Source organism: Prunus persica, chromosome G1, assembly GCF_000346465.2.
Source record: "Prunus persica cultivar Lovell chromosome G1, Prunus_persica_NCBIv2, whole genome shotgun sequence".
NCBI lineage: Eukaryota > Viridiplantae > Streptophyta > Magnoliopsida > Rosales > Rosaceae > Prunus > Prunus persica.
The window spans coordinates 6,742,079-6,792,573 of record NC_034009.1 but is presented as its reverse complement, the minus strand read 5'-3'; the positions used below and the strand labels follow the sequence as shown (position 1 = coordinate 6,792,573).

The 50,495-nt window shown below is 38.1% G+C and overlaps 3 protein-coding genes across 6 annotated transcripts in view; all 3 read left to right on the top strand.

The window, feature by feature from the left end:
* The window catches only part of LOC18792936 (protein DETOXIFICATION 16), a 20,797-nt gene extending 17,625 nt beyond the window's left edge, over positions 1-3,172 (top strand). The window contains exons 1-8 of one of the 4 annotated variants that reach the window (XM_020564851.1): positions 14-468; positions 924-1,468; positions 1,626-1,712; positions 1,831-1,887; positions 1,988-2,226; positions 2,490-2,621; positions 2,737-2,823; positions 2,903-3,172. In XM_020564851.1, coding sequence (XP_020420440.1) covers positions 190-468; positions 924-1,468; positions 1,626-1,712; positions 1,831-1,887; positions 1,988-2,226; positions 2,490-2,621; positions 2,737-2,823; positions 2,903-2,922 — 1,446 coding nt within the window. In that variant the 5' untranslated portion in view covers positions 14-189 and the 3' untranslated portion in view covers positions 2,923-3,172. Of the gene's footprint in view, positions 1-13; positions 469-923; positions 1,469-1,625; positions 1,713-1,830; positions 1,888-1,987; positions 2,227-2,489; positions 2,622-2,736; positions 2,824-2,902 lie in introns of those variants that run through there. The other 3 variants (XM_007222286.2, XM_020564862.1, XM_020564847.1) reach the window with 3 other exon arrangements.
* LOC18792592 (protein DETOXIFICATION 16) lies at positions 14,407-16,732 on the top strand. The gene is made up of 8 exons (XM_020565412.1): positions 14,407-14,685; positions 14,821-15,365; positions 15,451-15,537; positions 15,615-15,671; positions 15,775-16,013; positions 16,284-16,402; positions 16,505-16,591; positions 16,673-16,732. The coding sequence occupies exons 1-8, from the start codon at positions 14,407-14,409 to the stop codon at positions 16,730-16,732; spliced, it is 1,473 nt and encodes a 490-aa protein (XP_020421001.1).
* Positions 30,804-34,123, top strand: LOC18791256 (protein DETOXIFICATION 16). The gene is made up of 8 exons (XM_020560804.1): positions 30,804-31,324; positions 31,471-32,015; positions 32,121-32,207; positions 32,428-32,484; positions 32,577-32,815; positions 33,023-33,141; positions 33,289-33,375; positions 33,457-34,123. Exons 1-8 carry the CDS (start codon positions 31,046-31,048, stop codon positions 33,514-33,516), a joined length of 1,473 nt encoding a protein of 490 aa, XP_020416393.1. The 5' UTR covers positions 30,804-31,045; the 3' UTR covers positions 33,517-34,123.

Here is a 50,495-nt window from a genome sequence, read left to right as displayed (position 1 = left end):
GTATGGGCAAAATTAGGGAATAAATTTTAATACGAGGGCTAAATTGGCTAAAAAATTAATTCAGAGTGGTAGTTTCGATAGTCGAAATAGTTTAGGGGGTATTGGGTAGTTTACCCTTTTATATATAACTCTTCGTCCACAAAGTTGATACCATCAGCTCTTGCTCCTTGAAGAAGAAAAACAGAACAAATGGATGCCGAAGAACAAGCAGCTGGTCTTGAATCTCCCTTGCTTCCAGCTCTTCAAGAACATGAATCACAAGCAACAAAGGGAAGACTATCCAAAGATGATATTATCAAGGAAGTGAAGAAGCAGCTGTCTTTAGCAGGGCCACTTGTGTCATCAAATTTCTTGCTTTTTGGTATGCAGGTGATTTCAGTCATGTATGTTGGCCATCTTGGAGAGCTGGCACTTGCAGGTGCTTCCATGGCCACTTCATTTGCTTCAGTCACTGGTTTGAGCTTGATTGTAAGATGGCTTCTTTTCTTATTTCATATGACTTAGTAATTTATAGAATAATTGATTGTAGTATAAATAAACCTATACCATAAAAGGCTTAGACTCTCAAGACTCAGACAAAATAGAAGACACAGAGAGCTTAAGACCACTGTGAAATCTAATAGAGAGGCAGCCTAGTACTTTTCGTTATAAAAAAAAAGAGACAAAAAAAATACTTGTAGTTTTTCCCCCTTCATTTTTATTTTTTGATACATGAGATATTGGGGTAGGGGGGATTCGTTCACAGGACCGCAGGGGCAGGGATAAATGCTCTTCCCCCTTAATTTTGTTTATCTAATTTGTGCTATTTATATATGCATTTTATATATACATATATAGTATGATGTATGTAAATTGTGATGCTTGATCTGTTTGAACCAATGATGATATAATAGTCCTCATTTTAATCTTAATTTGTTGAACAGATAGGAATGAGCAGTGCATTAGACACCTTCTGTGGCCAGTCCTATGGAGCAAAACAGTATCATATGCTTGGCATACACTTACAGAGAGCAATGCTTGTTCTGCTGCTGGTCTGCATTCCCCTTTCAATTATATGGTTCAATGCTGGTCATATTCTTGAGTTCTTGGGTCAAGATCCAGAAATAGCAGCTGCTGCTGGAAGTTACGCTCGTTTCCTGATACCATGCCTCTTCGCTTATGCCGTCAACCAATGCCACTCCAAATTTTTGCAAAGTCAAAACAATGTGGTTCCCATGATTGTTAGCACAGGCACTGCAACAATGTTGCACTTGATTGTCTGTTGGGTTTTGGTATACAAGACTAGCCTTGGATATAGAGGTGCTGCGGTGGCAAACTCCATCTCGTATTGGATCAACGCGTTGGCATTGGTTATTTATGTCAGAGTCTCACCCTATTGCAAGCACACATGGACTGGGTTCTCAAAGGATGCCTTCCATGGAATTGTCAATTTTCTCAAACTCTCTGTTCCTTCAGCTGTAATGATCAGGTAACCTTTAGTTGTTTCACTAATACTATTGTAACATTAGAGGGTTAAAATACAGTGGGGAACCTAAATAAAGATATTCGACATCTTTCGATGTATTTGAGATTTTGAAATGCTGGCACTTACTAATAGTTGTTTGTTGGTTTTATGTCTGTGACAGCTTAGAAATCTGGTCATTCGAAATGATGGTCCTCTTATCTGGTTTTCTTCCCAATCCAAAGCTTGAAACCTCAGTCCTGTCAATCAGGTTTGCATTTTTACTAACTAAGCTTAAAAAGAGAGTGTTTTCATGTTTCTAGTTAGTGAAGATGAAGCAGATGAAGCAGAAACAAAGATATTACTAACTGGCTTTGACACATTTGCAGTCTTAACACATGCTCAATGATTTACATGATTCCCATGGCATTCAGTGGTACAGCAAGGTGAGTCTAAGCTCTAAATCTACATCCAAGTTTTGTATGTTCCTGTTATTGCACATTTTGTCTCAAGAATTCTATTCTGTTATTTACTTCTATATAACAGCACAAGGGTCTCCAATCTATTGGGTGCTGGGCAACCGCGACTCGCAGTTCTAGCAGTACGTGTTGCACTCTCCATTGTGATTCTTGAGGGCATTTTGATTGGCACTGTCCTCATTTTGGGTCGAAAAGTTTGGGGCTACTGTTACAGCAGTGAAATGGAAGTTGTGAATTATGTTGGAGAAATGTTGATTTTGGTTGCAATATCACACTTTTTTGATGGACTTCAGTCTGTGCTTTCAGGTTTCTGCAGTTTTTCACCATTTCCTCTCTCACAACAATAGATTTTGTTTCCTTCTGATTCTGGTTTTGCAAACCTTTATGAAAACCTGGCATAACCTATAGCTAAAACTGAAGTCAACAGAACAAAAGATAATAAAAAGGTTTTACTCAACTCATATGATCAAACTGTGGGATTGAATACTACCTGTATGCCGCGGTTTCTCATTTTCAGGGAAGATTTTATTGCTGATTTGATGAAAAGTGACTTGAATTTACAATTTCAGGTGTCATAAGAGGAAGTGGACAACAAAAGATTGGGGCATACGTTAATCTGGGAGCTTACTATCTTATGGGCATCCCAACTGCAGTTTTATTAGCTTTTGTCTTGCACCTTGGAGGGAAGGTGACATGTAGTCGTTGTACTTCTATTTTTTCAAGCCCCCTCCATACTTTGTCTTACTGTAGTTTATCTCCTACTTTCTGAATCTTTCAGGGACATTTTATTGATTCAAATTAACATGTTTTTCACAGGGTCTTTGGACCGGAATTATTGTGGCTCTAGTTGTCCAGGCGCTATTTCTTGCAATCATAATCACATGCACAGATTGGGAGAAAGAAGTAAACTACTTTGTCATGTTAGGTTTCATGTATCAATCTCTGTTACATTCATCTCATCCATATTTCATTTCTTATGTAGGTGAAGAAAGCCTCCGATAGGGTGTACAACACGATGACCGTGGCTGATGCATTGTAGCAAAAACTGATGCAGAAGTCATGATCGTATCAAATTGTTAGGTTGGAATCTTCAAGTTGGTTCTTGTAAACTTTTTATTTTCCATTTTCGTAAATTTTCTCGAGCATTTTCAGTGATGCATTTGGACAAACACCTGGTGACATAGACATTTACTCGAGCACCAACAATATACAATATAGACAGAAAATTTTCCTAGGCATTTTCACAAACACATATTCAAGCGCTTTCCACGAAGTTTACCGTACAAATTAGAAACCATTCAGATTGAAAATGGTCATTATTTGATCAATCGTCCAATAGAGTTTCTCCTAAAAGGAATGAGCCAACAATAAAATTGTGCACAAAATGGCCAAGCTTCCATAAGCTAAATGATGAATTGAAATCAATTTAAGCAACATTTTTTTTACTTGGGTGATAAGTAAATTAAAGCCCCAAGATGCGTGTACATGAGGTGGTATGTATATTTTTTTTTTGTCATTAAAAATGCTACATTAAAGAACATACAAAAGGGTTTTCTTTGCTATCAAGGCCTAGGTTCGAGTTCTGTTGCCGACAATCTTTCTTGATGGGTAATTTGTAAAAACTAAAAAAAGGAGCTAAGACCTATTAGGTTTAGAATTCTTAGAATTGGCTTTCATTGCCAAATGTACACCTTCATGTAATTCCACTTAGCTCATCTTTAGAAATTAGGCCTAGGGTTTTTGCTACAAAGTTGAAGTACATTGAAGAGCTTATGAGGCTACAAAACCAAGGTAATTTATGCACTCATTTATAATGGGCATCATTAGGAAAATCAGCATCTTCATCACAATAATGTCTTGATGACTAGTCATATCGGACAGTATTTCCAGCACGAGATTTTAACCAAGTCACGTGATTTTGCTTATTATAAGTCTAATCATTGGCTACCAAGTGTCCTTTTGATTTGCCAAAAAGGCTGGGGCTGGTATGGACTCACCAACTCTCTCATTTACATTTTTCAAATGGGTTTAGAGAGAGAGAGAGAAGAGAGAGAGAGAGAGAGAGAGAGAGAGAGAGAGAGAGAGAGAGAGAGAGAGAGAGAGAGAGAGAGAGAGAGAGAGAGAGAATATGCATAAATTAGGTTTTGGTTTTTGGGAGAAGAGTTCATGGGTTCTTGAATTCCTTTTGGGCTTTCATTGAAATTTCATTTTTTAAACTTTTGTTAGTGATACAAAGTTTTCATCTCTCATCTCTTTCATTTTCACTATTTTGGAAAACTTGGCTTTCTCTTTGGTTTGTCTGAGAGTGTTCATGGCATAGGAATGGGTTTTCAAAATTTCATTCTGAAAGCTACTTCTTTTTAGAAAAACTGACAGTAGCTTCGCATATCAAAGTTTTAATCTCTCATCTCTTTCATTTGCAAAATTTTAGAAAACTTGGTTTTCTCTTTGGTTTGTCTGAGAGTGTTCATAACTTCTGGAAATGAGATTTTCAAATAACTTTTGATATCTACTTCTATTTTCGAAATCCACTTAAACCATTGAGAATTTTTTAAAGTAAAACTTTTACTTTGCATTCTCTACTTGGTGAGGTTTGGATTTTCATTATGAGATTTTAAAAATTAGTTTTTGAAATATGCATCTAGGGTTTAGTTTAAACACTTCGTCATCCTCGCTAGATTAGATTATCTGTTGATTTCTTGAAGAAATTGACCATTTCATTCTAAAATCTATATTTCATTCATCAATGATGATCAGGAGCTCAGTTGGGGTGCCATGGGTTGAATAAGCTGATGGGCTAGCTGCCATTTCTATAAAGGACAAACTACTAGCTCAACTAAGTTTGGAGAAGAAGGTTGCACATGGAGGTAGTGCTCATTTCCTAAATAAACGTAGGATTATTTGAGCTTGTGATTACTTTTTCTGTAAGAATCTTCTTGACATAGTGGATTGCCTTGTCAGAGTGATGACCCTCAGTTTTCCCAGTGGTGGATTTCTGGGTGAACATTTCTGGTGTGTTATTGTTGATTTTATGATTAGTCATACTATATGATAGGACCCGCCCTGAATTCCTCGGAATCCATGACGACTCCTATGGTTTTTCCAACATCCAATCGATGCAGGGCCCACTTACTAATTTCAAACATCCTCTTCCCTTAAAACAAAGAAAAAGAGGGCCGAGGCTTCTACCCAAATTTCGGCAGAGTCTCTGAGTCTCCCTTGAAAAACGAACTTTATCAAAATTTTCAACCTGTTAAAAACACAGTTTAAAATCACCAAACTTCAACATGCAATAAGTACTTTACACACAACAAACAAACAAGCTTCCGGCCTCATAACCAAACATTTTCTAAAACGTTCTTGCTTTTGAACTCCTTTGTAAATCCATACACCTGTAACAATTATCGTAACAACAATCAGAAAAGACCTTTCTTCATACAAAATTCATTCACACTTAGATCAATACAAGCATAGCTCAAACAGTTTATTTTTCAGCTGCACCTAGGTTAAACCCTAGGCTACCTACGTACCCCTTTGTGAAGGATTAAGCCACACGTAGTTCTTAAATCAACAATCATGATTCATATAATATTTGATTATTTAAAGTAATACCAACGATTAAATTTAGATTCATTTACAACATCAAATTCAACAAGGCACACACTGAACACTTTATAAGTTCCTTTCCTTTTATCAGTTCCTTCCCTCAACCATACCTTATCCAAGGCATATATTGCCGAACAACACTTTCCAAATAGAGCTACAAATGCCATATCCACTTGCTTGTATAATGAATAGCTTTTTGTATTCACAACTTCAAATTAAAGACAAATTCAACCAATTACATTATGACACAAAATAATACCGATCGTAGTTTCAATGTAAAAGAGGTCAAAACTCATATCAATTCTCACTTTCCAAACTATAAATCAAACGTTCATACCTGTGCAGAGTACTCACGAAGCACAAGTTCAAGAATCTCAACTTGAAAACGAATCCACATATATATATATTTAATATGTATGTATATATATATACACACACCTTACAATATCATCATGTACCAGGGAAAAATAATCCAACCCAGGGATCGTTTGACTGGACCACATAGAGGAATTCTCAACAACCACGTGACTAGGGACGAGCCGTCCAACGGAGGGACTGGGCTCCTAGCATGCACAACAGAATCCTCAATACTCGTGCGCCTGTGACAAGTCCAACGCACGCAGACTACCCCTCTAAGGATCAATGAAACACCCCGCCAAGGGTGCCCGGGTTCTGACATATCCAAGTATCCAAGTGTCAGGGAGGTACATATCATAGTGCACATCATGCACATCATGTACTGGGGAAACAATCCAACTAAGGATCGTTTGGCTGAAACACACGGAAGAATCCTCAACAACTATGTGGCCAGGGACGAGCCGTCCAACCAGGGGACTAGGCTCCCAGCATGTGCAACAAAATCCTCAATACTCATGTGCTTGTGACAAGCCCTACGCATGCAGACTACCTCACTAAGGGTATACGAAACACCCCGTTAAGGGTGCTCAGGTTCCGATCATATCTAAACGATAACCACAGTTTCCAAGTACCCATTATCCATCAATTCGTAATCCCTGGAAATCCCATAATCATATCTTTCATTACTCAAAACATTCGTAGTATAGACAGCAACTCTCAAATGCATATACTCAGACCCTACACATTCATAACCTCAAACTAAAATATTAAATACCAACTGATTCAGTTTTCCCAATCATAATTCAATTCCAGATTCACACAGGAATTATCATTATTCAACATTGTTGAGGCCCAAAAAAGTCACGGAAAGCCCAAAGACATTCAAAGCCCAATATAACATATAATGTTGGTCATGAGTTAATTCAAGCTGTATTTTAGGAATTAATTTATTAAATAAATATATAAATAATCATGCCATGCTAAATCAATAATACATTTTTCCTATGCCAATCACCTACCAAGCTCACATGAACCCAAGTCATGTGGTTTACGGGGCTTGAACGAGGGATTGTGGTGTAGAAGGTTACGGAGGTCCACAAGGCCCACAGAAGCTCTTAGATAATGGAGACTTTGGGCTAGCTACTTGGGAGCACCAAAGTCCAAGCCCATTACTTAGAGTTCTCCAATGTGGGTGAGCAAATGAGATATTTTTCAAGCACTTCCTTTTACCCATAGGAAATAGTCATTTTTCAAATGCCTAGCTTTACTCGTTGGAAACAAGCATTTTTCAGCACTTCCTTTTACCCGCTGGAGACAAGCCGTTTCCAGCACTTCCTTTTACCTATAGGAAATAATCAGTTTATGGTACCTAGTTGCACCTGCTGGAAAATAGCATACCTTGGTGCTCCCTTTTAACCATTGGAAATAAGCTGGTTCCAGCACATCCATTTACCTATTGGAAATAAAGGAAAACCCTCACCTTCTATAAATTGGGAGACATTTCTCAGCCAAAACCAGCCTCTTGGTTGTTGCAAGCTTCTCAACAACTATGAGAACTCACCTTTCTTCAGCTGCTGCAAGCATCCCAGCAGCTACCAACCCCCATAAAACATCACTTAGCTCCAAGCTTTTCCTTCCTTCCAAGCTTTAAACACCATAGCCTTCAAACCTCAAGCTTTTCCTTCCATCCTCCTTCTCTTGAAACTCTTAAATCCCCATAGCCATAGCCACACACAACAAATTATCAACACCAAACTCAAACATATCTAACACCAAGCCAAGCACATGCATTCTCATTTTTGCTAAACTTGTGGGTAGCTCCCACACTCCAAGCTCATATAATCTCATATCAACATCAGCAACTTATCTTCAACTCTTCGTCGAGCTGTCGGAAACATCAACACAAAACACATAGCCGCTTGAAGAAGAACAAAGTACTCCCCTGGGACTTGCTTTTCCCTCGGGATACTTTGGGCCTAGTTCTTACTAACTCAGACAAAGGGGTAACGAAGTCTTCATTCATCACTCTATGGGATCCAAGAAGCAACAAAGCCCGGATGAGCCTTTGGAGGAAAAAAAACCCCAACAAACATCAAATCATGCATCAATTCACACCATCCCGAAAGCTTCATTTATATCAATATAATAGCCAAAAACCACAAATAAACAATATTATAATCTCAAAATTAAAGCACTATAAATATAAATTTCAAATGTTCAAAGAGTAACGCACACTAAAATAAATGTCCAAACACTACCAAAACTCGTTATACGGCCTCAACTGCGCATTTAAAATCAAACCCTAGTTCCCGGAACTTAATGTGGAATCGACACCTTAGAAAAGTCATTCTAGTACTTTCCAAAGGACATGACTGTCTCAAAAGACCCGTGGTCAACGGTTTAGTCAAACTTTTCATTTTTGGTCAACGGGGCTCGCGGGCCCCACGACCTCCGATTTCAAATCCACAAGGTCCTTGAGATCCAACGAGGTCTACTCAACACATCCTGAAAGTTTGGTCTCGATCAAGAGTCGAATTTAAACCAATCGCACAATCAGACAGTGATCGCTTCGCCTAACCCTAGACTCAAAGATTCGGAGTATCCAGGACTCTGATTCTCGATCCTCAAATTCCTACATGATCCCAGAGGCACGAGGAATGCCATATTTGAAGTTGGAATCGATCCAATGGTTCGAACCTATAGAACTTAGATATCATCTAATAGGCGTAAATCTATTCGACCATCATATGACAACCAAATTTGAATCCGAGCATACCATCGCACTCGGGATGACAAGAGGAATAAATCAGAATACAACGGGCTATCACCCCATGGCCCATGCGCGGGTAGAGGGTGGGTAGCTTGGGAAAATTCTGAAAATGAAAGTTTTTGGAAACACCCTACAATACCTATACCAATACGTTCAAACTAACAAAGGGAGTGGTTTTTGTTCTTGAACCATGGCCAAAGACTAGCCAGAACTAGTCGGAACAAACCCAAATCGTGGGCCTTATGTGGGTGTTTTAAACGATCTCTAAAACCTCAAAATCGATCTATAATACCTACATAAATGGTTAGATCACAAAGAGTAGATGAAGTTTCCTACCTCACTCAATTAAAACGGTGGCCAGAGTCTCCGAAAACATCATCGGAAACTTCAAAAATCGTCGACACTTCTGGTAGTTCCAGCTGCGAATCCTTGAGTTTTTGAGCTAGGAAATGGGCTGGGTTAGGTAGAGGACGAAGATGCGAAGATTTTGGGACCGGTGTTGCTTGATACGATGACCGGAGTTGGGAGAAATTGCCATCCAAAGTGGTTGGCCTGTTATGCTTAAGGAGAGGGGGAGAGAGCACGCAGGGGAAGAAGAAGAAGAGAAATAGAGCTGGCCTGGGTACTGTAGCAAAAATACTATAGCGGCACTGTTTGGTACAATACATATTTAAAATTTTCAATTTCGTCTTTTTTGTTTCTAGGCCTTGAAGTGTTTATTACAGATCGGTATTGAGCGTGCTGTCTGTCTACGGACTCATATCGACGAGCTCTACCCAACGATGCCACTCAATTCCCCAAAATCCTTCCGAATCAAAAAGTGACCAAAGTGACCCTACACCCAAGGGCAAAATTATAATTTCACAATTACATAAATTGAATAAAACAATTAAATTGGGTCATGGTTGTTACACTATATCTGCTATCTCTTAAATGCTGATGAATGTTCACACACCTGTCACTATAGTTGTTGTTAGCACATGGGATGTCTAGATTGACGTGTCATTCTGAGTGCCTAGGTTGTCACATAGTTCTCTTTTAGGCTTGCATGTTTTAACATTTGATTTGTGATAAGTCTTTGCTAGGCTTGTTTGTTCATAGGTCTATGATTAGTAATTGACTAGTCATATTGTTACTACGAACAGTTATCATTGTTGTCTTAGATTTGTCTATTGGGGTTTTAATTTACCCTTTCACTAAAGTACCAATTTCAAACCTTCTGTAACTCCTCAAAAAGGCTTGGGATGGAGTAACCTCCCCTCCTCCTAAAGGTTCTCCGGCAAAAGGAAGGAATATACAAAAAAGGTTGTTTCAAAAAAAACAGGAAGGGTTGGCCAAGCTACAACATTAAGCCCCAAAAAAAAAAGCCCAACCAAACATAATAAATAAAAAAAAAGAGCCCAAAATACAACAAAACATTTAACCTGGAACTGGAAGCCGAAGCCCAAAAAAAAGGGCAGAAATCCCAAACCCAAAAACCTCCGTAGAAACCATCTCAAGTGGCATTAGAGTGAGGTGGGCATTGTACACCTTAGAGTGAGGTGGGCATTAAAAGGGTCTTAAGTTCAAATCTAATTCAGCTATAGTAATAGTATAATATTATACAGGAAAAAAGAGAGTTAATGTACATATATCTAAAACATACGTAATATTATAGTAATTGTATTCTCATTATACACGTGATATTGGCGGAGAAGGGCTTCAAACACAGGACCTAGGGAGGGTGTAGGAGTACTTACTTTTTAGCAACTTGAGATGTAAATCCCTTGCATAATTGTATTTACTCCTCTCATACTACAATTGACAATATTGTTCTCTCTCTTCGACGGCTTTGCTCCACTCAGAAACTTTTTACTGATGCTTTGTGACTCTTCTCCAGATGATCTCCAAGGCAAGGCATTCTCGAATGCCTATTTATCGGCATAAATGGCATATCCGTGAAAATAACAACAATAGGAAGGAAAATCTAACTCTTCATGATTTCACGTTTAAATTCATGCAAAGTTATTGCAAATCACTTCCTCCTATTACTTCAGTTTATTATCAATAATAAAGTACTCCACTAAGAGAGTGACTGATGCAGGTTGCATAGGACCTAAATTGTTTACTTTCCTAATTTATTTGTTAGTTTCCTAAATTCTTTAGTTTTCCAAATTCTAGTAGGATTTCTAAGTTTCCTATTTTATTAGGAATAAGATTTCTGTTTTAGTTAGGGATTTTTATCCTATTATCTCTAGGTTTTAGTTTGCTATAAATACCCCCATGTAGTTCTTTAAAATTCAGTTTTGAATATTGATTAAACCTTCTCTTAAACTCTCTGATTTCTGCCTTCCTTCTATCTTTTCTTCCCTTCAACTTCTCCTATTCTTTTCTGTCCTATTGCTCCGAGTGTTTAAACTAACACACCCAAGACTGTGCTACATCAATGACAGCATCCAACATGTCGTCGGTGCCAAACATTTTTTTACATCTATCTTGCCAATCTAAAAAAGAAGCTCATGGCCCTTGCGCAGAATAAAAATGAACCTATATATATAAAGTCAAAAACACCCACGAGACTTGAAGGAAGCAAGAACACCCACTTATATGTATCATATAATCTCAGATACATGAATGCCCACATTCATGCAATTAGAGTAAAAAAGATCACGTGGCTGGCACAGGATCTTTCGAAATCTGAGCTAGGCCTCGGCTATAAGGAGTGTCCTGTCATGCATGCACGAGGGTAGGTAATTAGAAGCAATCACAAAACTGGCTCTATTTATTCCATCATAAACGTGGAGTTTGTCCCAATAATCTATCTTGAATACAAGGACTCAAGGCAAAAGAGATGTGATGTTTAATTTCGGTGTTTCACCTAGCTTGTATATGGACCCATGATCGATGCCGCCGGAGCACATGCACTCATGTTACCTGGGTGGATATTGAAATTATTATGATGATGACTTGACTTCCCTACGTTTTGTTCACATACGAATAATTGAATTGTTCCAATTGGTGATTTCTCTCGCCTTTACTAACACATATCATTAGAATCCGTAATCAGGGACGGTCTTATTAACATGCTAATCTGGACTTATAGAACAGGGAACTTGTTTTTGTTAAGATTAAATTAATACTCTAGCCTAGGCTACCCAAATAAAATATTATTAATTAATCTCACTAGGACTTGGCTGACCAACAAATAAATAAAAGGAACTAACCCCCACACCACACATGAAAAAACATTAGACTCCCATTAGGCTAACTAAAAACAGACATTCCCTCTCTCCCTTTCCCAAAAAAAAAAAAAAAAAGAATTCCCTCTCTCTCTCTCTCTATCTTGCGAAGTAGCAAACCATCAGCGGCTATAAAAAGGAAAATTATTCATGTCATGTCCAGACTTAATTAAACCAAACTATAAGGTAATCTTTTCATTCTTCATCTTCTTCTTTTTTGAAATTTTGGGGATTATTTAGGGTTTATGAAATATCAATTAGGGATTTACAATTAAGGTTTATCAATTAATTTTTTTTATTTTCAAAATCTTATTTTTATTTATTTTTAAATAGGATTTGAAATTGATTTGGTGTATGTTGCTTGCTTGTATGAATTGTCCATTAGGGATTTATTAGATATTTAACTATTTAAGTATATGTAACGTTTTTATTGGAATTTTTGAGAGAATTTGTTGATTGTATGTTACTTCATATTGAAAGAGAATTTGTTGATAATATAGACAATAAATCAATAATTAGTGATTTTAACGTTGTGAAGACTCTAAGGGTACAACTTATATAAGTGTTATTTGAGGGGTAAGGCTCATTATGTCCCCTCCTCTCCCACCCCACTCCACACCACCACACCCACCCCCCTCTCTATCGTCTCTCTCCCCTAAAATCTCCTCTCTCTCTCTCTCTCTCTCTCTCTCTCTCTCTCCCAAAAGTGTTTATTTTTTTATTTTTTTATTTTTTTATTTTTTTATTTGTTATTAATGAAATTTACTCGTACCGTCAAGTTTTCAATAAGTTTGTACGTAAGAAAATTTTAGCCCACACCATTTTGAAATCCTGAGTCCGTCCCTGGTAATGTACACTTGAAAACTCAAAAATTAGATTGATTAGGTAGGAATAGTTGATTTCATATCCATTTCGTCTCCCACTGTCATTCCCGATTTCCCCAATTCATTGTTTGTCTCATTTCATGTAAGCATGTCGTTCCATTTAAGCATGCATAAATGGGAATTGTGTTGGATATGTGTATGTCTATGGGCATGGCTATAGAAGATGAAAGATATGAAAGGTTGCTTCAAGGCACGTAAACGCTATTTTTTAGACTCAGTTTGCCCCCCACAACTTGGGTGCAAAGGTACGCAAATAAGTCTTGTGCATACAATCAATGGTGGAACCATGAATTTTTCAATGAGTGGGCTAACTAAAGTTATTAACTTAAAATCTAATGATAATTTTTTTTCTACTTACAGTTTCTATAGGTTTCTATAAATAAAAGTAAATATTATATCATATAAACTACGTTAGTTCATAACCCTATTGACTGATTCCCAATAAGATTTATCATAAAACAAATACATATCAAATGCAACTGAAAAACACACATTATCAAAATAAAAATGTATTAAACCATAGAATTGAAAGTGTGCCTATTTTAATGTGTATTTTTATTGCTTGCCTGCAACTAAATTCATAAAGAATTAGACTTTTTTGGACTTAAATAAGTTAATATATATTGGCTAATATTTAAAACAAGTTAAATATATAAGTTTGATGTTTTTTTCCCTAAAAAAACCTCGCTCAGCTACAACCCAGTGTAGCCCTTAGTGTGGTTCCACCCATGGATACAATAAGCCCAGCCTATAGCTGCGTTGTTTGTCAACGAGTTGCACACTCAAAGACAAACCCCAAACACACTTTAGAATCAAGAACGTCTAGAGGTTATTGCTACAGATTATAATCTCTAGATGGTTTTTGCTTTATGACACTAGAAGGAGGAGAGCTTATAATGAATAGGATTGAGTAGTTTTTTGCAGAAAATTCTCCTCTATTTATATAGGAGTTTGTGTCTTTTCTAAATTGGTGTAACTTTAATCCAGAAACCATGTATCTCTTGGATTGCACCTCTTAATATCAAGAGGTACCACTTGAATGAGGACACTCCTCTTCATGTATATGAAGTGTTTCTAATGTTCATATATATAATTCAAACTTTTAGGCATCAAAAGACACATCCAAAGACTGGTTCTTTGAAAATGCACCTCTGCCACGAACCGATCATGCAACAAGCTACAGCAAGCTTTGAGGGAGCCAACTGTTTAATTCACAATATGGGAGCATATAAAACAATATGCCTGATTGTTAGACATGATTTGCAACGTTCTATGATTAATTTGCTTTTCAAGTTGCATATGAGGCCGATTCTTTGTTTTTTGGGCTAATGACTATTTTCACAAACTTGAAATATGGTACATTAATTATCTACTGATCTTCTAATTATTCTTAACAAATCTGTTGATTTGATCAAAATCTGCTACGAGAACCATTTTGTTACCGCAATTGGTACATAACACTAAGGTAGGTTGGTATGTTCACTTTAATAACGGAGAGGCCACAATGACTGTGGCCTAGTAGACAATTGGCATAAGAGAGAATGTTGGAGATGACCTCTTTATAGAAGGGAGAGGAGCACTACCTTTTGTTATTCAATGTGGGATTGGGGCCATTTTATAGCTCTTCCAGCATCCGTATGAACAGCAAGAAATGGATTTCGAAGAACAAGCAGCTGGTCTCGAGTCAGCCTTGATTCAAGTTCCCCAAGAACAATCATTACTATCAAGAAAACAAGTACCGGTCAAAGATGAGATTGTGGAGGAAGTGAAGAAGCAGCTGTTGTTAGCAGGGCCACTTGTTGCATCAAATTTTTTGCTATTTGGCATGCAGCTTATTTCAGTCATGTATGTTGGTCATGTTGGAGAGCTGGCCCTCGCAGGTGCTTCCATGGCCACTTCATTTGCTTCGGTGACTGGTTTGAGCTTGACGGTAAGATGGCTTCCCCTGTTATTGTCCATTTTTTTTATAAAAAAAAAAACTTTTTACTTTTTTGTTACTTTTGTGTATGATGATAATATGAGGCTCCATTTTTCTCTAAATTTCTCCTCTTCATTTGTTGAATAGAGAGGAATGGGTAGCGCGTTAGACACGTTCTGTGGCCAGTCTTACGGAGCAAAACAGTATCATATGCTTGGCATACACATGCAGAGGGCAATGCTTGTTCTTCTTCTGGTAAACATTCCCCTTGCATTTGTATGGGCCAATACTGGCCACATTCTTGAATTCTTGGGTCAAGATCCAGAAATATCAGCTGCTGCTGGCAACTATGCTTGTTTCTTGATACCTAGCCTTTTCACTTACGCAATCCTAGAATCGCATGCCAGATTCCTGCAAGCTCAAAACAATGTGGTTCCTTTGATTGTTAGCACAGGAGTTGCAACGCTTGTGCACTTGCTTAACTGTTGGGTTCTGGTATACAAGACCAGCCTTGGATACAGAGGCGCTGCTTTGGCAACCTCCGTCACGTATTCAATCAATACATTGTTATTGGCTCTTTATGTCAGAGTGTCTCCCTCTTGTAAGCTCACATGGACTGGATTCTCAAAGGAGGCCTTTCATGGAATTCCCAATTTTTTAAAACTATCAATTCCTTCAGCTGTAATGGTCAGGTAATCTTAAGTTGACTCACCATTGGAACATTAAAGACTTGGAATGAATATGTTAGTACTTATTTGGTCTTATGTCTGTGAACAGCTTAGAAGTCTGGTCGTTCGAAATGATAGTGCTCTTATCTGGTTTTCTTCCTAATCCAAAGCTTGAAACCTCAGCCCTCTCAATCAGGTTTTACATTTGATGCTAACGAATGAATTAACGAAAATACAAATTCTTGTTAGTAACCGATTGTGATACAATTCCAGCTTTAACACATGTTTAATGGTCTACATGATTCCTCTGGCTTTCAGTGGTACAGTAAGGTAAGTGAGTTCACAGCTAGATTTAAGTACTGCATGATTCTATTGTGAGTAACTGTCCCATAAATTCTTTTATGTTCTTTACTTGTACATTGTCTGTTGTTAGCACAAGAGTTTCAAATCAATTGGGAGCTGGGCAACCACGAATGGTGTGTATAGCAATATGCGTTGCACTATCCATTGTTGTTACTGAAGGCATTGTGGCTGCTGCTGTCATGATATTGGCTCGAAACGTTTGGGGTTACTGTTACAGCAGTGAAAAAGAGGTTGTGAAGTATGTTGGAGAAATGTTGATTTTTGTCGCCCTATCCCACTTTTTTGATGGACCTCAATCTGTTCTTTCAGGTTCTTGCTATTTCTCTCAATTTCTTCTCTTATAACAACAGAATTTTCGGTTATAATCTTCGATTTCCAAAGCTTCATATAATACCAGGCTTATACCATCAAACTGATTTCGGAAAGAGAAAAAAAAGATAAACATAATATATAAGTGCAATTGGTGAAGTATGTCATGGTGAAACACTGAACTATTCTGTATATCCAAGTTTCTCATCTTAAAGAAAATATTCTGTAGTCGATTTATTGAAAAGAAGAGACTTTGATTTACAATTTTAGGTGTCATAAGAGGAAGTGGGCAGCAAAAGATTGGGGTATATGTTAATCTGGGAGCCTATTATCTTATAGGAATTCCTACTGCAGTCTTATTAGCTTTTGTGCAGCACATTGGAGGGAAGGTGACACCAGATCCTTGTGGTTTTAATCTTCCATACTACTTTTCTTTTGACCTACTTTCTTAATCTTCCATGGATATAAAAAAATTTACGTGTTCTGCGCAGGGTCTTTGGATTGGAATTATTATGGCGCTATTTGTGCAAGCACTATCTCTTGCAATCATAGTCATATGCACAGATTGGGAGAAAGAAGTAAACTTGTTTGTCATGTCAAGTTTCATGTATCAATCTCTGTCGCATTCATCTCATGCTCCATTTTCATTCCTTTTGTAGGTGAAGAAAGCTTCTGATAGCGTGTTCAACAGAGTGACCGTGGCTGAGTCGTCAAGCTGATGCGGAAGTCATGATTATGGCTAGATTGTATAATTCTGAGCCAAATTCAGAAATAAAAGAGTTAAAATAATAATGAAGGCTCTCCTGCTTAGTTATGAGCATAATATTTTTCATGGGAGATATTTTGATAGATGTTGGAAATTCAGGTGAAGAAGACTCTCCCCTGTTTCATATTTGCAAGAAACAAAATGCGCCCCATTCAGTCGTTACTTTGTCAGTAAGCAGAGCTGGCAAACCTTTCTGCTCCATTTATAGCGAGTCCAAAATCACAATTGGTACATCAAATTCATGTCACGCTTTCTCATAAATTTTAAATTATCATCAAGTCGTACGATTTACAAAGCTAACGTTTATATACAGGCTATGCATCAGTTCCAATCCAATTTCTTTTGAAGAATCAGTATCCAATCCAATTAGAATTTGATTTGTCATATTAGAATTCAATATTAGGTAAGCAATCCAATCCAAACAGATTCAACATATATAATTGGACTGGATCAGTTCCATCCAACATAAAACATCTTTCAAATAACCAATGCCCAGTGGAAAACGACATTTGCTTACAGACCAGTGGTTTTAAGTTCGAGCCCTCGTGACACCATGGTAGTGTGTGTGTGAGAAACCTATGCATGCATGGGATTGTAGTTGGCATCATTCATCATGAATAGAATATGATTCTATGTTGGCGGTTCATTTTTTTATCCTCTTGTTGACGGGTGGCTTTTAATGCTCAACATAGGAACTTTGACGTAAAAGTCAAAGTTTCAACTAGGCCGATCAGCAGTTGTAAGTTTTTCTTCTTCAGCCCGAGTGGTGATCAACACAAAAGGGATGGTCATGTCTCCTAAGAGGCACAAAGATGTGGTAACCGGCATAGCCCAGTTTGACGCCAACGTTCGGAATGTATTTATTAGGTAGAGTATCTGAGTTGAAGAAGTTATTACCCTTCCCAACGTTGGTGTTATTATAGGAGGTTGGGAGGAGCGGCTTCCTTCAATCAGGGGGAAAAGGAGGTGTCGAGGACATGGCGTAGTCATGGTTGGAAGAGATGTACATGTAGAGTATCTGAGTAGAAGTTATTACCCTTCTCAACGTTGGTGTTACCTTATGAAAGCGTTGTTGGTCTTAGATCATGCCATATAGTCGTGTTCTTAAGGGCATGACTCAAGATATGGTTGGGATTCTTAATTAAGTCATGAAGGCATGTGAGTGTATAACAAGAAAGTCTCTATCTATAGTAATTAAAGAGAGAGAATGCTCCGAGGAAATTGTTTGGAAGTCTTTGGCCAAAGCATTGGGTATGATTGAGAATGTCGACTATAAGAGGAAGTGGGCAGCAAAAGATGGGGGCTTATGTTAATCTGGGAGCTTATTATCTTATGGGAATTCCTACTGCAGTATTGTTAGCTTTTGTCCTGCACATGGAAGGGAAGGTAACTTCATACCTCTCCAATTTTTTTTTTTTTTCAAGTCTCCTCACATTTTTTTTTAATATTCGTTTTTGTCAATGAGCTGTACATTCCTAATTAGTCTAAGTCAATTATTTGATTATGCAAGATTATAGGAACATAATTACTTTCCTAGAATAGTTTTCTAGGCTCTGTATATATAACCTTTCTATTTGTTATATATTGATATGTATGAAGTATTATTTTTTACCAATCTGATATGGTATCAGAGCGGTCAATCTTGGCTGTCTCTTGCCCTAACCCTAATCGCTTCCGCAGCAACAGCCGTCATACAGACCCAGCACCAGCCCATATTCCATCTCAAATCACCGTTTTGCAATATTCCATCTATTACGCAGCACCAGCACTAGGGGTGGGCACTCAAACTGGCGAACCGAAAATCCGAGCCGAACCACACCGAACCAAACCGGAAAAAAACCGAGTTGACCAAAAAGTCAAAAACCGGTCAAAAACCGAACCGGACCGGTTTGGATAGGTTCCGGATCCAGTTCCATGTCTTCAAAAACCGAACCGGGCCGAACCGAACCGGTGAAACTAAAAAAATATATAGTTACAATATATATTTATATTTAATGCTATATTTTTAATTTCATTAAAAAAAAACCTAATATTTATCCAAGTTCAATGTCAAAATATCTCTCTTTTCTCACTTTAATATTTATTTTTTATATGAAATTGAATAATTTGTTAATTTTCAAGTAAAAAAATAATATTTCAGTTGAGAATTGTATTAAAAAATTTAAAAAATAATTTTTATAATCCGGTTCAAAACCGAACCGGAACCGGAACAGGACCAAAACTGGTTCAAACCGAACCAGACAGTTTTTGAAATTTTTTTATTAAAACCGAACCGAACCAAACTAGATGAATAGTACTGGATCGGTTCTAATTTGAGACAAAAACCGGTCCAAACCGAACCGTGCCCACCCCTAACCAGCACCAGCACCAAAAGCAATATTCCATCTCACAAACCCAGCACCAATACCACCCATATTCCATCTTACAAACCCATTCAAACCTTTCCTCTAGTCAAATCACGTTTTGCAATATTGCAAATCACTTTCCACTCACAAACCCATTCAAACCGTTCCCCTTGTTCTTTTTTTTCCCTTTCAACCCAATATTTCTTATTGCAAAACAGTTTGTCTTATTGCCTTTGTCCACCGTGCACTTGCTTTTCCTCAACTTGATATTTCTTTTTTGTCCTTTTTTCATTGGTTGTCAGCCAATATCATGGCAAACGATGATGGGTCAGCAAACACCAATCAATCCTTGGTGTCGGGAGGCTCCAAAACTGCCACACAAATCGTCACTTTGCAAAGTGACACCTCCAACTTCTCCGCAGGAATCAAACTAGATGAGAATAATTATTCTCTATGGCATCAAATCATAGAGATGAAGATAGCTGGGCGAGAAAAACATGGCCACTTGACCGGTGATATTTCCCAACCTGCAGACACAGATCCCACATTTAAGAAATGGCGTGCATCGGATTGCCAAGTCAAGAGTTGGTTGTTCGACGCCATGCAACCTAATCAGATTAAATGATTTATTCGTTATAACACAGCAAAGCAAGTCTGGACTGCAATCAAGCAAACCTATTCAGATGGTGCTGATGAAGCCAAGATTTATGACCTTCACAGACGGTCATTCATAATGAAGCAAGCTGGCGCATCAGGTGCCAAATATTACAGTGAGCTCATTGAGATTTTTCAGGAGCTTGATCAATTAAGTCCAAGCACCATGGAGCATCCGAAAGACATTGAGACTAGACGCAAAGAGGTTGATCGTCTTCGAGTTTATATATTTCTTGCAGGTTTGGACAATAATTTCGATCAAATCCGAGGAGAGATTTTACGGATGGAGACAAAACCCAAACTGGAGGCCGCATATGCACATATTAAAAGAGAGAGTAACCGACAGGGAACCATGTCTGAAGTTGGTGTAACCTCCGAAGCCACAGCCTTGGCTACTGCGAGGTCCAAACAATCTCGGCCGAACAACTATAGTGTCGACCCTACTCGTAACCTGCCTCCAATGAAGTGTACCAAATGTGGTTTAGATAACCACACAATTAAGGGCTGTTATGAGATCATTGGTTATCCAGAAGGATGGGTCCACAAAGGGCGAAAAAAGAATTCTACCAGAGCCTCATTTGCATCCGCTCAGTCATCCGAGGAGACTGCATCAGAACCTCCATCAGGTACATATGGCTCCAAGGCCTTGGCCACCTCAGGTACCTCTTGCACATCTTCACTTACTTGTAATAGATCATGGATTATTGACACTGGCGCTACTGATCACATGACATCTAGTTTTACTGGGTTGCACTCTACCAAACCATCAAGCCAAACACATATTACCAGTGCCAATGGAACCACCTCCCAAGTTATGGGAGAAGGGTCTTTATCTCTTACATCTTCATTAAGTCTTGATCATGTCTTAGTTGTCCCTTCACTCGACTATGACTTGTTATCTGTTCCTCAAATCATTGATTCCCTTAATTGTACCGTGTGTTTTTGGCCATTGTACTTGACAGAAGACAGCAGTATAAGATTGAGTCAGACACATCATGTGAGAGGAGATGAGTCTATCAGGATGAAGAAAATTTGGCTATGGCATAGAAGATTAGGTCATGCTTCTTTTGGTTATCTGAAACTTTTATTTCCAGATTTGTTTTCCCAGTTTGCGGATCAGACTTTCATTGTGAAACTTGCATTTTGGCCAAAAGCCATCGTATTTCTTACCCATTAAGATTGAATAAAAGTTCTTTGCCTTTCATGATTGTCCATTCTGATGTTTGGAGACCATCACGAGTTCCCACTATTAGCGGTTTTAAGTGGTTTATGACTTTTATTGATGATTGCACCTGGATGACCTGGGTTTTTCCCTTAAAGCAGAAAAGTGAAGTCACCGCCAGATTCAAGTTATTTTATCAATATGTTGCTACTCAGTTTGACAAGAAAATCACTACGCTTCGGTCTGACAATGGAGGAGAGTACGTCAACCATGACCTACATAATTTTTTAAGTCAACATGGAATTGTTCATCAAACCACATGTGCCTATACACCACAACAGAATGGCGTCGCAGAGCGTAAGAATCGTCATCTCTTGGAGGTTGTTCGTGCCTTTTTATTTGAGGCCCGTATGCCTCATCATTTTTGGGGGGAGGCTCTTTGTTCTACTGCTTACCTCATTAATAGAACACAATCCAGCACTCTTCAGTATCAAACTCCATTTCAGACATTGACCACTCTCCTCACCATGCCATCCACACCAAATCTCGAACCACGTCTCTTTGGTTGTGTTGCTTATGTTCAGGTGTATCCACATCAGCGTGGCAAGCTTGATCCGTGTGCACTACGTTGTGTCTTTGTGGGTTATGCTGACACTCATAAGGGCTATAAGTGTTTCCATCCTCCTACTCAGACCATGCATGTTACCGCAGATATGACTTTCCACGAGAGTGAGTTCTATTACTCAGGGGGAGTTTCTAAGCATCCTCTGCAGGGGGAGAGCTCTATCTTTGCAGAAGATACTCAGAGCATCCAAATTCAACAAACTGTTTTAGAGTAGTCAGTGTTCGAGCAACCAGCTACAGTAGTGCAACAAGATCAAGAGTTACTGGAAACTCCAGATGATGGTTCAGATAATTTCCCTCCTACTACAGTACCATCACCAATCATCCAATCAGGTCCTGAAGATTCCCCGCAGGTAACTGAGCATTTAAACTCCAACTTAAGCACTTTACATGAGTCGAGTCATACAGGATACACAGGTTATCAGTTACCTATTCGTACTACTAGAGGGATTCCTAGACAACAGTATGACCCGGACCCAAAAACAAAAGTTAAATACCCTATTGCTAATACCCTATTGCTAATCATGTGTCCCTACATAGGTTGTCTCCGTCATGTGCATCATTTGTATGTCAATTATCCACTGTATCTATTCCAAGTAATGTGCAGGAAGCTCTAAAAGATCCCAAGTGGACTCAAGCGATGAATGATGAAATGGAGGCCCTCCAGAAGAATTCCACTTGGAAGATGACTATCCTTCCCAAAGGGAAGAGAACAGTGGGTTGTAGATGGATATATACAGTAAAGTTCAAGGCAGATGGCACCATTGAACGATACAAAGCAAGATTGGTGGCGAAAGGCTATACTCAGACTTATGGGATTAACTATGGGGAGACATTTGCCCCTGTAGCCAAGATAAACACAATTCGGGTACTTCTTTCTCTGGCAGCAAACCTAAACTGGCCATTACACCAGTTTGATGTCAAAAATTCCTTCCTGCAGGGCGACCTAGAAGAAGAAGTCTATATGGATTCCCCTCCAGGATGCAAGATGGGGCCCAATACTAGCAACATGGTGTGTAAACTGAGAAAGTCTCTTTATGGCTTGAAGCAGTCACCCAGAGCATGGTTTGGAAAGTTCAGCAAATCAATGAAGGATTTTGGATACAAGCAAAGTAACTCAGATCATACTCTTTCCTGAAACATAAGAAAGGTAAAGTCACTACCCTTATTGTATATGTTGATGACATGGTAGTTACCGGGAATGACCCAGTAGAAAAGGCAGCATTGCAGCACCACTTGGCAAGTGAGTTTGAAATGAAAGATCTTGGTGCTCTGAAGTATTTCCTAGGCATCGAAGTGGCTCGTTCAGAACAAGGAATATTTCTATCACAACGGAAATATATCCTTGACATTTTGACTGACACTGGAATGTTAGCCAGCAAACCAGCAGATACGCCAATGGAGTTGAATCATCAGCTTGGTGAATATCCTGATCAAGTGCCCACCAACAAAGAAAGATATCAACGCCTTGTGGGTAAGTTAATCTATCTAGGATACACTAGACCTGATATAGCATATGCTGTAAGTGTGGTGAGTCAGTTCATGCATGCACCAAGTGAAGCCCACATGGATGCGGTAAACCAAATTTTGAGATACTTGAAATCATCTCCTGGAAGAGGATTGATGTTCGCACGACATGGTCATCTAGATGTTGAGGGTCACAATGATGCAGACTGGGCGGGCTCTGTTACTGACAGGCGATCTACGTCGAGATACTTTACCTTTGTAGGAGGCAATCTAGTATCTTGGCGAAGTAAAAAACAGAAAGTAGTGTCAAGATCAAGTGCTGAAGCAGAATATCGAGGTATGGCACACGGAGTATGTGAGCTACTCTGGATAAGGAATTTGTTGGAGGAATTGGGGTTCAAACCCAAACATGCCATGCAACTGAATTGTGACAACAAAGCTGCAATAGACATTGCACATAATCCAGTGCAACATGATAGAACCAAGCATGTTGAAGTTGACAGACATTTCATCAAGGAGAAGCTCGAGGCAAAGATCATTAAGGTATCATTTGTTAAATCCGAAGATCAACTTGCAGATGTCCTTACCAAAGCAGTCACAGGCAGGGTATTTCACAGCTCACTTAGCAAGTTGGGCATTGACGACATATATGCTCCAACTTGAGGGGGAGTGTCAATGAGCTGTACATTCCTAATTAGTCTAAGTCAACTATTTGATTATGCAAGATTATAGGAACATAATTACTTTCCTAGAATAGTTTCCTAGGCTCTGTATATATAACCTTCCTATTTGTTATATATTGATATGTATGAAGTATTATTTTTTACCAATCTGATAGTTTTAATGCATTTTCTTAGCATCTGTTCTTCACAGGTCTTTGGATGGGAATTATAGTGGCGCAAGCACTGTCACTTTCATTCATATGCATTGATTGGGAAAAGGAAGTATGTTTCATGTATCCGATTCTGTTAATTACATTAATCTAATGCTTTATTTTTCATGCCTTTCATAGGTGAAGAAAGCTTTGGATAGAGTGTACGACGCAATGGCTGTGACAGATGCATTGTCGTAAAGCCGATGAAAAAGTGATGATCACATCCAGCTTGGGTCCTTCAGAGGAATAATTCCGAAAGGGGAAAACTTAACAGGCAAGAAACGAAGGTTGTGGTCTTAATCATGCACTATAGCATATATTTATCATAGATCTTCATATAATCTTCCCAATCTGGTGTTGCATTTCAAGAATTTTAAACGGAGTATGGTATTGTTCACCCGTTTTGATTTAGTCCTGTGATGGTAGGGTAAAGTTTCTCATTGACTTGAAAACCATTGTTGGTCAACAAGTCAACTTTCTTTTGTGTATGAGTGTTCCACTGCTAGCAATAAAAATCCTAGCAGACGTCTAAAAAATAGATAACTTGCACCCCAAGTTACTGATTCTAAACAAGCGATTGTGAATTTCGGTGAGGAATATCTCCCAAGTAAGTTCTTTTCTTGCCTCAGACTAATGCCTCAAATTGGTGAGGACTTTCACAATTTTTCACAGTACAAAACTGGTAGTTCTGGCCATAATAGATAAAAATAAAATAAATTGCTTAAGCAGAACCGCCTATTACAGAACTTAAAAAGAGGAATGCCAAGTCCGAAAAGGACAACAGAATGTTGGACTTCGATTTCTGCCTGGATAGCTGTCTCTGAACCGGGCTGGATTGGATATGTCTATGTTGGATTGGATCGTCGACACCTTCAACTGATAAGTTTTAGCTGGAAATTGATACCAATGTTTGAGTTTGGCAGATCTTCAATCTATTTCGAGCCATGGAAAGCTTGTTTGAATGGGCATAATTGAGGCCTCTTTTAGTCAGAAGAGGGCAGAAGTGGCTGGATTGATGATCACTGAGCTGGAGCTGCATTATAGTACCTGTTCTGCTTAATCAAAGCTTTCTGTAAATTTGCTGAGGTTTTCGTATTTGTAAAAACCTGGACTCTGCTTGACTTGGCTTTGTGCTTAACCAAATTTGTAACGAGAGAAATCTCGCTTTGTAAAACTGTTTCTCTGAGTTGAGCTGAAATCAGAGAATTGAATTCTGGCTAATTTGTTTCTTGTGGATCAAAGAGTTTTGATTGCTTCAGTATCTGAATACTTTCTGAGATCAATCGATCTTTTTGAATTTGTCAGTATGACTTTGAGAGTTTTTGTCTTGATAGATTTTTTGGTTGTCCTCGATATGTTTCACCTCCCCTCATATTTATAGAAAATGCTGGAGTGGGGTTTTAATTTTTAAATAATGGGCAGCAGATCTTTCAAAAAGATTTTCCTTTTCAATGTCATAAAGGGGATTTATTTATTTTGGCAGAGAAGAACCATCAACAGTCAGTTCCCATGATGGTCTTTTCTTTGCTTTTCCTAAAAGAAAACTAACTCTTCTTCATTCTCTGGTTGTTCCTTATAAAAAACACAATCTGCCATGATGGTCAGTTTGCTTTTCTTGATGAACAACTCCTTTGCTCCCTACTTATCTCTTGAAAATGTAACCTGCAAATCTCTTGGAAATATAACCTGCTTTGGAGCAGAGCTTCTCTGCATATGGAGAGGGGATTTGATCTTCTTTCCTTGGCTAAAAATGGAGAAGTTCTTTTGTAAGACCTGACTTCTTTAACTCCCTATCACTTCCTCTGTCTTGGTTGAGAATTTTGACTTTTCAAAGTCAGGGAGTCACGTGGGGCTCTTTTGAGAAAACATTCTTTAGTAAGAAAATCTGCTGACTTGCTTTTGGGGTTGAGATCAAGTGATGAGAATTTTTTAGAAGCTGGGTCTAATCCAATTTTTAGAGGTTTTCGACCTGCTTGGCATTAAGTTACCATTAAATGGCAATCTTAATTGTAATTTTCGTGTTTTTAAACCTTTGCCATTTGTCTTTACAAAAAGTATGGGCTTCTAAAGTTACTTGGGCTGATTTCTGAAGATAAGGGTCATACTTACATTTTTCTATTATGGGCCAATTTTCAATTGAGCTAGCGTGTGAAATTTTTTAGGCCCAAACAGGTATATACTGTATAATTACTTGGGTAAATTATTTAACCTTAGTACTGCAAGAAACAAAATGAGCATGTTATTCACTTGTTTCTGCCTCTCTAAAGCACAACTGTCAACTGGTAAACCTTTCTTCTATAGCAAGTAATAAGACAGGAAGGCAGAGCTGATCAGGGCAAACATCCAATTTGATTTAAGAAATGGTCACGTCAGAAATTGATAAGTGATGCAGAAAATGATTAGTCCAAAAGTAATGTACATATAAACTAAATAAATCCCATTTTTTAGGGGACGCCTTCAGTTTGATTTGTTCAAATAACAATTGATAACCCGTGGTATAACACACATATGAGTTATACAACGTTGCCATACTTTATTACCATACTATAATTGTTCAAACTGAGACTCTGAATTAACAATAATATTAGCTAGGTATACCAAATTTGAACACCAAATTGAATTCCCAAATTATGTGACATTCACATCCTCAATTTTTAGGAATAAAATTTCCAAAGAGCTATTAACTTCCTGCGCTCGTGAAATGGTGTTGACGGTGGTGGTTACATACAAGCATTGCGTCCGTGGATACATGAAGTTATAAACTCTGGGATTGTAGGATTAATTAGTTCTCAACATATGTGTATTTATTTATGAAAAGAAATCAATCATTCTTCAGAGCATACTTTTCATTTTATTAACATAGATTTGGTGTCTCATTTATGCATATAATTTTGTTTTATGATTTTTTTAAGGAGCTTTAGTAATATACCCAAAATAGGAATCGAAATTAAAAAAAAAAAAAAAAACTTTATATGGAATACACTTTAGAAACACACCTAAAAATCATTTATTATCTAAAAAATAAATGTTGAAGTTCATATAAATTACATCTCTGCCATTGATTAATTTAAAACAAGCCCAATAGAAAAAACTCAAAAGAAACCCAAAATAAGCCCAGCAAGTCCAACTCAGATTTGACCACCAAAAAAAAAAAAAAACCAGGAAACTCGAAGTACATTGTTAATACCATGTCATAGAAGTACATTATTAATACCATATCATAGAAATACATTGTTAATATCATGTCATAGAAGTACAATGTTAATATCATTTCATAGAAAAACATTGTTAATACCATTTCATACAAAAAACTCAAGTAAGATATCCAATATCTATTGCAAAAACCACATCCAATTGTCCACAGTTTCACCAGAAACAATCGCAAAAGCAAAATGAAATACCTCTACAAGAAAAAAGAAAAAAAAGTACACTTAATATTATGTCATAGAACTATCTTCATAGTAAAAATCACATTATGCATATCTTAAACTTCAAGTGCACAGCTATATATAGAGCATGCTTTGTTACTGAAAATCCTGCCACCATTAGAATTAGCATATTTGTGAGGAGAGAAAGAGCCGCCGAACAAGACTTCAGAGTAGGATCCAGCAGCATATGAAGCTTGATTCAGATACATCATCATGTTGGCGGGGGATTCATGATAAGAAGAAAGTTTCTCATCCCCGACATATGAGGGGTTCAACAAGTTTTGATTGCTTAAATTTTGGAAATATGTAGCCATAGCTTGGTTGGTTGGTTCCTCTGTCCTATAGAGGATAATATCGATAATTTTGCCGAAATTATTGTTTTTTTTTTGGGCAGCGATATTTTAGCACATTTCCATCTATATATCGTCAATTTATCGATAATTTCACTGATATTTTGGTTCAAGTGGCAGCTGCATATGGTCAATATATTGTGATATTATCGATAATATCGCGATATGAACTTTGAACAATTAAAGAAACTCACTTCACGCATGCAGGGGTTCGAACCCATTCCCCATTCTACGACCTGTAACCACAACTCTAGTCATCGCTTTGTGATAATAAGCTATGGAATCTATATTTATAAACTTGCGAACTGTTTCTCAAAATAGAAATTAACATAATTACTTGTTGTTTTATATTGTTGATTAGTTACTTAATTACTTAATATAATTTATTTCTTTTTCTATTTAATTCATTTAATGTTATTGATTATTTTATTATTCATTATAAGTACTTACATTACTAAATTCCCTTTCAAATTGTTGCTTAATTACTTAAATCTCTATAATTATTTTCTTTATTTACTATTTAATTCTTCCTTGGATAGATTAATTTATGTTCTTAGTTAATATTCAATCTTCACTATTATTTTTTAAGCATGGTAAAGTGCCTAATTTTCATGAAAAATCAAGTTGGTTTACATCTTTAATTATTTTTTAATTTTTGATAAATAATAAATATATGAATGTGCACCATGTCCAGTAAATAACGTGAAATAAGGTTACTCATGTATCTTACTATGTAATTTATAAAGTGTAAAATATTATACTAAAAAATGATAAATAAATTACTAGGGGGTGTTTAATTCTCTTTCATTAATTACTCCAGATTTTCTAAGTCACAGAGTTTGTCATCACGCAATATAATCAACTTAAATCACTCAAACCCACTATGCAATGCATTTTCTTCCAATTTTTTGTGTCAAAATAATAGGTGATTGACTAAATAAACTTATTCTAAAGTTTCATTAAAAATTTCCATGTACTTATCATAATTTTCGTGGTTTTTATTCAATTTTTATCGATATTTTTCCGATATTTCCACCGATATTTCCGTATTTTTGAACCACCGATATTTCCGAAACTATCGATATTTAAGATCTTGCAAATTCCTAACATAGAAAATAAGAAACTCTTAAAAAAGAAAGTCTAACCCAAATTACCAAAAGCAAAACCAGCAAAATGAAAAGGAACCACAGAGTGATCAAACTAGAACATAAGCCAAATTTAACCCAAATATCAAAATCTTCTTCTTCTTCTTCTTCTTCTTCTTCTTTTCCAGATCATCAGAAGTATGTAGTGAACATGTTAACACAAGAAATTAATATCAAGCACTCAAATTCCATTCCATTCCATCACAAAGAAGAATAGTAACATAATTAATTAAAATGAAAGCAGCAAGGGAGCTTCGTGAAGTGTACTCGAAAGGTGTGGTCTGGGAATGAATTGTGAAGCAAAAACAAATGGGGAAGCTTTAGATGGATAGAAGAGAAGAGAAATTGAGGCAAAGTCCTCCACCTCCTCGTTAGCCCTCTCGAACTGGAGACAAATACTGGAGTCGCAGAAAACAGCATCGGAAAACTCGAAATCTACGGACCTTTCTGAGCTCGCAGCTGCATCGTGAGTGACTGAGGTGGCTGTGCTTTAGCCCAGATGTGATCACCGGCCCTGGCCGGTCCTTTTCCGATCGGTCTCACGGTTGGTCGTGGCTGGAGCACCAAGATCGCTGGCCAAAAACTAGCCGGCCTGGTTTTCGCGATGGGAGAGAGATGAAAGAGAAAGCCCCCAGAATTTTTCAAAAAATCTAATTTAATACTAAAAGGGTAATAAAGGTATTTCATTTAACTAATTAAACTAAAAAATGTAACAGCTGTGTTTTGGGTTTTTTTTGGGTGTGTTTATATACATTGAATGGTATAGGGTTTCTTTATACAACTATGTCTAGGAATGAGTATTTAACTAATTTTCTATTTTTGATTTATTGAGAATGGCGATAATATACTAAACTCACACACGCTACACGGACCCCCTTGTAGGGTCCATCATACATTATTTTTCAATGATCCGAACTGTCTAATTTTTAAATATTTCATCAAAGATCATCTCTACAAAAATAACTTGAATCTGAAACCATTTGACCACTCAATTATATGATTGTTATTTTAGTCTTTTCTTGAAGTGTTCGTCTATTTTATTACTTGCAATTAAATGCCTTAATAATTTTCAATTTGTCTGATTAGGGACTCTCCATTAATTTTTCGGATGTCCATCTAAATTTCTGCCCATATTAAGGGCAAATTTGTAATATTAAATAATAAAAATTACAACTTATTAAATAATAATAAAAAAAGTCAAAAACAGAATTTAAAAAAGAGAAAAAAGGTTTTCTGGTGAAATGAATTTGCAGAACGAAATTGGAGCTAAGCCTGGGCAGGGTTTGGTGTCACCTGGGCCTCACTTGGGGGACTGAACAGTGGTGGTGCCGTCGAAGCCGTCGGCATTGGAAAAGCCGGCAAGTTGGGAGTTGGGTCTGGCTGAGGTGGGGTTTGAATTGAGAGTCGGTGGAGGAGGTGGGGTTTGAATTGGGATCGGTGGAGGAGTTGGGCTTCAAATTGAGGTCGGTGGAGGTTGGTTTGAACTGGAATTGGGGTTGGAGAAGATGAGAGAGGGAGAAGAAAGAGTGGCAAGGTCTGAATGGGCGGAGCATTTATGGATTTTCTGGAGGCCATGGTGCAAAACCCCAATAGTCACAAACAATGTGACTACGAAAATGAAGATCTTTGTTGATTTTCCCACACAACACGTTTTTGTATTTCCTTTTCTGGGTTCTGCCGTAGAGTCTGAGAGATGAACAGAGAGAATGGTGGGTTCTGTTCTGCCCAGGCACAGCACCACCCCCTTCACCAAACCCAGGCATAGCACCACCCCGTTACCAAACCATTCGAAGGAACTTTTTCTACCCTTTTTTGACTTTCTTTTCTTTTAACTTTTTTTTTATATATAAATTTTCTACTAATTTTTCTTACATTTTTTTACTTAAAAACTGGCCAGGTCACGTGATTAAAATTTGGATGGACATCTAAAAAATTCAGACTGAGTCCCAAGTTGGCCAATTTCATATGTTTAAGGGGAAAATTGACAATTGTGGTATAGTTTAAGGGGCAAAACGACAGTTTAGCCAATTTATTTGAGGGATCCTCAAGGAAATATATTTTTATTGCAAGTTCAGATCGTTTGCACCATGTTGCTTGCTCGATTTATTTGAGTCACATATTCCGTGATCAATATGTTTGCAGGTTGCAACAACGGCGGATTCTTTGTGTTCTACGCCTTCAACACATATTCCTCTCTAAAGAACAAGAAAGTACCAAATGAATGCAGAAGAACAAGCAGGTGATCTTAAGTCACTTCCATTTGCAGATCAAGAACATGACTATCAAGAAAGAAAAGGACAACAGCTGACCCGAGATGAGTTTTTCGTGGAAGTGAAGAAGCAGCTGTTGTTAGTAGGGCCTCTTGTGTCATCAAATTTCTTGTTGTTTTGTATACAGGTTGTTTCAGTCATGTATGTTGGTCATCTCGGAGAACTTGCACTTTCAGGTGCTTCCATGGCCACTTCATTCGCTTCAGTAACTGGTATCAGCTTGATGGTAAGATGGCTTTTCCTATTTTCAAAAAATAATATACACACATATATTATATATATAGTGTGTGTGTGATGTTTGAATTGTAATGCTTATGTTGTGTTCGATAATAATCCTAGTCTTCATTTCCCTCTTATTAATTTGCTGATTAGATTGGAATGGGAAGTGCATTGGACACATTTTGTGGCCAGTCCTATGGAGCAAAACAATATCATATGCTTGGTATACATATGCAGAGGGCAATGATTGTTCTTTTGCTGGTCAGCATTCCTCTTGCAGTTGTATGGGCCAATACAGGCTTCATTCTTGAATTTTTGGGTCAAGATCCAGAAATATCTGCTGCTGCTGGGGAATTTGCTTGTTACATGATACCAAGCCTTTTCGCTTACGCAATCCTTCAATGTCATTCCAGATTCTTGCAAACTCAGAACAATGTGGTTCCCATGATTGTTACCACAGGAACTGCAACTCTGCTACACTTGCTTGTCTGTTGGCTTCTGGTATACAAGACCAGCCTTGGATATAAAGGTGCGGCTGTGGCAAACTGCATCGCATATTGGATCAATGCATTGTTATTGTTTCTTTATGTCAGATTCTCTCCCTCTTGTAAGCACACATGGACTGGATTCTCAAAGGAGGCCTTTCACGGAATTCTCAGTTTTCTTAAACTATCCATTCCTTCAGCTGTAATGATCAGGTAACCTTTTGAGATTTAAAATGAAATAAGAAATGTGGTCGTTTGAAATTTCACAATGTTAGAACTTACTATTGTTGGTTAATGGTTTTATGTCTCTGTGAACAGCTTAGAAATGTGGTGCTTTGAAATGATGGTCCTCTTATCTGGTCTTCTTCCTAATCCAAAGCTTGAAACCTCAGTCCTGTCAATCAGGTTTTCATTTGACCCTAAGCAATGACAATAGAACAGTATCAATTCTAAGAGCTGTTATTGACACTCAAAACAGTCATCGTGCACTCTCCCCCTGGCGCAATTTCAAATGAGCCCATGTTATTTTGAAATGTCAATGACAGCTCCCAAAATTTTGATTGCTAAGTAATAAAAACTGAAGCAGAAACCCTGATTACTAACCGATTGTGACATATTCACACAGCCTTAACACATGTGCACTGACTTACATGATCCCCCTCGGACTGGGTGGTGCAGCAAGGTGAGTTTATGGCTACATTAAGTTTCATATTTGTCTTTATTTTGCATATTTTCTCAACAATCCTTTTCTATTCTTCTATTATTTTCTGTTAGCACAAGAGTTTCAAATGAATTGGGTGCTGGGAAACCACGACTAGCCCGTCTTGCCATATGTGTTACACTCTCCATGGTTGTTACTGAAGGCATTGTGGTTGTTGCTGTCATGATATTGGGTCGAAAAGTTTGGGGCTACTGTTACACCACAGATAAAGAAGTTGTGGAATATGCTGGAGAAATATTACTGTGGGTTGCAATAGCCCACTTTTTTGATGGAATTCAATCTGTTCTTTCAGGTCTCTGACATTTTTCTTCAAATACTTCTTCCATCACAGTATAAGTTCTCATTTGAATCTGGGTTTGCAAACCTTTTGTGTAATTCGAAAAAAAATTCATGTCAGGGCATCCTCTGTGAAAGATTGAGATAACCTTATTAGTTGCCTGTCATCTTATAATTGATTGATTGACAAAATGTTACTTCCAAATTCCAATTACAATTTCAGGTGTCATAAGAGGAAGTGGGCAGCAAAAGATTGGGGCTTATGTTAATCTTGGAGCTTATTATCTTATAGGCATTCCTATCTCAATTATATTAGCTTTTGTCCTGCACATTGGAGGGAAGGTAACTGGATGTTTCTCCCCTGCTCATTTATTTATTCAAATTTATATTCCACATTCTTAATCTTCCATAGAAATATATATTTTTTCATTTTTTTTTTCTTGGATTATACTTTGGCATATTAATTTCAAGTCAACATGTTCTTCACAGGGTCTTTGGATTGGAATTACTGTGGCTCTGTTTGTGCAAGCAGTATCTCTTTCAATCATAGTCACATGCACTAACTGGGAAAAAGAAGTAAAGTGGCTTGCCATGTTCTGTTTCATGTATGAATATGTGCTACATTCATCTCATACTCCTTTTTCATGCCTTCTGTAGGTGAAGAAAGCTTCTGATAGAGTGCACAAGACAATGGCTGTGACGGATGCAGCATCGTAAAACAGATGCAGAAGTCCTGATCATATCTGGATTGGGTCCTTAAGAGAAAAAAGAAAGAAAGAACAGAGTAATTAATGAAGGATCTAGCCCTTATTTGTGTGCCTAATGATGTCCTCTGTGGAAGACATTTCAAGCCGTATCAGAAGCCGAAGGCGAATGATTAAACATTTGATTTGTATGGCTTGGTTGCCAGTTTTGTCATCCTCAGAATTTCCCAAACCTAGTGTTGTTGCAGTTTCAAAAGTTTAGACAGGGTATAGTACTCTGTAATTACTTCGGGAAGAAAGAAACAAAATGAGGTCTTTTTTTTTTTTTTTTTTTTCTTGTCAAAGAACAGCAGGTGTTTCCAGTCTACTAAAAATTGTGTGAGGATATAATGGGTAAAAAATTGAATTCCTAATGAGTTAGTTCTTACAAAGTTAGAACACCACCTCCCACCCAAGAGTCCAATTTCTCCAAAATCAAAATTAGAATTCCTGATTTTGTGTAGACCCTACTTACATTTTCATTTCTTTATATGAAGTAAACACCGGAGTAATACGTACACTTCTTATTTTGATTTCAATTACAGATTAATAAACATGTCATTAATTCATTTTCAATTAGTTTTGAGTTGGATGCTTACATTCTGATATAGCATTCGAACGAGCTATTCACGGGTTGGTCCTCCATCCATATTGCCAATTGATTTTGAGTTACTGGCTCACATTTAAATACTCCCAACATCTCTAACCTCATTCTCCAAGTCTTAATATTCATATGCGTTCTTCACTAACCTATTTGGCTCTTTTATGTAAACTTTTTCTACCGCAACAGTTTGTTACTCCTCCAACCCATTTGAAACTTCTTTTTTACATCACTCATCTTTGCCTTTTTATTTTACCCTTTTTCTTGTAATAGTGGTTTCCAAATGTAAGTTACAAAAAAAGTTCAAAAACAAATCAATATCAACTTATAATATTTAAAAAAATACAAAATTTATTTATTTATGACAAACTTTTCAAATGCATAAAAATCATGACAATGACAAAAGAGCTGGCTGTAGAGCTCCATATGGTATGGATGCAGAAACTCTTCATATTCCAATGCACATTGAATATTAATGCACGCGTGCATGTAAACTCCGAATTATTCAATGGAGAGGTACGTTAACCGAAGGGGCTCTGGAGCAAAATCAATTTCGACTGCAAAAACTGTTCATAATGTCGTTCTTCCAGTTTGTTGAAGTTGCAGCAGCAGTAATTCCCCCAGTTGCCGCTGTTGTTACCGGTAACTGCCCCGGTTGTCGCTCCCGTTGCCGCTGTTGCTGGAGCTGTTGTGGGTGCTGGGTTTGTTGTTAATAATGTAGCCAAAATGCTAGGGCAGAAGTGAAGTCGTTTAACTCTTTTTTTTTATGGGGTTTTAGGATTAGTACGTTGTCTTTAATTTTCTGTCATGTTAGTATATGTACGTTGTCTTTAATCTTTATTATGAAATGGTAATCTTATTTAGGTTTGTTTGCCCATCTTTTGCTCTTAATAGATTGATTTGTTTGCTTAGCTAGTTGTAACTTGGTTATCTCCTTGCAGAAACCAATTCAGATCATTTACTTGTGGATGTGTCTTTGAACATTTCTCATAAGCGCATCTTATCTCTTGAAGCCCTTCCAATTAGAACTATGAATAAACAACGGTTCCTCCAGTCTTTCCAACCATTGCATGCAGCAAAGTAATATTTCAAAGCCTATACATGCAGCGACATCCAGCTGAAACAGTACACACTTTGCTCTATACAATTAATACGTACTGGTCACTGGAAATGGGCTGGTTTCGGATTTTCAAGAATTGTTGCAGCCGCGCTTTTTGCTATTACAAGATTGATGGTTTGCTAATGGCTCATTTTAGAATGTGTGGATGATAATAAAGATGTCAATGTTCAAAACTCATAAAAAATGACAGCAGCCAGAAATTCTACTAATGCAGAAGAATGCTTGCGTTTATGCATCGAGAATGTTGCTCTTCTTTTTCTTTCCTGTGTCCCCAGTTAAAATATAAGAATTAGCAATCTTTTTTCTGACGAACTTCCCAACTGTACACTATTAAACCATACTGACTAGCTAGCAGTATTCGGTCAGAAGCTGTTTCCAATGCACATTGAGAATTGACGCACCCAATGCATGCATGGAAAATTTGAATTCCAAAGAAGTAAACAAATTCAATGCAGCTGCAATAATCGAAGAGTTAGGTAAATAAGAGCATGCATGCCCTTCCAATTAGTACTATAAAGTAAGGGTGCTCCCAAAGCCTCTCTCCAACATCCCATTTGATGCAGAATGCATATTATTAGTTTTCCTAATTCTACTTGGATTAGTTTTCCCATCTCTTATTAGTTAATTTGTTTTCCTAATTCTTAAAGATTCCTTCTTGTTAAAAGGATCTCTTATTAGTTAATTTGCTTTCCTATTTCTTAAAGTTTACTTTTCCTTTTCCTAGATTAAATTTGCCTCTATAAATAGAGTTGTTTGTAATCTTTTAAGGCAGACTTGATTAATGATATATTTCCTTGCTTTAAACTCTCTGATTCCTTCCCTTTCCCTTCGTCTCTTCGATCTCTAATTCTTCTCCTCGATTCCTTATTTCTTCTCTGTTCTATTGCTCAAGCGTGTACTCTAAACTTACGGGCTGTTTACTCTAAACCTACAGGCTGTTCTACATCAATTGGTAATCAGAGCCTTCCCTCGCTTTCATTTGCGTTTGATCTCTCGCATGGCGCCCCAAACCGTTGCTAGCCTTGCAGAACAATTTCATGCGTTCCAAGATAAAGTTTCTGACGATATCACTAGCATGGAAACCCAACTCTCCAAACTCAGCGTTGACCTCAAAGACGAGTTGGTACAGGCTCCCACACATCGTGCGAAGACGGATCTGGCCATCACCAAACTCCAAGACTCCGTTCAGTTGCTTATCAATCACTTTCGGGCTGGACATGCTGAACCTTCTTCTACCTCCGCATTGCTCTCGAGTTCCTCTACGCCAACACCAAAAAGTGGCCTTCTGCCCAATCCACCAGTGGATCAAAAACTTAAGGCCGTGCCATACGGCATGCCTCATAGCTCCACTGGGCTCTCGCTTGATGATCCCAAGGCTCAATTGGAGCCCCCCCTTTTCTTTTGGGTCTCTGCCACCTCCCCATTATACCAAACACACAACGGGCCCTTCTACAGTTCCACATGATCAAGGCACTCATCCCCCTCGCCAATTTGACAACGATGTCATCCGCCACATCAAGTCTACTTTAAGGACCCGCCCCGAATTTTCTCAAAATCCGGGACGAACCCTTTGGAATTCCTGACATCACTTCGATGCCAGACCCACTTACTAAAAACCGAGACTCCCTACCGAAATTTCGGCAGAGTCTCCCCTATAAATTGGACTTTTCCCAAAATTTCAACCTGCATAAAAACGCATTTAATATCCACAACTGGCAGCATGCACAATATAATTTCATGCAAATTCTCATAAATGGCCTTCGGCCTTCCAATAATTCTCAAACAACTACTAAACAATTCAAATACCAAATATGACTAATATTTAGTCTGCGGCTGCACCTAATAACCTTAGGCTGCCTACGTACCCTCCTTGAGGGATCAAGCCACACGTAGTTCTTCCCTAAAACCCAATTCCACACTTGGGCGATACCTTATTTCATTTCTCTAGATTTCATATAATCTCCCCATACGCCGGTACAACCAACGCCACGTATGGGGCCTGTCAACACGCCGGATAACCTACGCCACGTGCGACCATGCCATAATATCACATCACATAACTCCCCATACGCCGGTACAACCAACGCCACGTATGGGGCCTGTCCCAACGCCGGATAACCTACGCCACGTGGGACCTCAACATCATATCACAAAGCTCCCCATACGCCGGTACAACCAACGCCACGTATGGGGTCTGTCGACACGCCGGATAACCTACGCCACGTGCGACCTCAACACAATCTCATATAGCTCCCCATACGCCGGTACAACCAACGCCACGTATGGGGCCTGTCTCAACGCCGGATAACCTACGCCACGTGAGACCTGATCATCATATTGCACATCTCACCATACGCCGGTACAACCAACGCCACGTATGGGGTCTGTCCCAACGCCGGATAACCTACAGTAGTGCCTATAGCACTCCAAACTGACATTCTAGACTCTGTTGTACCCTTGTACAACCATATATAATTATATAAATAAATTCTAATATTGTGTAACCCTCCACAATAGTCTAGCTCCCGATAATCCACCCTGGAAGGGTGAGATTACTCCGGGAGACTCATGGTCAACCAAGGGTCAAACTACTCTAACCCTGGTCAAACGGACCTGCAGAACCCACGACCTCCAATTTCCGATCCGGAAGTCCCTATGGGTTCTACCAGGTATAGGACACTTGTCCTGCAAGTTTGGTTCAGATCGGACGGTCGGATTGTTCACGATCGCACGATCTGACAATTAATATAAAATATAAACTTTAAAATTATTATTCGGAACATCCGGGGCTCCGATTCACGATCCGTGAAATCCTACACGATCCTAGAAATACCTAGATCAACATATATTAAATTTGGGACCATCCAACGGTCCCAACCTATCGAACTCGGATAACGCACACTATGCGATTATCCGTTCGATAGTCAAACGACGTTCGAATTGAGATCCGCAAAATCCTACGTGCTCGTGACAACCTAAGGATCTCATCGGATTAATTTTCAGTCTCACCAGCCTCGCCCACGCGCCGCCACACGCGCCGGCAGCGCGTGGGTGTGTAGAGTAATTCCGGCGACGGAAAAACTCCACACCCGAGCTCACCCTTCCTACCCTAGCTTCTACTCGAGGTCAGGATCACTTCATTCAACTACGGGAAGGCCCAATTCGGCCGGCAACTGGCCGGAATTTCATTTTAAAATTCGGCCAAAAACCTAGATTTTCAATTCGATTTCCTAGACCACGAATCGATCCAAGCCTATACAACCATCAGCTAGAACTCGGAAAATAGGTGAGAAACCATACCTCACTCACCCGAAACGGTGGCCGGAGCAAGGAGATCGAGCGGCTGGAAGTTTCTGTCAAACCGGCGCGATTCCGAGCGTTTTTCGACTGAATCCGGTGGTTCCAGGGACGGTGCTGGCCAGGAGAGGAAGAGCGAGCGACGGCGGTTCGATTGGGACCGGTCTCGAGGCCAGCCGTGGCCGGTGGCGGCGGTGGCGACGGTGGAACCGTCGCTGCTGGGTTTTCGGGGAGAGAGAGAGAGAGAGAGAGAGAGAGAGAAAACCCAGATTTTTATAAAAATCCCATTTCGAAATATTTACGATTGTGCCACTGGGTTTCTTTTGACCATATCTCTCTCGTTACGACTCCGATTCGAGCCCACTACGTGTCTATGAACTCGTCTCAGTACGACCTATCCAAAAATATAAGTCACGGTCCCAAACTCTCTCCGGTTAAAAATATGACTAAAATACTCTTAAATAATTAAATAATTAAATAAGGGTTAAATTCGGGGTCGGGGTGTTACACCTACCGCTCCTACTTTTGATGGTCGTGGGGATCCTATGATGTTTCTTGACTGGGTTCAAGCCATGGAAGATTATTTCGCCTGGTACAACTTGACAGATGCTCATAAACTTCGCATTGGTAAGATGACGCTACAGGGAGCCGCTAGACAATATTGGAATTCGGTGGAGGAGCAACTATATCAATTTGGACAGTCGCCTGTGACTCTATGGGACGAGATGAAATTAAAGCTTCGCGAACAATATCTTCCCACCTTTTATCGCCATCAATTGTATGATCAATTATGGACCCTTTCACAAGGAAGTTTGACTGTTACTGAATTCCACGCTCGTTTTATTGAACACAAGATACGTGCAGAGATTCGTGAAGAACCCGACATCACTATGTCTCGCTTTATCCATGGTCTTCGTGACGATATCAAGCGTGAAGTTCGTCGATTCCGTCCGCGTATCTTGGAAGATGCATATTGCCATGCACTGGAAGCTGAAACTTTTTTGGGCCCACAACATAGATATACTGGGTATTCCGGACTTTCTTCCACTCCTACTCCAAATCGTAGTATTCCTAGCTCCACATATGGCGTTGCCGGTCCACCCGCTCCTACGGTACCCACAACAGAAAAAGGACCAGCCCCATACACGGCTGCTCACATCGAATGCTATCGTTGCCATGCTAAGGGCCACATCGCCTCCCGTTGTCCACACCGAACTTTAACCATTAACTCCCTCAATGAGGACTCTTGTGTGAACGTGTATGTGGAGCCCCTTGAACCTATTTATGATCCAGAACTTGATAATTGCTATGAGGAGGCGTTTCACCAAGTGAGTGTCATGCGTTGTATTTATTCAGCATCTACACCTCCACCTCCTGATTCATGGAAACGCACAAGTATTTTTCAAACCTATGTCCCTTGCGGTACCAATAGATGCCAACTAGTTATTGATGGGGGAAGTACACTGAATGTTATCTCTAAAGCTGCTGTCGACCGCCTTCACCTTCAGGTCGAGTCCCATCCCCATCCTTTTCATGTTGGCTGGGTAGATAACACCAGGTTACCTGTTACTGAAAGATGTCTTGTTCCTCTTCAATTGGGTCCCTGTCATGAGCGACTTTATTGTGATATCCTACCCATAAGTGTCGCACATGTGCTACTAGGCCGACCATGGCTTTACGACCGCTGTGTGAGAAGTTGCGGTAGAGAGAACACGTATACTTTTCAACATGAGGGAAAGAACATAACGCTAACAGCTTCCAATCCTGCCGTCAAACCAACTAAGGATGTTCAACCAACTCTGTTACTTAGAGAGAAGGCTTCGGAGCATCGATTGAGTAGTTTATCATCTGTAGACTTTGCACACGACCTACAAGACACTGGTGTGTCCTTTGCTCTATTGCTTAAAGCGGAATTTGATAGCAACCCCACACCACTTGCCGAACCCATAAATCAGTTCCTCCCTGAATTCTCTAAAATCATACCTAATGACTTACCAGATGAACTACCTCCAACGAGAGAGATTCGGCTTGCCATTGACCTTATTCCTGGTTCGCAAATTCCTAATCTTCCCTATTATCGTATGAATCCCTCTGCGCGAGCGGAATTGAATCAACTAATTCGGGTGTTGCTGGATAATTGCTTTATTCGTCATAGTTTAAACCCTTGTGTTGTTCAAGTTCTCCTTACCCCCAAAAAGGATGGTTCCTGGCGAAGGTGTGTTGATAGCCGCACCGTAAATAATATTACAGGTTTCATTCCTCCTCTGATGCCTCGTAGTCCTTCTCCTAGTTCTGACCCTACATATCAGATTGAGGACGTCTCAGATCATGAAGTTGTGGCCTCGTCTCCTGGAGATTCTACCCGCTCTCTGGTTCGTTGGGTTAGAAGGCCTGCTACTGCGAATACTTGGATTACAGAAGTTGAATTTCGGCAGTTGGATTCCACTCTTCTACACAATTATCAGGATTCTCTTCATGGTCTTGATTTGGCTGCATCCCGTCCTCCCATCATCCATACTTACAAACATCGTCGTCATCCTTAATCTTGGTTTACTCGCCGGTGTCAAGTTCTTTTTCAGTGGGGGAGAATGATGCAGAATGCATATTATTAGTTTTCCTAATTCTACTTGGATTAGTTTTTCCATCTCTTATTAGTTAATTTGTTTTCCTAATTCTTAAAGATTCCTTTTTGTTAAAAGGATCTCTTATTAGTTAATTTGCTTTCCTATTTCTTAAAGTTTACTTTTCCTTTTCCTAGATTAAAAAGGGTTTTGCCTCTATAAATAGAGTTGTTTGTAATCTTTTAAGGCAGACTTGATTAATGATAAATTTCCTTGCTTTAAACTCTCTGATTCCTTCCCTTTCCCTTCGTCTCTTCGATCTCTAATTCTTCTCCTCGATCCCTTATTTCTTCTCTGTTCTATTGCTCAAGCGTGTACTCTAAACTTACGGGCTGTTTACTCTAAACCTATGGGCTGTTCTACATCACCATTGCATGCAAAATGAGTTGGTTTCAGATTTTGAAGATAGCTGCAGTATCAGCGGCAATGTGGTTGCTGCCAAAGCTGATACCGGCAGTTGTAGAGGCATTTCTACCATGTGCTTTCCCCCTTGTGGCTGTTGGAGCTCTTGTTAGGGTAGCTGTTGTGGTTAATGGTTGTTAGAAATGTATCCATTTTAATATGCAAGAGATGTAAGGTCGTCTGTTATCTATGCCATCTTCCATCTTTTACTTTGTTAGTAATCGTGGTTTGTAAGCATATATGTTCTTAATTATATAATAGTATTTATCTAATCTTATTGATTTCTTCTTTCTACTGATTTTATTGGGTTTTTAGAGATATTTGTTAAATCACTATTCAACTCCAAGTATGTATTTGTCTATCCCTTATAATTTTTCTTGCTTAGCATGTAATTGTATGTCCCTTTGTTGCAATTGTGAACTTGTGTTGGTGAATTTTAATTTTATTTTATGATTTCAAAATATGTAAACTCATTGAGGGCAATTATGATTGTAATAAATAGACAATATGATTTTTTATGTTTTTGTATGTCTTGTAAGAATTCGAACTTTTATTGTTCGTATTTTGTGAGAGACCCATACACACATGAAAACTTGGTTTCGCCACTTTGTACATGCATATTTGAGGGTAATTCTCATTATGTCCTCCTGACTAACTAGGTTTTTTTTTATGTTTATTAATTAAATTCACTCATAACGTTGAGTTTTTAATGTAAGCTTTGCCTACTTGACTTTTAAATCCCGAATTCTCCACTGCCTAAACCATAATAAATATACAAAAACATCTATAAACGAGCACAAAATTGTAATTTGCTTCAATATAAAGGACTAGAGTAAAAAATTCTTATAAACAATTACTTGAAATACCGAATTACACATTAACTGAACCAAGAAAAAAAAATGTTATTCAAACCAATAAGAAATTGGTATGAGGAAAAGTTCATGAATCAAGGGCCAAGATATTGAAAATGATCATTGTGGCGCCAGCCATGGTGTTATCATTAATTGGATGCACTATTATCGTTATGCATTCAATCTTGGTGGTCAGAAACCGTTCATATTCCAATTAATGTCCATTGATGCCCGCACGCACGCATGCAAAATCTGACCTTAGAAGAAACAAACGATTTTATTCGAGGTGCAATAACCGAAGAGAACATTTTGGCTAATTAATCAGAAGCCTTTTCCAATTAGAACTATAAATAAACAAGTGTTCCTCAAGTCTTTCCAAAAACTTTTTCCTCCATTGCAAAACATTATTACAGTGTAGCTTTGAGCAATTTCGAGTGCAAAAACATTTCATTAATGTCGTTCTTCCAGTTTGTTGAAGTTGCATCAGCAGTAATTACCGCAGTTGCCCCTGTTGTTACCGTAGTTTTACCGGTAACTGCCCCTGCTATGGCTCCCGTTGCTGCGGTTGCTGGAGCTGCCGTGGGTGTTGTGGTTGTTGTTAAGAATGTATCCAAAATGCTAGGGCAAAAGTGACGTCGTTTAACTTTTATCATGGGGTTTTGGGAATAGTACGTTGTCTTTAATTTTCTGTCAAGTTAGTATATGTACGTTGTCTTTAATCTTTATTATGAAATAGTAATCTTATGAAGGTTTGTTGATGTGTCTCTGAACATTTCTGATAAGCACATCGTATCTCTTGAAGCCCTTCCAATTGCAATTAGAACTATGAATAAACAACGGTTCCTCCAGGCTCCAGTCTTTCCAACCATTGCATGCAGCAAAGTAATATTTCAAAGCTTATACATGCAGCGACATCCAGCTGAAACAGTACTAACACTTTGCTAGCTATATACAATTAATACGTACTGGTCACTGGAAATGGATTGGTTTCGGATTTTCAAGAAGATTGTTGCAGCCGCGCTTTTTGCCCTTACAAGATTGGTGGTTTCCTAATGGCTCATTTTAGAATGTGTGGATGATAATAAAGATGTCAATGTTCAAAACTCATAAAAAATGACAGCAGCCAGAAATTCTACTAATGCAGAAGAATGCTTGTGTTTATGCATCGAGAATGTTGCTCTTCTTTTTCTTTTCTGTGTCCCTAGTTAAAATATAGGAATTAGCAATCTTTTTTCTGACGAACTTCCCAACTGTACACTATTAAACCGTACTGACTAGCTAGCAGTATTCGGTCAGAAGCTGTTTCCAATGCACATTGAGAATTGACGCACCCATGCATGCATGTAAAATTTGAATTCCAAAGAAGTAAACAAATTCAATGCAGCTACAATAATCCAAGAGTTAGGTAAATAATAGCATGCATGCCCTTCCTTCCAATTAGTACTATAAAGAAAGGGTGCTCCAAAAGCCTCTCTCCAAGAGTTAGATAAAAAATGGCATTTTTGCACTAGAATTGGAGATATTGCTCTTCGAACTAGAATATAGCCAAAAACATGGCCAAGCATGATCAAGCATAGGTGCAGTCAGCTGCATTGTGGCCGACAGGGAATTTCCATTGCTCAAATGAAGTTTCTTTCTTCTTACAAATTGTTCATTTGAGCGTCTACTATCACGTATCCAAATTTGGCAGCAATTGGACAAGTATTGCATCCTCCAACGGACAAACACTGAAGCATGTTCAAGAGGCATTTCAGTATCAGTCAGCTGCAGTTCGATATATTGTGTCTAACAGGGACTTAAAGTGTCCGATGGAGTTTGCTTTCTTCATGAAAGATGTTCCCACAAATGTATACTACAACATATCTAATGTTGGAAGCCAATAGACAAGTATAACGGCCTCAAGCGAACAAACACTGAAGTTGACTGTCAGTCCCATGAATAGTTTCTGAAAGGGCCTTTCCACTACTCAAATGAAGTTGACTTCTTCATGAGAGTTGTCCCTCCAGATGTCTACGATAACTTATCCAAATATGGAAGAAATCCAATCAGTGTATCATTCTCAGAGTGCTAAACACTGAAACTTGTTCAAATGGATGACACTGGTGACGAGAGAGCAATTCTACTTGTTTCCCCTTCTCCCCTTCTCAAATGAAGTTACTTCTTCGTGAGAATTTTTCCCCTGATGTCTAGTCTAACATATCCAAATATGGGAGCATTTGGATAAGTGTAGCCTTCTCAGAATGTCCTACATTGAATCATGTTCAAAGAGGAGTTAAGCAGGCTGCTAACCAACTTTCATTAGCTACATCAATGGAGAAACTGAGCTTGGTTTGATTCAGCAGGTGACACAATCTCATTGGAGGAAGGGAATAAAGAATATTGAAGCTACTTGCCCATTCCAATTGAGAACGCCACACATGCCTCTTATTTTAATATTATCTTTACAAGCTTTGTTAAGAAAAAGATGTGCAGCCAACATAAAGAAAGAATAAAGAATAAATTGGCAGCCCATGTGCACCAGTCCGAAGAGGAGCGAAGGAATAAAATGTTAGATCGGGGACTGATAAAAATTATTATATATCAACAATATATAGGGAAACCTAAATTTACTCAATATATATACCAACGAAAATTGAATTTATAACCAACTGTAATTTGAAATACAGTAAACAATAAATAAATGAAATTGATTTGAATTCAAGATAAAGGCTTGTAGATTTGATGCAATGTCCTAAATACAGTAATTTCACTCTTTTTTGGTGCTTGAAGTTTTATAGATGACTGCCTTCCAGGATTCAACTATCAATATTCTAAGCCCTAGCACTAGGACTTAGAATACGATGAACTTTTTTTGTTTTCCTCTCAGACAATATGAATGTGCTTGTAGAATGTTTTTTCTGTGTCAAATGAATGAGGCCTCTTCTGATTTAAATAGACTTCTGAAACCCTATCAGAAGAGTTACAACTATTAAAAAACTGTTATTTAAACTAATCCAAATTAATAAAAATTATTAATTTGAAACTAAAAAAAAATTAATTTAAATACCAAGGCCCATCTTTTTTATAATTATATATTATATATTATCTACATAATATTTAATGCTCAAATCGAATTTGAAGGCTTCTACTTGGCCCAACTTCCAATTACTAAGTGTGGGACTACCACACTTATAAAGACTTTACTTTTTCTTCTTTATATCAATGTGGGACAAAAGTCCTTGAATTTCATTCAAACTTCCAACATAATATATATATGAAGGGACAAGTTGTGTCCCCAATATATTATCACTACTACAAAAAGTGAAAAAGACGACCAGAAAACAACGACGGTCTAAGTGAAAACCGTCGTGGTTTATAAAAAGACGACGGTTCTAAAAACACCGTCGTGTAATACAACCTTAGACAACTAAAAAATGGAGTTTCAAATGGCTGTTCAAAAACAACGACGTACATAATTAAACAACCGACGTCTATTTGAAACAGATTTCCTCAGTGTAAAATCAATGCCAACAAAGAACGGCAGAAGTTATGAATCGACCGACGTAGAAAGTAAAGACGACGATTTCAATAAAAACTGCCGTTTTTACTCATAAAATAACACGACGAGGTTTTCGTATAAGACGCCGTATAATTACAAACAAATCCACGGCTTTAAAATACAAAATATCGCCGTATTAAATTAATTTACAACGACGGAAAATATAAATATATCGACGTCATTCTCGTATAGTTCTACTACGTTATCTTTAAATCGTACAATAAAATTTATCGTCGTATTTATTCATTTTATACGTCGTACCTTTAATTTTAACGGTCGTCTTAATAAGAATTTTTGTTAACAATTTTTTTCTTTGATTTTCTTATCCTACGTCGGTAGATCTACTTAATGACAAGAATTGAAATAACCACGACGGTTTATATAGAACACCGCCGACATAATCAGTTTTGTCTGAGATCCCAAGGGTTACGAAATCTTACCAGATGGAACTCTGTTCCACATCATAATCTTAACAGATGACACAGATTTGCAAATATTGCGTCGTGTTAGTTTACAAATTCTAGAACATTAATTTCCCTCATTTTAAATTTCCTCGGGAAAGAAAAATCTATTTATCACGCTTTGGAATTGAAAACTAAAACTGAAAGAATACGGGAAAAAAAACTCCATTTATAATTTAAAATTAAAATCCACGTCGGTTGTAGTACACTTAACGACGTTTAACAAAATAATCTACGTCGGTAATTATAAATCTACCGCCATCGTAACTTAATATAGACGACGAGAAAAGACGACGGTAGAACAGAAAACCGCCGTTGTTTCAGTTTCTTTAACATATCTTTCTGCAGGACTTGTGTAGTTCAAAGCATTGACAATGTCTTCATCATATCTCCCAGAAACTACTGATTCAATTGCTCATGCTTTAGAGGCCATCTGAAGCCATTTCTATTCTTTATCGCATTCTTGAAACCCATCTTCTTCTTCTGAAGCTCTACGGATAAAGGAAGAGGCTATCACAATAAATCCGACGGATCTTCTTAGGCAAGAAAATCAAGCAGAGGATCAGGCACATCTGATCTTCAGATTTCCCTGAGAAGCGAACTTTCCTTCGACAGCGAGTGGAGGCCAGGCTTGCATCTCTTTTGATGGAAAGCAAGGAGTATTCAGAAGCACTAAGTGTCCTATCAGGCTTGATCAAGGAAGTGAGAAGGCTAGTTGACAAGCTTCTTCTTGTGGACATATATTTGATGCGAGTAAGCTCAATTTCTCTTTGAGAAAACATCCAAATTATTATCTTTGAGACATGAGAGACTGAGAGAGGAAGAACTTGGAACCTTAAATGTAAACCGAAAATGAATGAAAGCGACAAATTTATAGAATAAATTTTTAAAACCAACGGCGGTCCTTACAAAAAAACCGCCGTTTAAATTGTAAAATCAACGTCGGTATGATCGACGTATATTACAGAAATCCACGTCGGTAAATTAATAAAAACGACGTGTTAAATAATATACCATGACGCGAGTTATTACTTATGTACTTTAATTTTTGAGTTTACTACGACGGTACCTACAAACTACTGTCGTATTTATTTACCACGTCCGAAGTTAAATGTACCGTCGTATTTTGTAATTTATACGTCGTAGTTATATGTAACCGCCATATTATTTTTTTGAAATGGTTTTATATGTAAGCAACTTTTCGTCTACTTGACTTACACATTTGTTGTTTTTATATTCTTATTTTATTTAAATCTGTCATCCAAAAAAGAAACTTTACATATTGCAGAATATTAATTTCCTTCGTTTTAAATTTCCTCCGGAAAAAAAACTCTATTTATAACGCACTGTAATTGAAAAATAAACTGAAAGGTCACGGGAAAAAAAATTCTATTCATAATTTAAAAATTAAAATCCACGTCGGTTATATTAAACCTAACGACGTTAAATGAAATGATTCCACGTCGAATGAAAAATATTGCGTCGTTTTAGTTAAAAACGACGTAGTTAAATGTAACCGCCGTATTATTTTTTTGAAATGGTTTTATATGTAAGCAACTTTTCGACTTACACATGCACTGTTTCCAAACCCGATTAAAAATTTCAATCTCCCAGAGAAACCTTTTCGTCTTTTTTCCTTGTCAGAGCATTGTCAGAGTTTCTCATCGTCTTCCTCTCGTCTTCTTCGTCGTCTCTGAACTTAAACATCGATCATCTTCCTCTTGCTTTCATTGCACGCAAAAGGTAAGCTTTCATTTTCACTATTTTGGTTACTGTTTTGCATGCTCATACGTTTTTTGTTTGAAAAATCTTTTTACCTTTTTTCTGGCCAAAATCATTTTACTTCTTTCCAAGTTTGATAAAATATACAGACAAAGAGAGAAAGTTTCCAACTTTGAAGACAACTACATCAACTAAATAAGACGACGGTAGACCACGACGGTTCGTCAGTTGTTCTAGCGTCGTCTGAAAATTGACAAAGTTGTTTTTAAAATAATAGTCTTTTTTTATATGCTTGTTTAATTGCAGGTTTGATTTCGCTGAACAATGGTTTTTGTTTTTCCCTTATTTGATAAAATATAAAGAAAAAGAAACTAGGGTTGGTATCTAATATAGACGATAAAATATAAATAATAGTTTACCACGACGGTGTATTACTATTGACGTCGTGTGAACATATATACCACGACGTTGTATAAATAATGGTTTTAAACATTTATTACGTCTGAGATTATTTCATTGCGTCGTCTAAAATCATATCATACGTCGTATTTTTTTAATACCGTCGTTTGTGTTCTTAATGTTTTCCTGAAATATTTTCACTTGCAGTTTTGTCTGTTAAAATGGTTTCTCAACAACAAACTAAGGATTCTGGCTCCAAGAAGCTTGGAATGGTAGCTCCTCAAGATAAGTCTTCGAAGGAGATGAAGTCTTCGAAGAAGATGAAGTTTGCTTCATCATCTGCTGAGACAGAACAAACCAGCCAGACAACAATCTCAGATGATTCAAAGACTGGTCGAGGTATGAGCACAATGCCTCGTGTTGTGAAGAGAAAGCTTCAGAAACTGAGGCCAATTGTTGAGTACAATAAAAGGGGGAAAGGTGTTGGCCAAGCACATATTGAGATGCAGTCGTATATTGGTGTGTTGGCACGCTCCAGGATCCCACTTGTGGACAAGAAATGGTCCCAAATCCCCAAGGATATAAAGGAGCAGATTTGGGAAGCAGTTGACATGGCTTTTGTCGTAGGCCAAGGGGGCAAGACCTCTGTTTTAGCTTCTGCTTCCAAGAAATGGAAGGATTTCAAGTCTACACTAACGAGGCATTATATCCTTCCATACACCAATGACAGGGAGAAATTAAGCCAACCCCCTGAAACATATAAATTCATAGAGAAAGCACAATGGGATGCCTTTGTAGCTTCAAGGCTATCCAAAGATTTTGAGTCTGTGCATTCTCAACATGCACAGATTAGGGAGAAACTCGAGTACAATCATCGATTGTCTCGAAAAGGATATGCTGGATTGGAGGATCAATTGGAGGAAACCATGCCTGGGGTAGAAATTGATCGATCTACCTTATGGAAGAGAGCTAGACAGGACAAACATGGTAACATCCCTGATCCAAAGGTGGCAGAGAAAGCAAAATTAATTGTAAGCCTACTATCACTCTGTTTTAAATTTTTATTAAACTGTGAATTATTCTTATTACGTCGTATGTTATATTTTTCGTCGTGTGAATGATATTACCACGTCGAAAAGTTTTTAAAAACGTCGTTAAAGGTCTAAATAGGAATCACTACTATGTTTTCTGTAATTACAGCATAAGACGTCGGTGGTTCATTTTCGCGTCGTGTGAATGATATTACCACGTCGAAAATTTTTTAAAAACGTCGTTAACGGTCTAAATAGGAATCACTACTCTGTTATCTTTAATTATAGCATAAGACGTCGGTTGTTTATTCATTTCGTCGTTTTAAATAAATAACCACGTCGGTATAACTACCGTCGTGATAAGTTATAATAACGTCGGTTTATACGTTATTGCGTCGTGTGAAATTATATAATACGTCGTTTGTACATAAATAACCGTCGTGTGTTTTTTTGTTTATCTTTTTTTAGGATGAATTGCAGAAACAAGTCTCGGAAGGCAAAGTCAGAGTAGATGGCAGCAATGATGTGCTGACCATGGCTTTGGGCCCCGAGCATCCAGGCAGACTGAGGGGAGTTGGTGCTGGTGTTTCCCCAAGGCAATATTTCAATTTGCCCAAACCACAGAGGGTGAGCTTTGACGACCGTTTGAAGGACAGTTTAAGAGTTCTCCTTCAAGAAGAGACTAAAAAGATGGAGGCTAAGGCAAGGGAAGAGGCCTTAAGGATGGAGGCTAGGACAAAACAATTGGTAGAGGCTGAGAGGGAGCATTTCCTGAGTCAGCTTTCCCAATTAATTCCCAATTTTGATCCAAGCATGCTTAAACCAAGAATTAGCCAAAGCCCCAAAAATCCAATGTCTGACAAAGCTAGCTGCTCTGGAGGTGATGTGAGATCCCTACATTGGAGGATGA

Excerpts from the sequence above, each read along its gene's own strand:
- LOC18791256 (XM_020560804.1), top strand. The coding sequence starts at position 31,046 with ATGAATGCAGAAGAACAAGCAGGTGATCTTAAGTCACTTCCATTTGCA. Across the intron at positions 31,325-31,470 it reads TAACTGGTATCAGCTTGATG|ATTGGAATGGGAAGTGCATT; the intron begins GTAAGATGGCTT and ends TTTGCTGATTAG. Across the intron at positions 32,016-32,120 it reads CCTTCAGCTGTAATGATCAG|CTTAGAAATGTGGTGCTTTG; the intron begins GTAACCTTTTGA and ends CTCTGTGAACAG.
- LOC18792592 (XM_020565412.1), top strand. The coding sequence starts at position 14,407 with ATGGATTTCGAAGAACAAGCAGCTGGTCTCGAGTCAGCCTTGATTCAA. Across the intron at positions 15,366-15,450 it reads CCTTCAGCTGTAATGGTCAG|CTTAGAAGTCTGGTCGTTCG; the intron begins GTAATCTTAAGT and ends GTCTGTGAACAG. Across the intron at positions 16,592-16,672 it reads GCACAGATTGGGAGAAAGAA|GTGAAGAAAGCTTCTGATAG; the intron begins GTAAACTTGTTT and ends TTCCTTTTGTAG.